Source organism: Hydra vulgaris, chromosome 09, assembly GCF_038396675.1.
Source record: "Hydra vulgaris chromosome 09, alternate assembly HydraT2T_AEP".
Taxonomy (NCBI): Eukaryota; Metazoa; Cnidaria; class Hydrozoa; order Anthoathecata; family Hydridae; genus Hydra; species Hydra vulgaris.
In genome coordinates, this window is record NC_088928.1 from 42,692,621 (window position 1) to 42,764,709 (window position 72,089).

General features: G+C 29.4%; 2 protein-coding genes across 2 annotated transcripts; both read left to right on the forward strand.

Annotated features, from left to right (window-relative positions):
• The first annotated feature begins 29,850 nt into the window (after positions 1 to 29,850).
• On the forward strand, positions 29,851 to 36,201 carry LOC136085490 (zinc finger MYM-type protein 1-like). Its single transcript, XM_065806802.1, has 5 exons — positions 29,851 to 29,962; positions 33,419 to 33,476; positions 33,722 to 35,302; positions 35,423 to 35,612; positions 35,704 to 36,201. Exons 1-5 carry the CDS (start codon positions 29,851 to 29,853, stop codon positions 36,199 to 36,201), a joined length of 2,439 nt encoding a protein of 812 aa, XP_065662874.1.
• An 11,963-nt stretch (positions 36,202 to 48,164) lies between these two features.
• Positions 48,165 to 52,184, forward strand: LOC136084803 (uncharacterized). The gene is made up of 6 exons (XM_065805793.1): positions 48,165 to 48,245; positions 48,667 to 48,871; positions 49,132 to 49,225; positions 49,826 to 50,434; positions 51,015 to 51,180; positions 51,820 to 52,184. Exons 4-6 carry the CDS (start codon positions 50,201 to 50,203, stop codon positions 52,080 to 52,082), a joined length of 663 nt encoding a protein of 220 aa, XP_065661865.1. The 5' UTR covers positions 48,165 to 48,245; positions 48,667 to 48,871; positions 49,132 to 49,225; positions 49,826 to 50,200; the 3' UTR covers positions 52,083 to 52,184.
• Positions 52,185 to 72,089: the final 19,905 nt, after the last annotated feature.

Here is a 72,089-nt window from a genome sequence, read left to right on the forward strand (position 1 = left end):
AAATTCAAAATACTTTCCTTAATATCTATCTGCGTACAATCAAGTAACAATTAATTTTCGTGAAAAAAAAAATCGTAAAAAAAAAGCATTTTTCTAAAAGTTATTTTCTTCCAATACTATTCTCTAAAGATATAAAATTTTGACTAGAATAAACACCTTGACTTAAATATTATTATAAGTAGTTATTATCATTATAAAAATGCCTTAAAATAATAATAATTTCCTTGACAAAACAAATGCTTTTAACGTAAGCTTTTTTTTTAAATTTGTTTGTCTGGGTTAACAAAACATGCCTTGATTGCTTAATTTGTCTGCTTATTTAACGATCTACTTATTTAACGTGATTTACTACATTAAATAAGTTAGATAAAGTGGGGTTACATTGACAGGTGGGTAACATTGATACGTGTTATATTAAATGTTATTATCAATTACCAGTTGACTATTATTTAAACTATTCTAACCGACGCGATATCAACCTATTGAATAAACAAATATAGCCCTTTTTATCCACAAAATTGTTAATATAAGTAACAACACAATACGGCAAACACAAATTAAACTTAATCCTAACTTTTTAACTGTTAAAAAACTTTAATAATAAGTTAAACAATACTATAAAATAAATTTAAATGTATTTTTATGATGGTATTTGTAAATGCGAAGCATTTAAAATGCTTTTTTAGTATTTTTCGTTTAAAACGCTAATTTCGGCTTTGGGGTAACACAGACAGGATTGTCAAAGTTACCCTATAGGTCTGTTAAAGTTTACTCATGTGTGATTATTGTCCTAACGCTTTAAGTGTAAATAAACAAATGATTGACTTGGTTTTTAGAGTTTATAATCACAAAATACCATGCCTCGCAACTACAAAAACAATAACAACCAAGTTCAACATACGGATTGTTTGATCAGGAAGCCACGAAGAAAGCCATTAAAGATGTGAGTGAAAACAATGTCACCATAAGTAAAGCGGCATTTATGTGCAATATTAATAGAATAACATTAATTAATCATCACGAGAAAGTGCATTGTAAACAAATTGGACGCCCAACAACTTTGACAAGAAAAGAAGAAACGTTGATTGTTCATTCAATTCAGAAGCTTGGAGACTGGGGCTTTGGGATAGATTATTGCAATATTGCGAGTATTGTGCAAGATTACATAAGCAATAGTGGTAGAGCCAATACCTTTAAGAATGGCAAGTCTGGAATTGATTGGATGCATGATTTTGAAGAGAGATGGATAAACGAACTTACCCGTTGGATTGGACAATCTCATCCTTCTAACCGTGCGTATGCATCCAATAGTTGATGACTTTTTTGAAAAACTAGCAATTGTTATTGAGAAAGTTCATCTACAAAACAAGCCAAAAAATATATTTAATGTAGATGAAATAGAATTTCAAACCGACGAAGGCAAGCAGACAATTCTCTACAAACGCGGATTAAAGAACCCACATGAAACGGTTGGTACTTTAACTAAAACAATGTTCACAATGCAGGTATGCTGCTTTGCAAATGGTAAATTTTTATCACCATATATTGTTTAGAAAGGTCTTTTACAGCACCTGGTGCAATGGCGGTCCGGACAATGCACGTTACAACTGTTTTGCTTTAGATTGGAAGGAATCCCCCCACTTTATTGGATGGGTAGAAAAAATATTTATCACCGAAACAAACCAATTATAAGGATCGAAGCTTCTAATATTTGACGGACACAACTCTCACATATCAAAAACGCATTTATTGATTAGACGCAGCGCAACGCAGAGTACGGACGTGTATTTTTAGAAAATTTTTTTTTACCTAAAAAACAAAAATTAAAAAAAAGGATGGTAAAAAATTTAACAAAAACACAACTAAAAGAAATTATGGAAAAACGTGAAAAAAAAATCATTAGATTGTTTAACGATAAAGTAGAAAAATTGGCAACAAGATTATCATTTTTAACAAAAGAAAATAAAATGCTGCGAAGTGATTTAAGAGACTTAAAAAAATCCATGGAGTTTGGTGCGAAAAGTACGAATGTATTCAGAGGAAATGGTGGTCTCTAGAAAAATCTAAATTACAAAAGCTATTAAAAATCATCATGAAAACGAGCAAAAGATTGAAAACAAAAAAGTTATTACTGATAAACTAACAGAATTAGAAGATAGAAGTCGCCGAAAAAACTTAAGGTCAATGGACTTGAGGAAAATGAAAACGAATATTGGCAAGACACGAGGAGTAAAGTGAAGAACTTTGTGAAAACAAAGCTAGAATTAAATGAAAACATCGACATGAAAAGAGCACATCGAGTTAGAAGAAAAGAATTTGGCGAAAAAAGAAGAAATAGAACAATCGTAGCAAAGTTTTAGAACTATAAAGACAAAAGCTCGATATTGGAAAATTACGTTAAAGCAAAGCTTTGACAACAAGGTCTATTTGTCAACGAAGATTTTTGCAAGCAAGCAATACAAATAAAAAGAAGGCTGTTTACTGAAGCAAAGGAGTTTCGATTAAAAGGCAAGTATGCAAAAATAGTTTATAATAAATTAATAACACGAGATTAACTAAGAAAAGTTCCTTCATTTTAAAATTATCAAAATATAAAAATTCTAAAATCGATTCAATTCAACAAAACAACATTAAATTGAATTCACAAAATTTTCTTCAAACTGATGGTTTTAACGTAACAGAAACGTGGTGCAGGCTCTGACGACATTGCATTGAACACAAATCTCTATCTTTTGGGCTTTAATATGGTCCGGCTTGCACGCAAAACAAACAAGCGAGATGGAAGTGTTCTTAATAATGTAAACAATAATTTGCAGTTTATTATCAGGCCTGACATAATTATTTCTGGTGGCGATAGAGAGGTTTTCAACTATTAAAGTTATTACCGAAAAAATTAAAAATATAATTTTAAGCTGCTGCTATCGCCCTCCATCAGACGCAATTAAAAGTTTTAATAACTTTTTAATTTATGATAAAATAAAAAAGGCTTTACGAAAAAAAATTTACGAAAAAAATTTACGAAAAAAAATTATTTAATTGGTGATCTAAACTTAAACTTTTATGACTGGCAACTTTTTGAAATTTTATGAATAGCAATATTAAAACTTTTATAACCATTGTTTGAAAATAGAGCAATTCTTTTAATAAATAAACCTACAAGGGTAACAATAAAATCAGCTTCACTAACAGACAATATTATTACAACCGATACTTCAAATAAATTGCTTAAAAAAGGAATTATTGAAATTGATTCATTTGATCTTTTCCCAATTTTTTCTCTATTAATATAATTACTGAATTATTACCTCTACAAAAACAAATAATTATAAAACGACTTATTAACGATAAAAACTTCCTCTTATTTAAAGAGCAATTATCTTTAATAAATTGGAGTCTTGTTAGTACTACTGAACCAAACAATATGCGCAACTCATTTTCTAAAATATTTTATGAAATTCATGATGAAAATTTTTAAAAATGCGAGATTTGTAAAACAAATAAAAATATAAAATCACTATGGATTACAAAAGAAAGTCCTTGAAAATAAAACAAAAACTGTATATTAAATACATAAAATTTAAAACAATTGAAAATAAAACACTATAAAACTTACGCAAAACAATTTAAAAAACAAAGAAAAAACCTTAAGAAAAATTACTACACCATTTTATTTGAAAAATACAATTATGATTCTAAAAAAACATGGAAATGTATAAATGAAATCATCAGTAATCATATAATAACAATGTGCTTTTTGCCCGATATTATTGAAATAAATGGCGAAGGCTTAAATGATCCTATTAGAATAGCAAGCAAAATAAATATTTCGTATCAGTCGGACCAAACTTAGATAATAATATCCCTATTGTCACTAATATAGCAAGTGACACTCCCTCTCCTTCAAAATCTTCTCTAAATGTTTTTGAAACAACATTTGAAGAATTTGAACTGGCTATAAAATAATTAACTTAATAAAGCGGTTGGATCAGACGAATGATTAATAGAAATATTGTTATTGGTTCTTATCACATCATTAACATTCTTTTAAGAATTTTTAGTAACTCAATTAAACAACCAATATTTCCAGATGCTCTCAGTATAGCTAGAGTTACTCCAATCTTTAAAGGAGGTGGAACTAATTAAACTCAATAACTATCGCCCAATTTCAGTCTGCTTTTTAATAGATTTGTAAAAAATTTTGTATAATAGAATATATAACTATCTAACTATAAATAAAACGTAAAACCACAATTAATTTAGATTCAAAATCAATAACTCTGCTGAACATGCAATATTTAAACTTACTAGAAGTATTGTAAATTAATTTGAAAAATCACAACATGCTCTAGGCATCCTTATAGACTTATCAAAAGCTCTTGACACTATTGATCACGAAATTCTTTTTAAAAAACTACAACTCTATGGAATTTTTTACTTATCACTAAAAGACTCACTTCCAAGAAATAATAAATCAATCATAGTTTACAAACTTAATGGTGCAACATGAAATGATTGCTACATAGAAACCTTCCGAAACTTTTTAGAACGCTTTGATGATTATTTCAAAGAAGAATAAAAAGTCCTACATTTTCATCATTTAATGAAAAACATTGTGTCAAAGGAAAGCCTCCTCTATATGCTTTTCTATTTTAGATTCAGTTTAAAGCGAGTATGAAATAGAAATAAGAAAGGCTTGCATATAAAGTGGCAAAGGCCTTGTTTATATAAACAATTCCAACATAGAATTCTTGAACTACTTTGACTTTTATAACGTTCCTGTAATTAATTTTATTTTTTCAACTACTTGAAACCTATTGTCTTTTTTTTTAATGACTTATGAGACTGGCGCATTTTGTTATTGAATTTTAATGGTCTTCTTAACCCTTTATAATAGATTTAAAAATTTTTTTTTGTAATGAAGTAATTAATTTGTGTGCCTTATAAAAACAGTTTTTAAATTAAGTTTGTAAATTATTTTACTGAAGATCACCTATGTAGTTCGAAACAGGCATATCAAATTTTTAAGAGTTGTTAATTTTATTCAAAAATTTATTTCAATTGTGCTTAAAAGATTATTTGACAATATGCATACGTATGTATGTATGTATATATATATATATATATATATATATATATATATATATATATATATATATATATACATATATATATATATATATATATATATATATATATATATATATATATATATATATATATATATATATATATATATATATTTAAATATTTGTATAGATATCGATATATAGAATATATTCGAGGTTAAGTATTTTGATGTAATAATACGAAGTCTCTTGTACGTGTTACAGTGCTCAATATTACTGAATAATAGAGCTATATATAATTATATTTAGATGAATAAAAACAACTGATTAGCGGGACTTAAAGTTTCATGCCCGAAGGCAATCATCAGCCGTTAATACAAACAAAAAACGTAAACAAACCGTTACAAAAACGTAAAAATTACTGTAGAATGACATCTGACGTTATAAACAAATCTACGTAAAAAACAAATCAAAAAACAAAAAGCCGTTATAGTTTACTAGTCCCCTGTGTCAAATAAAGATAATAGGAATTTTTTTGAATGTCGACACTGGGATACGATTTCGTTTTTTTTTATTCAGTAGGTTTTTTCCATTATGTGATAAAATTACATATTTTTCGTAGAGACAAAGGTGGCATATTTTTGTTGCTAGATTGTAAGGTTTAAAACGTTTGACAATTTTCCATTCTATAATGGGCTTTATGTTTTGGTCTTTTAAGCTCCATATTTCCTTAGATAGTTCTGTGTCATTTTTATATTTAACTGATGCAAATGATTTGAGATGGTTTGCGTATCTTAGTTTAAATGGTGTATTACTAATGCCAAAATATACTTTTTTATTACGATCATGATGACGATCATGTTGTGTAAAATTTTGGAATTATTCGAATTTATGATAGATTTTAGGTTAGGCATGTATTGCACTGTAACACTTACAAGAGCACTGTAACACGTACAAGAGACTTCGTATTATTACATCAAAATACTTAACCTCGAAAATATTCTATATATCGATATCTATACAAATATTTGCTCCGTAAAGTTGAGCACTTTACTCAAGTCGTCAACGCGATGGATAAAATAAACTTTAATTACTCAATAAAAAACATTTCAATACCGTCAGAAAGAGACTTTAAATTATAATTATTAAACAAAACGGAATTACTCATAAAGAAAATGAGATGGAAAGCGTTCTTTTTTATTAATAACGATCCAAGAACTAAAGACAATATCAATTATACAAACTACGGAATTAGATCTCCTATATGTCCACCGCAAATAAAAGAAATGCCATTCTTCGAAAAAGACTTATTCAATCTTATTAAATCATTAAAGTTTCAAGACATACGCAACACTTTTCAAAATGGTATGAAAGAAGATATCAAAACTATACGTAAATCTCACAAAACCCTAACACATGCTGACAAAACATCAAATATGTATAAACTGTCTAAAGAAGATTACAATAATCTGTTAACAAATGCCATTACCACTACCTACAAAAAAGCAAATCCAAAATTAAAAGACCATATAAACAAAGAAGGAAAACAAATTTTAACCAACCACGAGGTATATAAAAAAATAGAAATAAACGGATCCTCTAACTATTTTTTCACTTTGAAAGATCACAAGGAAAACTTCGTAAACAATCCATCTGTGCGCCTTTTGAACCCTTCAAAAAATGAGGTAGGACGAATTTCTAAGGTAATTTTAACAAAAATTAATTGTGAACTTAAAACTAAACTTTTTTTGAATCAATGGCAAAGTACGCAAAATGTTTTAGACTGGTTTAAAAAAATCACCAATAAGCACTTATAAAAACTCCTAGTTTTTGATGCTAACGATTTTTACCCTTCCATAAAGGAAAGCACCCTCAACAATGCTATGAATTTTGCTGACCATCATATCGTTATCAAAAGCGAAGACAAAGCATTAATAAAGCATGCAAGAAAATCTCTTATCTTCAACAACGATGAAGCATGGATTAAAAAAAGAGGTGGGTTGTTCGATGTGACAATGGGGGCATTTGATGGTGCTGAAGTTTGCGAATTAATAGGTATTTTCATACTGTATCAAATTTCACAACATTATAATAAAGAAGATTTCGGCCTATATCGTGACGACGGTCTTGCTGTATTCAAGAACAAAAGCGGTCAGCAAATGGAAAAAATCAAAAAGCATATAACACTCATTTTTAAAAGAAACGATCTTCAAATCACCATTCAATCTAATTTAAAAATTGTTAACTACCTCGATGTTACGTTAAATCTAAGTAACGATACGTTTCAACCATATTTTAAACCTGATAATCAAATAAGGTACACCCACTCCAATTCCAACCACCCTCCAAGCATAATAAAAGCAATCCCTCGCAATATTGAACAAAGATTATCTTCCATGTCAATTAATGAAATATTCTTCAAAAAGGCTATTCCACCGTATGAAGAGACTTTAAACAAATCGGGATACAAATCGAACCTTACCTACCAACCACAAGTAATCTCAAGTCAAAATCAGCAAAAAAAGCAACGTAAACGTAATATTATTTGGTATAACCCTCCGTTCAGCTTAAACGTCAAAACAAAAATAGGAAACCGTTTTCTAGCCATTATTGACTTTTTCAAGCTGGCCACAAGCTACATAAAACATTCAACCGAAATTCTATTAAGATTAGCTACAGTTGCATGCCTAACCTAAAATCTATCATAAATTCGCATAATTCCAAAATTTTACACAACAAAAATCAATTAAAAACCAACCAATGTAACTGCTTAGATAATGCATTTTGTCTTTTGAACAATCAATGTTTATCTAACAATATTGTCTATCAAGCAACCGTAAGTTCCAGTCATCATGATCGTAATGAAAAAAGTATATTTTGGCATTAGTAATACACCATTTAAACTAAGATACGCAAACCATCTCAAATCATTTGCATCAGTTAAATATAGAAATGACACAGAACTATCTAAGGAAATATGGAGCTTAAAAGACCAAAACATAAAGCCCATTATAGAATGGAAAATTGTCAAACGTTTTAAACCTTACAATCTAGCAACAAAAATATGCCACCTTTGTCTCTACGAAAAATATGTAATTTTATCACATAATGGAAAAAACCTACTGAATAAAAAAAAACGAAATCGTATCCCAGTGTCGACATTCAAAAAAATTCCTATTATCTTTATTTGACACAGGGGACTAGTAAACTATAACGGCTTTTTGTTTTTTGATTTGTTTTTTACGTAGATTTGTTTATAACGTCAGATGTCATTCTACAGTAATTTTTACGTTTTTGTAACGGTTTGTTTACGTTTTTTGTTTGTATTCACGGCTGATGATTGCCTTCGGGCATGAAACTTTAAGTCCCGCTCATCAGTTTTTTTTATTCATCTAAATATAATTATATATATATATATATATATATATATATATATACATATATATACATATATATACATATATATATATATACATATATATATATATATATATATATATATATATATATATATATATATATATATATATATATATATATATACATCAGGGACTTGGTGGCACCTGAAAAGCAGGTACGAATTTTCAGAAGAGGGGCCCGGTGAAGTACATTTAACGAGAGACAAAGAAGCGTTCAAGGAAAATTACAAAATATTACGTAACTCATTTGTATCAGCATAGTTTTTTATCATGTCTGAATGGGTCAAATTCTACATTTTCTCATGTTCCATTGACAAGAGAACACGATGCCCAACACGCTTTAATGTCAACCAATTTGCTGGAGGAGTTTCGACAAGTTTCAGTTTGCTGAAAACTCTCTCACACTCTGCTGAATTTGTTGGAATTGTACTGAATATCTTGTATAGAACTGCAGCAGAGGGGAATACAGCATCTAAAATAGTCTTCAGCATAAAATTGGAAATGATAAGAAGGCAAAGTTTTGTTATCATTCTCAGCAGCCTTTACCTAGACCTTCATAAAATCAACCATTTGAGCAGCGAATTAATTTAAATTGATACCAATTTTGAATTTTTTCTTGTGAATTAGAGTTATGAAAATTATAGCAATGGAAAAATTGTTTAAAAAAATGGAAAAAAATTGTTTCTCCTTGAAGTATTTTATAAAATGAAAAGTAAAAATTTCTTTGAAGAGACATAAAGTCATATGACTGAAATATGACTGAAATTAGGCTAAAAGACCTTGCGCTTCACTTCGAATATTCATTTGAAATTCTATATCATTTGAAATTTGTTCAAGGCAATCGATTACTGCAGGGTATAGTGTCAGCATTCGGTCTGTAGCATTTTGTAAGGGACTGAAACGAACACTGTGGGTAGCAACCAGTTCAAGAGACACATGCTCAAGAAGAGATTTTTACTTCTTAAATATACTATTTCGTTTCCTTGACTTTCTGTATAGAAAAGTCTTTAATTTCTGCAGATCGCCAGGCTTGTTTTCTGCTCCAAAAAGATTAACAGAAACAACAGAAGATTTTGCACAAGCTTTCAAAACCAGATTTGTTTAACGAGAGCCACAATAAATATTTATTGCAATGAAAGAACACTGCTTCAAGTGTATTGTAACTCCTTTGTTTATTCCTTTCATATTGCTCGCACCATCAAAAGACATACCCACACACTTCTTAATATCTACGTTATTTGATTTGAGTTCATATTTAATTTTTTCACTTATTCATTCACCAGTAGTTGTTTTAGTTTCAACCATTGAAATCAGATGTTCCTTTACAACGGCCTCTTCTGCAGCAAGCGTAACATAACGTAATACAATAGAAGTTTGCTCACAGAGTGCAATATCAATGGTGCCATCAGCTGATGGTAAATAGAATACTGAGTTATTTACCTCTTCTAAAATATCCTTCTTGACTATCTGTGTCTTAGTATGAATTAGCTTGTTTTGTGTATAATTAGAAAGTTCCGTAATTCTAGCACTCTTTACAGCAGATTGTTTTTGAGTACTGCGAATGTTTGAAAGTTTTTCATTCAGCACCTCATCATACTAAATATAACGAATTTAGGAATTTACCAACATCACATTAAAAGAATGCACTTTTTTCAGAGTCATTGTAAAAGTCGACTTCCTCATTTCCACGTAAAGAAATACTCTCTGCGATTAAATACCGAATAGCATCACTAACTCGTATTAGGTATTGATGTAGTTTCTCCGCTTCTTTACGTTTTTTGTTCAGATGACTCATGGTTTCAATATTTATTATTTTATCAATTGATAATGCATGAACCATAGCTTCAGCAGCATTTCGATGGTTTTTTTGGGTGCAATGCTTTCTTACGCTTTGACTTAAGTTTGACCAATTATCAAACCCATCACGTAGAGTATTTGTGTCCTCTCTTGACCCAAAGCATAAACAAACAATGCAAAAAACATTTTCTAGTGATAGAGAAAGCCATGACCTTTTCTACACAATTTCAATGTCATTAACTTTAACTGATTCAGTGTAATACTTAGATAACCTTGAATATTTTGTTACCTGATTTGGCCCTAATACAATAAATTGCTTTTTATCAATCATCTTTGCATTTTTTAGCTCTAGAAAATTAGCTGGATCATTCTTATTGACATTTACAACGTTGTTTGGTTGCTCCTGATAATCTTTTTTGATAAAGTTAGGGTAATATGGAAAATCACCCTAACTTTATTGATAAAAAGCAATTTATTGTTTTAAATCAGCTAACAAAACGTTCAAGGTTATCTATGCTCCAGTTCACTCCCTATCATGGGCCGGTAGGGAGTGGACTGGAGCATATTTAGTATTAGTGAATAAAAGTAATAACAAAAATTCATTTAACACACAACTTTATTTATCAAACAATATATTAACCATTTTATCAATGCAAAGTAAATGAATTCATGCATTTTATATATTTATTGTTTTGAACTTTCGAATAACAATTTTATCTTTTTTCTGTTGATGGGATGGTCAATTTCATCAGAAAAAGATGAGAACATGGCTTAATCGTTCGTCACTACAATGCTTGTTTTCGGTATTCTTTTCGTTGAGCAATACGTCTGCGTCTACCTTCTTCTGTTTCAGCCGCCCTTGCCTTAACATATCGTTCTCTTTGTTTTTTAAGCCGAGATGTTCGTTGTTCAGCTGATTCTTTTGCTCAAGCTTGAAATTTCCGTTCTCTTTCTCGAGCAAGAACTGCTAATCGATTAATTTCAGTTTCCAGCTTTCTTTTTTATATTTATCTTTCTTTGTTATATTTCTACGTTGATAAGATACTTTTTTTTTTACTTATTTACTTTCAAAACTTTAATTATTATTTTTATTACTATTTATAAGTAAAGTATTAAAACATTACTTACTTTTTAAAGTATAAAATCTATCAATTTTAGGTCAACAACGTTTTTTTTTATTATTATTCAACAGTGATTTTATTCATTTACGTATATATTTATTATATATATATATATATATATATATATATATACACATACAAATATATATATATAATATAAAATATATATATATATACAAATATATATATATATATATATATATATATATATATATATATATATATATATATATATATATATATATGTATATATATATAGATATTTATATGAATATATATATATATATATATATACATATGTATACATATATATATGTATGTATATATATATACACACATATATATATATACAGGGTGAGGCATAAAGGACGGACGTTTTTAAAATAATCATAAAATCGTTAAATATTTATTATTCATAAATGCATTCACAGATTTGGGTACGTATACAAATAGCATTTGGCAATTTCAGGTGTGGAAATCAACATCTGCCGTGTGGTGTCCGTTATCAGTGATGCATTTCCGAAGTGATGCATTTCGCCAAACCTGCAAATGATGCGACCAGGGAAGAGTGGGCTAAGAACGTTTATTGATGCTCTGGCTGTGTGGGCCGTTGCCCCATCCAGTTGAAACCACACACGTGGGATGGGGATACGTTGCGGTCGTAACTCAGGTAGCAAGAAGTTGTTTATCATGACGATATAACGTTGCGAGTTCACGGTAACAGCATTCCATTATAGTCTTCGAAAAAGTACGGACCGATGACGTTATATTTGCCAATAGCGCACCAAACCGTTACCTTAGGGGTGTGCAACAGTCGTTCGTGTAATTCTTTCGGATTTTCAGAGGCCCAATAACGGCATTTCTACTGATTCACCATGCCATTGACATGGAAATAAGCTTCAACACTCATCAATAAAAAAAGGTTGTTGTTTTGCTCAATAATTGCTTCCATCTCACGTGCGAAATTCAGTCGCGCGGCCAATTTATAGGGATGAAAATGCAAGTCTAAGTGCAAAATACACCTTACGGAACGATTAGAGAGGGTAAGTTCGGAGGAATGTTTCCGAGCAGATCGACTCGCACTACGCAGCATGGTTTTCTGACGCGTTCCACATTTTCAGGGGTACGTGCCGTTCGTGAAGCCCGTGGTGGTCTTTTGTTCATTAGTGTACCTCGTGTACGGAGTGCTTCAACTCAACGTAGCGTAGTGTTACGAGCGGGAACAGCTTGATTTCTGTGAATATTAAAATGACGAAACTCACGTTAAATGGCTGTGAAAGAATCGTTACTCTTGACGAAACTGTCGTACGCAAAAACGCAATGTTCTCTCGTCCACGGCTCCATAGCTTTAACTGAAAGGAAAATAAAACAAATGCTTAGACCTCACTAACATAACCCTGCCTACCTCACATTTCTCACTCTACCTAGTGGTGAGTTATAGCCACTTCAAAAACGTTCGTCCTTTATGCCTTACCCTGTATATATATATATATATATATATATATATATATATATATATATATATATATATATATATATATATATATGTATATATATATACACACAATAAAATGATAGCCAAGTAAAAAAGAATTTAAAAACAAACACTTTATTAATGCTCATTAATTTAGGATATTTTATTAAAATAAAAAAAAAGCATCTTATTTTTTACGATTATGTTGAACTCATGTTGATATTAAAGGGGGGAAAAATAAAAATCAATGCTTTTCCATACTTTTTATGGGATATACTGACAATAAATGGATAAAAAAAGTCATTCAATTTTTTGTAGTCAGACAGCACAGTTTTTTGTCTTCTTTGACCATGACTTCTTGATTATAAAAAGAAAGTTAAGAAGGCATGACAGAGTCTACAGCGTTCAAAAAATAAAAAAATTGCTGTAGTAGACCTTTTTCCCTTGAGTTTAAAACATTGTGAAGATTTATTGCAGTTAATGACATTATTTGCTATAGCCCAAAGGTAAAACCATAATAAAATAAACTGCGATTATTTACTAAACTTAAAAAAGGCTGAGGTTTACAGCGTAAATTAGTTTATTAGTGAGGGCTATTTTAATATTTCAACTTTGCCTTCCTTATGTATCGGACAATGCAATCAGATGTGTTTTGGACTATAGAATTTGTGTTTTATAAATTTTTGCAAACAACTTGTTACTTCCTGCCCTGCGCTTAAAGCTACAGCTTCATGGCATATATGCATATGACTGTTTCATCACTCCAACTATGTATGCTTAAGTTGTAAACTATTGGCTGTCTTTTATAGAACACAACATTAGAACTCAAACGTGGTGTTGGCAGTGTAGACTGCAAATCAAATGTGATGCAGTCAACATTCTGGTTTATTTCCTTTGCTTTCTGTCTGTCTGAAACGAGTGCAGCTCTGGCTTTTTCTGCTTGAGTTACATGAATTTGTTTGTTGTCAATAACTACAAGTTATGTTGGTGAAGTGTTTGAGTTTGCAACTAATTTATTTTAGTTTGAAACATGTCGCGCATGTGTCTTTTTTCGGTTGTTAAAAAACTTAAATTTAATTTGGCATAAAAAATCTTCCTTTAAATTGGTACGCTGACTTCTTTTAATTTTTTTTCTTTACAATCATCAGTGTAATGAATAATCTGTACATTAAAGATAGATTTAATTCTTGATGTAAGTAACTTGATCTGAGCATTCTTTACGTGTGCAATAGCTTATATAATGTGGATAACTTTTTATGTGATTCATATTATTTTCAACATCTTGCTTGTAGTTTTATTTGCAGGTTCCTTTTTCCTCTAATTTCAATAAAAGAACCTTTGATTTCCTGTTTCCAAAGTTGCACTTGAAACTTAAATGATGGCACAGAACATTTTCTTGCATACGCGTGTAGATGTCTGATCTATTTTAGAGAAGTAGAAAACTTTTGTCATATTTTTACTTGACTCTATCCCTTTTACACAAAACCGTTGTGATTCTGTTATTTGGAGATCATGCCCATTAGGAAATGCTAGTTTAGTTTTCTTGGATGCACTTTAATACAGCCCGTGCTAATTTTTACTTTCATTTAATGTACATTAGGTTGCACACCTGCGTGGGCATTTACAATTAAACTCTTTAAACATGTGTCTGCAACTTCTTTACCAGAATGCGATGCATAAAAAGTTCCTGAATTTTGCTGAGATTTTGCAATCTTACGTTTCTATTTTTGGTCTTGCTCTCTTACGTCACCAATTTTTTTTTTCTGGTACAACTTCAACATCAATTACTGTTGCAACTTCATTTTTAGTACAATTCCATAACTAACTTCATTCTCTTTGTCAATATTATTTATTGTCAGTGTAATTTCTTTTAAATCAGGTAAAGTTATTGTTTCTAGTGGCAAAGAATAGCCTGATGTCGGAACAAAATCATTAACTAAATCAGTATTTAAAACCTCACTATCAAAGGAAATGTTACTCACAGGATCCATAATTGATACAAATTCGTTATCAAGTCCATTGTCTTCTGACTCTTTATGTTCAGTTTCTTTTTCAATTCCATTTTCTACTGAATCTTCATTTCTGGTCACAAGTCTATAATCACTTCCATGTTCTTCAGATTCCGAAACGGCGCAGTTGATGCAGTGATCGATATCAATCCTGATTCTGATGTTGCTAGATAATACCTATTTGTCATAGGGTCATTCACAAAATTTGTATTTATGATTTTGGAACTTCAATGTCAAAGGAAATATTATTTGTGATATCCAGCAGTGTTACAACATCATTATCAACTCCAGCCGCTTCTGACTTGTCATTAGCTGTCACAATTTCTTTTTCAACTTTATTATCTTTTAACTTTTCATTTATAATCACAATTTGTTTCTCTACTTTATTCTCCTCGGCCTCTTCAGTTGGGCAATTATATAATAGAAAAATTTCTTATTCAACTTCATACTCCTTAACAAATATAGGGATGTAAGAAAATTTTGAAAATTTAAAATAAAACGATACTTTTTACATAAATATATGCCTCTACTTTTGAATTTTATAAATTATTTCTGTTAGTCGAATATTTCAAAAGTTTTGCGATTTTTAAGGTGTGATTTTTTAAAAATGGAGAGGCTATGAAAAGTTAGACTCTTTTTTTTTTTTTTTGCAAAAAAATTTGTTTAACTTAATTAAAAAATTCTATATTAAAATAAAGCTTAGAGAGTATTGAACAAATATAAAAATGAATATTAATTAAAAAATTTAAAGCTCAATAGTCCTAAGTTTTATATGTAAAAACAAAATAAAAAAGTAAATTAAACTATATTATTTTAAAATTTTATGAATAAAAGTGGTCCGTTAAGAGATGCTCATGCCGTCATGAGATCACCAAGTATAATGTCACAAGCAAGGTGAACTTTTGAAATATCATTGTCAATTGCATCATTATAATCTTCTTTGTTCCAATAAGCAAAAACATATGTATCTTGTATCTATTACTTTAATTTTTTAATTTTTCTATTAGGGGTTATCCATAAAGTACGTACGCAGGTATAGGGGTAGGGGTTACTAAAAAGCGTACAAGGTGTGGGGGAGGAAGGGGTGTTAAAGACGCGTGAGTGCGTACGTGGTTTGACTATCTCTCCTTATATTTACATTTTCTTTTTCTAAATTCGGTTACAACTCTTTTTTATATCTCTTAATAAATAATATTAGTATTATATTTTCTTTTTCTAAATTCGGTCACAACTCTTTCTTATATCTCTTTATAAATAAGAGGAAAAAGAAATCGAGAGATAATCGTTCCAAATAATGTTTTTTATTTTTTGCAATGTAATTTGATTGGAAGCGAGATGAGTAGCAAAAAGAGGTTAAATAAAAACATTTTATTTTTAATTACGCAACGTGGTTCGTTTCTTTTAAATGAATTTAATATTTTTAAATATAATAAAAAATAAGCTGATATTATGATAAAATTGCTATTAAGATTGGGTTTTTTAGTTCATTAAATTAATTTAAAGCCCCCTTTTAAATGAACTTTAAGAATTTAAAAAAGGGTTTTAAGGCAAAAATACTTTTCTCTTAAAAAAACGATGACCATAATTGTAAAAAATAGTTATTTTAATGCAGATAGAAACCAATACTTTTTATTATGCAAGCAAGAGCATTTAATTTGAGTTGACAGCAAAACGATAACAATAAAAACTTTTTCATTCTATTCGAAAACTGAAAACATCAATTTGAAAAAAAAAAAAAATTTATTACCAAGATGCAGCACGGATTTGTAGAGAATGAGAAGAAATATCTTCAATTCATTAAGCTGTATAAAAAAGCGTATCAACGCTTGAAAAACAAAAGCAATACCAGCACGCATAGGAAGTGAAATGTAGTAAAAATTGATCAATCGTTGTATAAAAAAAAGGAAACGAGTTAAAAGTGAATGCAACAAAATCGAAAGGATCAATTATGTCATTCTGGGGAAATGCCTTTTCATCACCTACCAAAAAAAAAAGATATTCATCCAATGCCATCTTCATTAAATGAAACGCCAAGTTCTCTAAATGCAACTACGATAGAGCCTGCAAGCATTGAACTTGGTAAGCTAATTTCTGTAATATTTTAAAACATTTTCTATACATTGAGTTCAACCAAATTATAAATCAAACTATATCGTACGACTATAGAGCAGTTATATAATCTTATTTATCATTAGCCACTAGACCTATTTTCTATATCCAAAATAAATCGATTAGTATCAACTGCCAAGGATTTATAATCATTTTTCAGTATTTTTTAATTTAGATTTAAAATAATAAATTATATACAAATAAAATAATTTAATTATATACAATTTCTTTATTAGGCATTTCGTTTTATAATGTCTAACTATCAGGTTCTAGTAAATATCAAGAGATATATTAAACAGCGCTTAATTGTGCGTTTAGAAAAGCGTCTAGGCCAAAAAAACATTTTTGAGACAGAAATTTTCATTAACTTTTTGTCAATAATAATTTCTAGTTTAAAATTTCCGAACTTTTTCTTTAGCAACATCAGCCAAAGTTCGCAAAACCTTAAGTATAGAAGTTTTTATAAAGATTTTCAGAAATTTTGTTTTCAGATTGATTCGTGAATTGGCCGTCAAAGAAAACGAAGACAAAAACTTAAAGAAAATATCGAAACTGTGTCAGAACAACCCTGAAGCGTCAAGTGCCTTGAAACAGTTTATTGAAAACCATCCTGGACGATCGCGTCTTGAAGTTGATCAACTGTTGAATCAGAGCTTTTATCAATAATTATAAAAATTGTGCAGAACTCATCAGCAGCTGACGAACGTCGAAGAACAAACTGCCTTCGTAGCGTCTCCACTTTGGATGGCCTTCAGACAGAGTTGACAAAAATAGACTTTATTTTGAGTAGGAGTGGTTTGTACCTTCGTCTTTTACCACGACGTGGAAACACTTCTGAAGGAAAAAGACATGTCAACACGGTTCCAGTGAAGCTAATACGTCCAGAAAACTCAATGCGAAAAAAACAACAACGATAGATCGATTGCAAAGTCATGTATTGACGACATGTTTGAAGTTTGCAATTTATTTGGACCAAAAGCTGTGCTTTTCATTTCCGACGATGATAAAGCCAGGGTTCCATTGAGTCTTGCTGCTGCAAGCATTTAGGCGCCGTTGCTGATGCATATGGAATACAAGGTCAAACTCATGGATCACGACGTTGTCGTTGGCCCACAGCGCAAAATGATCCCATCAGTGTATGACACATGTGAAGTTAACAAAACTGGAAATGTATCTTACAGTGGGGACACTTTCATAAGCATAAGAATTGGGAAACACGATACATCAAATGCTTTTACACATACTTTTGATGTTAGAGAGCTTTTTAAAACCAAGTTGGTTGAACATAGACCAATTATGTTAATGGAGGGTGATGGAGCTCAGGATGAGGCACCGCGCTTCCCAAAAACCTTAGCAACTGCTGTTGATCTCTTCCGCTTGCTTGATTTAGATGCCTTTTTTCATGGTGTAAATACAGCTGGGCTTTCAGCCTTTAACCCCGTTGAAAGAAGAATGGCACCTCCTTCTCATGATTTGGCTGGAATAATTCTTCCTCATATTGATTTTGGCAACCACCTTGATTCTTCAGGAAAAACAATCGACCAAAAATTGGAGCTAGAAAACTTTCAAAAAGCGGCTACCGATTTAGCCCAAGTTTGGGAGAAAACAGTCATTGATGGGTATCCTGTTCATTGCCAGGCTGTACCAGTTGGAAAAGCATATGAACCACCTACTCCTGATCCTGATTGGGTAGAAAAACATTGTCAGCAATCGCGATATAGCCTTCAAATCGTAAAATGCCACGATAAGTCATGCTGCACACCATTTCAAACAAACTGGATAAAAAACCTCCCTCAACGTTTCATTCCATTTCCAGCCATTTACGAATATTGCGAGAATGGTTATAAAGCAATAGAGCTGTTTACATATTTTAAAATCGTATCAAAGCAATCAACATTTGCACCACTGACACATCGCCTTTTGCTACATGATATACCTACAGAAGGATTAAAATACAAAATAATACTATTTGATCTGTATTGCCCATCGATAAAAAAAAAGCTATCAAACGGAGTTTGCGTTAACTGCAATAAATACTGGCCAAGTGAGGCTGCAATGAAACGGCATAAAAAAGCACATAAAAAATAAAAAAAAACGATTGAATTGGAGAGTGAGGAGAATCTAAGTGAAAGTGAATGTATAAATAAAAGTGAATATGTCAGTGAGGAATTTGTCGATAAAAGTGTGGAAGCTGAGTTCATGCCTGTATTTGATAATATGTTTGACTTATTTAAGTCACTATTTGTGGAAATATAAAATACTCGCAAGAATCCTTTTTTATAATATTATTCTTTATTTTCATTATTACACGCTCGAAGCAAATAAACGTTATCGGTAAAGTTGGAAACTAAGAGCTAACTTAATAAGTGATATTCTTCTTGTGGCGGTGCTCTGTAATAAGACCATTAGGACTTCTAAGAGCACCTAAATAACTAAAAAAAAGTTATGCATTCAGGAAAGGGGGCTTTATTTTGGAATAAATAGTGCGAACGTACGCGAGAAGGAGGGGGAAAGCGAAGTGCGTACAAGGGGGAGGGGGGAGGGGTTCAAAATCAGCACTTTAACGTTGCTTTTTCTGGCACGCAGTCTTGATGAAAGGTAACAAAGAGTTGCAATAGAAACAAATTTCTGTGCTGCATTGACAGGGTGTCTGTCAATATTTTAGGGTGGATTTCCCTAATCTTCTACCTGTTTTCCCTGACTTAATTTAAAGCTATCCAAACTCAACTTCACAAAAATTGACCTAGATTAATTTAGAAAAATGCTAATAAACTGCAAAAATATAAAAAACAATACAACCCACGTTAAATGACTTTTTAGACATTGGTTAACCATATCAAGGACTCTTTTATTAATAACAATATCCATCCAAATAAGAGATTTGATTTTCAACTGAAACAATAAATATTTTGATCCACAGACTAATTATAAGTTTTCCCATTATTCCAGCAACACAAAGTTCTTGTTTAGCAATAATGTTCGCAAAGTCCGAGGTAATGTCGATATGTTTTTAAAATGTCTTAATGTTGAATTAGTATTCCACAAATATGAGGAAAATATACATACGATTTCCTCTGTATCTAAGAAGTAAACCTCTGGGAAGTTCTTCTTTTAACAAAAATAAAACAAGTCCTATGGATCACATTTCCATCCATATACCAAAGTTTATTTAGTTGCACAGCAATATTTCCGGCCATGCGGTCGCTACCAAATAGTATTCCTTTCCCTTCTTCTATTACTTTAGGTGCAGATTTACAGCTACTGGAAAAGGTATCTAGAGGATGAAGATGACGGTTTAACTCGTTGAAGTTTTTGTTCCATGCCAGACTTAACTTTTTTTACTGTGGGATGGTTTGTAACAGCTCGATTGGAAATCGTATTAGATACGTAGCCAATAAAATAGTTTGACGACAATATTGAAAACCTTTTAAATGGAAAGAGGCATAAGTTTTAGTTGAGTTGTCTATAGATTGACATAATTGCTGCTCGTAGTCCTCTGATGTGCCACCACTTAACTCATATAGCGCTACAACTTGACAACCAGTTTTAGTAGTAAGGTGAATACAGCTGGCATGTACAACTTCCTGAGTTGCTCCATCAAGTCCAAGCGTTAAATTATTTTCAGATATAGCGATTTCTGCTGCTTGGAGGTCAGTGATAACACCTAGTTCACTCACCATTTGTTCGACAGTATTGCGTTGAGGAAGCGTTTTAATAGTACCACTTAGATGTCTGGTAAAACTTTGAATTAAATAAGAAATGCAATTTGCTGATACTTGGTTAGTCACAGCATTAAAAACAAGTGTACGTAGTTCAGCATTTTTTTCTTTCTTTCTTTGAAACCATTTATTTGCATTCTGAATCATTAATTTTCCCTTCAAGGAGAAGATTTTGATGCTTAAGTGATTTAATTACTTGAACTTAAATAGAATTTCAGCGTTTTTTTTTTAAGTTGCTAATATTTTTGTCTCTGTCTTTTTAATAATAACAAAGGTTGCATTTAAGCTGTCCTGCATCATTTTTAATTGATTTTAATTTTTTTTCTTCCTGCTTTTCTTTAAAAGTCTTAATTCAATGGGCATTTGCTTAAGTTTGCTTTTCGTACTAAAAATTGTTTCCCTACTTTTTTCTTGTTTTAGTACTATGTGGTTGTGATAACAAAGTTTTAATTTGGCTTTAATTGGAGTCACATAAACTCCTCTTGGATCTTCAACATGAACTTCTTCTGTTGGCACAACCACCGAAAGTGATATATTAGGGGGTGACATCCGCCCCCTATATTCTAAAAAATGTTTGTTCATATTCTTAAAACCTTTTATTGGTTCTCACAAGCAACATTGTTAAACTTGTTTAAAAGTTTTTTGGATTTTGGGGGAGCACCAGATTCTTGAATGCTTACCGGGTCCCTCATATTATATAAAAAAAGTTTTTTAAAAGTATTTTATGTTGGGTTTTAAAAATTATTAAATACTTAGAAATAACACAAAATTAAAAAAAACAAACAATCATTTTAGAAAGAAATTATTTGGATTTTTAGTTGGAATTATTATCATAAAAAATACACTTTTTCTCTAATTATTTAAAAAAGGTAATTTTTTTTGCATTAAACTCTAAATTAATAATTTTTTAATAAAATTTTAACTTTCGAAATTTTTTTATAACTTCGCTTCTTTTGAGACCCAACATGATATACTTTTGAAAATCTTAATAATTTTTTTACATAATATTAGGGGCCCGGTGAGTGTTCAATGGTCTGGTGCTCCCCTAAAATTTTAAAGTTTTACAAAGTTGCTTGTGAGAACTAATAGAAAGTTTTTAAAAAGTGAACAGATCTTTTTGAGAACATAGTGGGAAGATGTCACACCCTAATATATATATATATATATATATATATATATATATATATATTTGGATGGTGGTAAACACAACTTTTCATGCTTACATCCCCTAAATGTGTTCTTAATTATAAAGCAATATAAAATTGATATAAAGGTTCCATTTAGTAATAATAGCAATGAAGAGTTTAAGTAAATGTGGTAGCAGCATTGCAGTTGAAAATACGTTGGTACACAATATCATTATGATTTCTCCGATTCTTCTGGTAGAAGAATCTTTACTAGCACTTGGTTGTCATTGCAATGTCGATGGAGGTTTCTACTGACTTTAAATTAAAGTTAATGCTTTAGGAAAGGAAAATTCTTTGGTTACGTATTTTTTCAAATTTATTTTTAACGAGTATTTTCTTTCGCCTGAAAAATTGTTTTTCCTGTTGATTTATTTCAAAAAATTGTTTTTAGGATTTTAAAAAGTTTATTGCTAGCCATCATTACTTTTTTTAATTTTCCATTTCTTTGTTCTAATTTTCAATTCTCTTTTTCAATCTTACATTGCTTTATACTTTTTTTTCAATTTATTTGATCATTAGATATTTTGAGTTTGGCAGTTTAACAGGATATTTTGATGATATTGCGCATAGAAAGCTGAAAAAAGATTTAGGGTTTGATGAAATTCTTCCATATTGTGTGTTTACAAAAAAGGAGGTTGACATGGAACTTGCATTAAAAAAAGAAACTTGAGGACACAGAACTAAGAGTGGTATTTGTTAAGGGATTACCTATAAATTACGCAATGCAAATGTATTTAAAAAACAGACGTAGAAACTCTTTTACGCGATGATTTTCATTAAACTTTAATGGGGCATTTTGATTTTTTATTTAAATTAAGACTGCGAGGGAAAACTTTTGACCTTTTTTGTTTTGTTTATTGTGAAATTTTGCGTTATGTAATTTATCGTTGAACCCTTATGGGTTAGTTGTCTGTTGAATGCAAATTTCTTTTTGGATAGAAAAAAAATTAATATACAATAACTTTATGAATAAACAAAAATATTTATATATATATTATTTATCTGAAAACCCAGTTTTTGTATTTACTTAAATTTTAAAAAACAATGTTTTGTAAGGTTTTTTCTAGGTAGCAAAAGTCGTATTCACAAAAGCAGAACTTTTAATCGTTTGATATATGAGCGCAAGGTGGCTTAAATGAGAGTTTCAAAAATAATAATTTTGCTTGATTAAAACAATTTTTTTGTTTGCTACGATCTAATTGCTGCTTGTCTTCTAAAAGACCAATTATGGGAGGGTATTAATCAAGGAAACAAAAAGTATGTACTTGAACTTTCTGCATTTTTTTTCTAATGTGATATAATCACATTAAAAATATATAAATATAGTAAATAAAGTTTTATTAGTAAATTTCCTAACAAGACTAAGTGCCTAATATTTACTTAAAATCTCAATATCTTAAATTGAAACTATTCATAAGAAATAATATTAATAATAATGATTTTCTTTATCTAAAAACTTTTCTGATTTGATTGGTTTATTTATCTATCAACTAACTTTATTAGATATTTTAATTGCCAACCTTCAAAACCTTCTTATTAGATCTTTTAATTGCCAACCTTCAAAAAGCAGAAAAATGGGAGACTTCGCTCACTTGCTTCATCGAAGTAACCCCAAGGAGCTTCAGGTATGAAAAACTTTGGACTTCTTATTAGAAAACCCATCATTAGAAGACTAATTCAGAATTCTGTCAGATGTTCCAAACCATCATAAATGGATGCGGGATAAACTTGTTAAAGGTCTAAAATATGAACAAAAGTTTTCAAATTCATGCCGATATTTTCCTGGTTCAACCGAAAAAAAGAATACTTTAGACCTCTTTTTATCGAGTTAGCTCTGATAACATTATTGTATAAACTTTATAAAATGTTTTTGGTGTTACAGAGACAGCTATGTATCCGTCTAGAAAAGAAAACTTATCTCTAATAATGTCAAAAGCAAAATAAAGTAGGATATCTAAAGAGAGTTTTCTTGACCAAGTTAGTATTTAAGAAAATTCCTTTAGTATAATTTCTATTATTTGATAATTTTTTATAGATTTGTAGTATTGGAGTTTCAATATAATGATTTGCATTGTGGAAAACAAGTGGTATCAAATAATATTGGCATCACAGATTCTATTACTGAGGTATTTTGAATAGCAACTAAATTAAATCAAAATAAGATATGTTAATAGTATTTTTTAAATACTTTTTTCATTACTTTAATTTTTTTACGATCTTTTATTACAAATAGTTAACAGAAAGCAACACAATTTTTGCTTCAGGTTAACTTCGTTCAGCATTTAAGCAAAAGAAACAGTCTGTATGAATACTTTTGTGCTGAACTTTTCAGTCATTGCGTTCATTGTTTGCGTGTTCGAAAAGCATCTATAAGTATATGTGTTATGAACAATTACAGTCACGAGAACGGAAATTTTCAAGTATGTTTAAAATTTGTTTTTATATGCAAATAGATTTATAAACAGTATATACATGTATATACATATTACATTTGTAATTGTTATTCAAGTTATATTTTTATATATATACAAAGAATTTTTTCATGTAAAAGCTGAAACAATGTGTTCTACTACGATATACAACTGCTTCGGTAAAGCATTCTCATCGTGTGTTTTTTTTCAACCAGAAAATTCAACAAATGTAAATAATTGCTGTCATTGCCGTCTGTTAAACCAGCTAATGCAAATGCTTGATGATCTTGATTTCATCCCAGAAAATAGTTTATTAAACGAAAAAAAACTTTCCGATTAGTTTAATCTAAAATCAAATATCTTTAAGTTAACTTCAAAATCTAGAGTTGAAAGATATTCGGTAGTTGCTGATTTGTGTGCTTTTGCTACAATTTTTGAAATTTCAAAATCATCTCGCAAAGTAATAAAATGTCACTATTAATGTCAAATTAATAATCTACACCGTACTAAATTATTAATCTACTCGTCAAATTAATAATCTACACAATGGTTGCTTATGTCCACATCTGAAAGTCTTTAGAAAATATATCTATCTTGTTCAAAACACAGTAGAATCATTTCGTAACGACAAAGATAAAGTGATCTCTTTTGATTCTGAGTTAGAGGATAATCTACCAAGGGATAAGTTTTTTAATATTATCTACCAAGGGATAAGATTTTTTTTTTTGCGTTAATTTGGTGAGTCTCTTCTAATGTAATAATATCAATTTAAGGATAGCAGATGCTAACAAACCTTGGATGTTAATCTTTCTAGTAGTACAGTCAACACAATATCTTGAACACTTGATCTGCAAACAAATGATCTTAAATTTGTTTCAAACTTTTTTCTTGTTCCCTTAATATTACGCTTGGCTGGAACTTTTTTGATCTCCAACTCACCATTTAATATACTTTTTTTACCAGTCCCCTGAGACTTTCAGATACAATGAGTAGTGTGACAATAAAATTATTCCGTCCTGATATGCAAAACATACTAACGCCAGAATAGGCATCCATTGTATTGCATCAGAATTTTAATTCTTCATTCTACTGCAAAAATAACTTATCCATGAATATTGATTATTTTTTTTTTATTACAGGCTGGGTGGGTATCTGAATCTGTTTTAACTGGTTATACGGAATTTTAAAATTCATATGTACCCAGATCGTGAAGTAATTGAATGTGATGTTTTTATGAGAAAAAATTTATCCAATACTTGTACTAGTTATTGGGATGGCTGTGAAGACTCTGTTTTTGCTTGTCTAAATCCACTTGTGCTGGTTATGAATTAGGTAAATTCCAAAAAAAAAGCTATCCTTTTCATTTGCTTAGCCACTAAATTAATTTTTTGAATTTAAATTTCTTTCAGGTTGGGAATTTGTTGACTTTGTTTCGTCAAAAAGAAAATTAAATGGTTTTGTTAATTTTTATTCAAATAAACACAAACGTAGAAGAACCTCTTATTTGCCATTCATGTCTTCACAAACATTTATTAATTGGTTTTTTGCTTGGGCCTCCCACATGCACATTGATTTTAGAGAAAAATGTCATATGTGTACAGAAAATCAACAAATACCAGTTTTAGCTTGCGATGCAACAAAAATAGGCATTAAGTTTAAAAGTTCTTTAGTAAAACCTATAGAGTCAGCTGAACTTTATGAGATAGTTCCAACACCATTACGGCAATTAGATAGATCGTTTATTTTTAATTCGGAAAAATTCTAAACAGTTTTCTCATTTAAAAAACAGTTGTCTTTATATTCTGTCTGTTAAAGACCCTAATTATTTAAACTTTGATGCTGATACATTACAGTTGAATTCAGTTCTTGTGAGTTATATTCCTGTTGAATGCGTACCGTCATTTCAGCAAATGATTTCTGAATCACCTGTTCCAAATATTTTGCGATACTCATATGTCAAAGTTTTCAAAATACTAGCTGCTGATTCATTAATTCCATTACGATTCACTAACGAAATGCTTGCATATGTGAACAAATTTTATCTAATCTAGGTGATTGTGAATTTGTTGTTAAGTTTTTTTATTTATTGCTTCGCTTCTCTCCTGAGCTAGCTAGATTATCATCTTGGAAATATCATCTGATTTCAACAATATACCTTCTGGAGATATTTTGTTATAAATACAATACTGCTGTAGCTTTGTGAAAAAAATTCATATTAGTTATGTCGAATTAAATAACGCAGAAGTCATTGAAGTCATTATAATCCACCGCGAAGTCATTATAATCCACCGCGATATGGTATGAGCATATTATTTTAGAAAGCATGCCAAAAAAAGAAAATGCAAGTATTATCTGCTGATGAAAGTTCCAGTAATAACAAAAATATTCGATAATATTCCATGAAATAATAACAATATAACGATATAACAAAATAACGATAATATTCCATTAAAAATCTGCAATAAATTGTTTCCTAAAGTGTGTCTAAAAAATCTTTTCTTTTGTTATGGTTTCCCCCTATACATGGCCATTGTTACGGATTCCATATTATTTCAGGGTCTGAGAGAAGAAAGGACCCACATGTCTCATTGTATACATATCTTGCAGTTGCTCCAGAAAATGATGTATAAAACTTTGCTTGCAGCTTGTCAGAGCTTTGTCACAACCATGATTCTGGATATTTTAAAAATGCCTCCTTTTTTCATGACGTATTTCATGTTACACACAAAAATGTGCTGTTTTTTGGAGTAACTCTTTGGGGAATTTTCATCAAATAAATTAATCGAACTACGAACAGTTTATTAGCTTTTTGCAAAATATAAAATATTCCGCTAATTTAATGACAATCATATTTTTTTTTATCTATAATTGGAATCAGCGTAAAAAAAAATTATTTGAAAAAAGAACCATTTTATCAGAATGCACTAGAGAATAGCTATTTTAAAATATTATAAATAATTTTGAATATATATAGAATTGTATAAATAATTTTGAGAATCTAAACTATCTTTCACATCATAAGAAGATATATATTATAACTATTATATATTTTATTAAAAAGCATTGTTAAAATCAAATCAAATCAAATTAGTGCAAGTAATAATAAAAAAATTTAACTGTTTATGTAATAGTATAGAATATAGAATAAAAATTGTATGCTGATTGATTGTCTGTTTCAGTTCATTCCATTAACAGAATACTGAATTAGTCATTTAGATAGCTCTCTATCAACATGCTACTTGCGTATATAAAGGTATGATAAATGTCCTTTACTAACTTAATAATGTTATTATTTTAAGAACTTATTTTCTGCGCGCAGCAGCCTTGTTTGTCAAGGTTTCGTATTTGAAAGTTTAAAAGTTGAGAAAGGGTTGTAACCACAATTTAAGAAAAAATTTATTTATATTAACACCTCAAAGGTGGGTAATATAAAGAAAATAAGATTATTGATCTTTATATTAAATAAAATAATTTATTTTAGATCTGTACATATTATATATGGCGGCTGCTAGCAGCATGCTGACATAAAGCTATGTGGTTGTTTTTTTCGATATATCGTATATTATTGGATTAAACTGAAGCAGACAATCAGTCAGCAAAAATTTACTCTAAATTATTTTACCATTTGTTGCAATACAAATTTCTTATCTTATTTGATACCCCTCCTTTTAAGAGTAACATTTTACTGGTAATTTTTATGTATTTTTTTTTTATTGTGAATATCATTTTTAGTAGGCATTGTAATGGATAACAATTTTTTTTTAAACCCTTTTTGAAGTTCAGTTATACAAGTAACTTTAGAACATTTCTAGCAGAATAAAAATGGATACAGTTGTTTTAGTCATTTTATATTAATGACGAGGAAAGAAAGGTTTAATTTAAGTCACTTTCGATATTTAAAAAATGTTGTATACACTAATAACGTAAATTAAATTGTTTGACAATAACTTGAGTCGTTAGCTATGACTTTTGTTTGAATTTATCGTTATTAATTCAAACATCAAATAATGTTATTGATAATTTTATAAAATTAAGTTTTTATCAATGTTTTTTATTTTAATTATGTTAAGAAATTTATAATAAAGTTTGAATATTGTTTAGTCGTTTTTCTATATTCAATTTTTGACTTACTTTGTGATTGTACTCTAACCAAAAATAGCTCTAAAAATATATAAAAAAGTTGTTCTTAACAAAATAAATAAAAGCAAATAATTTTTAATATAACAAGTATTGAGATTTTAGAAGAAATTCGTGCATATAATTATTTTTAGTTTGAGAAATGAATTATTAAAAAACCAAACCGTAGATGTGAGCGTTTATCGTAGAATATAGATTTTGCGTGAGTATCGCGCCTTACCTTGATCTACCTAAAATGTTGAAAGTGTTTATGAACAATTATTAACGAATCGTCCATAAATTACGCAACGCAAAATGTATTTTATAAACAGAAGTTGGAGATATTAGGCTTTTTTACGCGGCGATTTTCATTAAACTTAATGGGTTATTTTGACTTTAATTCAAATAACGATTCTGCGAGGGAAAACTTTTGATCATTTTCGATAAAAGAAAAAGAGGAGAATTTGAGTAGGGTTTAATTAAAATAGAAACTAAATAAAGTTTTATTAAAAGTATTTTCATAATTGTACCGAAGCAAAGGGCCGTACTGAGGATCACCGTAACTAAGAAGCATTAGTCGAAAAGTGTTTTGGATGTAGAAAAGCAGTTTGGACCCTTAGTCAGTAAATTTCAAAAAAAGGAGGGCTTGGTTTTGGTCGTTGTTTGGTGAAGGAACATTTTTCACCCTCTTTTTCAAATAACACGTCTTTTAACGACTCTGCCGCAAAAAAATTGTCATTCCTTTTTTTCTTGCCAAAATGGTTTTGGGTGCGTCGTCTGATCATTAAATACCATAGTACCAATGACGCCATTGGTACTATGGTATTTAACGAGTTACACTCAGTTATAGTTATACATATATGTATATAAATATATGTATATATATATGTTATATATATATATATATATATATATATATATATATATATATATATATATATATATATATATATATATATATGTATATATATATATATATATATATATATACACACATATATGTATTAACTATATATATTAACTGTTGATATAATGCTTAAATATAATGGGTTGGCAACTAAGTAAATGCGGATTTCACTCATAGATGGCTTTAGCTGAACTTATAGGTTTGCTAACGTATTCGAAATATCAAACAAATTTTGTTATTTGACAGTTGGTACTTCAACTGTCAATAAGAAAAATTTTTTGTAGATCAGTTGCGTAGTTTTTATTTGGCATCTGTTGAATAAAGCTACTGCTGATATAATAGAAAAATTCAAAGAGCCTGACGAAACACATTCATCAAGTGATGCATAATTAAGACGTTAACGATTAAAGTAAAGCTACTGAAATCCAAAAACGTAGTACGGAAACTTTATCAGAAACAACGGAACGAAATAGGCAAAAAAAGTGCAGCGTTCAAAAAATACTGAATCTGAAACTATGGTTTATCGACAAGAGAAAGGAAAAAGAGATGGAACTATGAAAAAGGAAGAGCTAGAATTAAAAAAAACAAAGTCTACAGAATCAATTCGAAATGTTGAGACACTTTTTGGTAACAACAGAAAATAATTATGCAGGAAATAATGCAACCACGATCGCAGCGGCAAGCGATATTGTTAGAATTAATAAAACAACTTTCCAAAATATAAATGAAATTTTTTTTTTAATGTATATACTTTGCCGTTTAAAAAATGCTACAATACCAAAATGTATAAATAAACATTTACATGGCCGGGGAAAAAAGAAGACAAAAATAGTCTTATCACTAAGCCCCGTAGTTTACATCGTATTTTTACATTATAAAGCCTTTTTATAACTTTATTTTAAATCAGCTTTTATATATATATATAATTTTGTTTTGTTTTTCGTACACCTCAAGGTGTACGAAATTATATATATAAGAGCTGATTTAAAATAAAGTTATAAAAAGAACTATCTGTTGAAATAATTTTATTGATTGCAAATATTAATAGCATTAAGAGTTATATTTTACACTGTTTACGTTTATAATAAGAACAGAGAAAGGTAAACCAGGTGGCTTGTTCGCATAAGGAAATTATAAAAAAAGATAAATAAAAAAATATAAACTAGAAAAAATTAAAAAAGAAGTGAAAAATAAAGTTAAAAATAAAATGAAAATTTACAAACAACTTAATTGATTGTCAATAGTAGGAAGTCTTTGTTTAAATTTTATTTTAAATTTGTGAAAAAAAGTAGTAGTATTGATGTCGATATTAAATTTAGAATTCCATATTTTGGGTTCTCTATTTGCAATAGAAAATTTGATGGCCGTACAATAAGGCTTTGGGTTGAATGTAGTTTTGATTTGAAAATCTTGAAGAGTAAAGATGATTTATTTTGTTATAAAAGGTCTTAAATATTAGGTGTCATTTAATTATCAATTTTGTACATAAAGTAAGTATCTGATAAACGTTTAGTTAATAAACATTGAGTATATTTAGTTTGTTAAATAAACCTTTTGAGGGCGTTAAACTGATTACGTTTGTAATAATTCGTATAGCATGTTTTTGTCTCCTGAGTAGTTTATCTTCGTAACGTTGGTGCTGCATCAAGCAATATTACCATAATTAAGGTTGCTGTAAGTAAAAGATTATATTTAAACAGTTTTAGTCTAAAAACCTTTTAGCTTTAAATGCCAATATTTTGTTTTCTATTTATAATAGAATTATCAATACAAAAATAGGGAAGTTTTTATGGAATAATATTTTTTTTTCGTGGAGTCTATAATAAAGAATGTATTTAGTTTTATTATATCTAAGGATAGTTTATTCGACTTGAACCATTCAGTTAAATTTGTAAGTTCCTTATTGACTTTATTTCTTTTATTGACAATTCACTTAAATGTTACTATTGTTTTCTGAAAAAAAAAAATTATAAAAAGTTTATTTATAAGTTTAAACATTAAGTGAACTAGTTTTTTATTATTGTCTTTTATTTTTATACAAAATATTCTTAATGTGTTGGTGGATTAATACCAAAATAATTATTTGTCTGCGAACCATATTAACAACTTCGAGCATTTTTTTCGAGCATTCACAAACTATATACATTTTCCCCACAGCATTTAGGAAGATTTTTAAGTTTTTTTCCAAGTCTTAAAAATCAAAGTAAGTCAAAATATCTCCAAATAACCATTAAACTGACACTCTGACATCATAACATTGCACCTTTAAAGCCTGTTTGTAAATGCACTCTATGCGGGATATGCAGGATCCCCATAAATACACAAGGGATTATCTGCAGTATCAAATGAATGCTCTCTTAATAAGTTTAATAACTTAGAGTCAGCTAATAATCCACTATCGCCTTTCTTTCCCTTAACTGGTCCAAAAGGTTAGCTATAAAGTTAGTTATATACAAGCCTATTTGGAGCAACTACAGATCGAACACTTTGGTTTTTTTCTGGTCTAGTTATTGGTCTAACAGTCCCATCTATAAATCCCCAGCAGTTTGCGAGAGGACCTCCTTTGCGATGCACAACATCGGCAAATATTTTTCGTTTATTTGTAGAAAGCCAGTTTTGATCAAGTGTTGTAAATAAATTAATCAACGTTCATAGAAAAAGTTCATAACTTTGTTTGAAATCATGCTTAATTGCGGAACAGGTCGTCAAAATCGAGGCATTATATCGAGTAGTCTACATGGGTAGGAAAACCGGTTTAAAAAATGATATAGTGCTAACATTTCTCAAAAGAGCCATTTTTTAATTTTTTTAATTATATCAAGATGTTTTCTTTTTTATGAAGCGGAAATTTGTAACTAACTTTATCTGAATACCACAACTACAAGTCGCAACAGCTCGATCCAGACCTTTGTCGTCTCCGTTGGCGTTGCAGTTTTCATATTGTAAGCTCTCTATTTATTACTTAACCACAACTCAAATTGCGTTTACACATTAGCATTAATTTTTTTTCCATTTTTAGGCCTTACATTTAAAATTTTTTTTATTGTATTGTTTGGGTGCACTGTTTTTTTTATTTTTTTCATCGTATTAGTATATTTTCAAACAGCCTTCTAATAATCTTTATTTATACCATGAAAACTGTTTAAATATGCTTCGTTAGAAAAATAACCATCCTCTATTCTAATGTACTTTATTTTTCACTCAGGTGCACGATCAGTGAACGCACTGCTCGTGAGTGACCATTCGACAAATTTATATCCTTAATATTTCAAATAACTTGTAATTACATTGTAGTTGTAAAATATATACGTACTTTAAAAAATATGAATGTCCATTGTTACTTTTTTTACTCATATATATAACAATTGATTTTAAATTTCAATCATAAACTTTTCCATAAAAATCTAACAAAAAAAATTACGAAAATTAAATTGTAATTTTTCTAAACAAAACAATTTCTATATACGTTTTTATATGACACAATCATCTGTATCAATTCTAATTATTGACATACTTTATAGTTATCAAACTCAACACCAAATATTTGTGTGTATATATATATATATATATATATATATATATATATATATAAAGTAGTATAAACAGGCCCGGATTAAGGCGTAAGCAGTGTAGGCTTCAGCCTACACAACCACGGATTTAGGGGCACGGGCACTACATACTATCTTTTTTTTTAAACTAGAAAAATTGTACAATCTGTAAAATAATTATTGACAATAAGCACAATACTATCCTGATGTTATTTTTATTTAAATAATATCGGAAATTTGAAATAGTAATAATTAATGCGTTTTGTCGTGCGGTCTTCTAAACCTTGTTTTATTTTTAGATTGTTATTTTTCCGTAGAACCGGTCGCACACCGATAACGTAGGTGGAGCCGCAGACGGCAGACAATGCCAGTGCGTTTACTTATTTATATTTGTCGTAGCTCGCCGCCGATGGTCATAAATTTGGTTATATAGTATTTATACTATTTTACCCAATTTATGACCATTTTTTAAAATTTTTATAAAACATTTTTTTCATTTAAAATATCTTAAATAATTTTATAAAATATTAAATAGTATTAGTATTTCGTATACACGCGTCACGTGCATCGAAAATTCCTCCGTTTGATCGTACGTATGTTTTGTTAACACTATTGTAACTTGTAAATTTAAATTATAAAGGTTTTACTTTAGTGCAAGTAGTGCGTTTTATATATAGTTTAGTGTTCGATATTTATGTAAAAATGGATCAGAAACGACATATTAGTGGAGCCCAAGCGAGAAAGCGTGTAATTTTTAAAAAAGAAAAAGAAGTGATTTTACTTAGTAAAATACCTAGGTTAAATAATTCTTCAAACAAATAAATAACATTACCCCTAGTTGTATTGAAAATAATAAACTAGAATCTTCAAATGATATAACTATTACTAATAATTGTTCTACTACTTCTACTTCTATTCAATGTACTGCGTCTTCTTCAGATCAGTCAGTTGTTGATGTAAATGAGGAATCAGAAAAATCTGAGCTAAATGTCATTCCTAATCCTCTTACGCAGAATAATACAAATAATTTTAAAGATCCAGCAGATTGGACAAATAGTAATATATGTCGTAATTATATTGCAAAATTTGGATATGATCAGAACATTGATGCAGATTTTACCTCATCGAAACGATCTTATTCTGATTATAATCGTGATTGTAGTAAATCAATCTTTACGAAAAATCGAAAAAAAGGAGAAAATGTTTCACGGAAATGGCTTGTTTATTCAATTTCAAAATTTGTATTATTTTGTGCTCCATGCAAATTATTTGGATGCAGTACTCAACTGGGAGATGCTGGATTTAATGATTGGAAAAATGGACATTTACTTATTTCCAGGCACGAAAATTCTTTGGCACATGAAAATATTACATTAAGTTTTATTACATTACAAAGTGATGTAGGTAGAATTGACACTCAATTGGCAACACAAGTGACTGATGAAATGAATTACTGGAAAGCTGTTCTTCATCGAATTGTTGAAGTAATCAAATTTCTCGGTGCAAAAGGTTTATCATTCAGAGGTGATAATGAACAACTTAACAAAATTAACAATGGGAACTTTTTGGGAACGTTAGAGTTACTTGCTAAATTTAACCCTTTTATTGCTCAGCATATAGAAAAATATGGGAATAGAGGAAAAGGAACTCCGTCTTATTTATCATCCACAAGCTATGAAGAACTTTTACTTTTGATGAAGAATGATATAATTAAAATTATATTAAAAGAATTAAAAGCAGCCAAGTATTATTCTTTAATTGTTGATTCTACACCTGATATAGCAAACGTCGATCAACTTGTTATTGCATTAAGATATGTTTTACCTAGTAGTGTACCTGCAGAAAGATTTTTAATATTTATTCCAAACAGTGGTCATAAATCTGAAGAAATGGGCAATGTTGTAATGGATTTTCTTAATTCACACAATATACCAATTGAAAATTGTCGTGGCCAGAGCTACGACAATGCGAGAAATATGTCAGGTCAGTATTCTGGATTGCAGTCAAGAATTAAAAGTTTTAATTCATTTGCAGAGTATGTACCATGTTCTGCACATTCTCTTAACTTGGTCGGAACGTGTGCAGCAGAAAGTTGTAATTCTGCTACTTCATTTTTTATGCTTCTCCAGGAACTCTACAATTTTTTTTCTAGTTCTACTGCACGTTGGGACATTTTAAAAACATATTTGAAGAAAAATCTTAGTGTAAAAAAATTATCAGTAACTTGCTGGAGTGCTCGTTTTGATGCTTGCCATGCTTTAGTTAATTCTTATGTATTTATAATTGAAGCTTGGCATAGTATAGTTGATAATCAGAAAGAAAAAGCTGTATATAAAGTAGAAGCTAATGGGTTGCTTGCAAGATTAAAAACTTTAGAAACTGGTTTAATGATATGCATATGGAATTCAATATTAAACAGGTATTTTTCACTCTATAAATTAATCATTTTTTAATAATAAATTATGGTTTCATTTATTTTATTTTATTAGGGTCAGCTTAATAGATAAATAAATTAATATAAAGTTTAATATGATTTTAGTTTAAATGTTACAAATAAAAAATTACAATCAACTGACATTGATCTTCATACAGTATTAGACCTATATAATGGCTTTGAAAATTACTTGGTACAGATCAGAGATGATTTTGATGTTTTTGAAAATAAGGCTGTAGAAATTACTGATTGTTCGGAGTATGCCAAAGATTCCAAGAGAAAAAAAAAGAAAAAGGTATGTTTAACTTATTAATTTTAAAATACACAGAAAATAATTTGAAAAAAGTCATAAACATTAACAACATTAAAAACTACTTTTTTTTAAGGCTATGGCTGATGAGTCAAGATCTCAACCTCTCACAGAAATCACAGGGAAAATAGATTTCATTAGAAATGTATATTATGTGATTATTGATACTCTTAAATGTCAACTTAGTTCAAGAAGACAAGCTTATGAAAAAATATCAGATATTTATGGGTGTATACCCACATTGTATAAAACACCGAGGAACACATGTGGAACTTTGGCAAAATATTTTATTGATGATGTTGAAAACTCAAGCTTACTTATAGATGAGTGTATTCTTTTTTCAAAATTAATTTTCACGGATAAAAATGTAAAATCTGTTCTCTCTATGTATAAGTACATCAAGATCAAAGAATTAGAGTGTATGTTTCCAAATTTCGAAGTAGTTATGCGTATGTACCTTAGTACAGCAGTTTCAAACTGCTCAGGCGAAAGAGCTTTTTCTGTACTTAAGAGTAAAATCCTACTTGAGGTCAACCATGAGGGAGGAAAGACTGAATGCATTAGCAATATTTAGCATTAAAGCAGAATTGGTTGAAAAATTAGATTTTAATGATACTATTAACACATTTGCCTATCAAAAAGCAAGAAAAAGAAAAGTATAAAATTATGGTTTATTACTTTTTGTATTATGATTATTTTATATTTTTATATATCTAAAATATACTTTGTTTAATTTTAATTTTATGTTTTTATTTGTTTTCACATAGGTATTATATACATGTACATATTGATGTGGCTAATAAACCTAAAATAAAGTTTTATTATTTATTTAAGTATCGAGTAGAGAAATATGTAAAAAAAATTTTTAATTGGGGGCACCAAATTTTTTACAGCCATCGGGCACTGTAGACCTTAATCCGGGCCTGAGTATAAACACTTATCTATATTTCATCTACAGGCAGTTTCGCCTTTGTCAAGTTCATCAGAAAGGCTTTCTGATGAACCTGGCAAAGTTTATATAAGTGTCTTTAATATTTTATTATTAGTCTGTTAATTTCTTATTAGTGGTAGACGACTAAAAAGCTAAAAAAAAAAAAAAAAAACGATTTTTCAAAAGTTGCATGATTTTAAACAGTAAAAAACACGGAAAAAACGGTCACATTTAAAACATTTTGAGTAAGTATATATTAATCATTACAAAAGCCTTGGTATAAAGTTAGGAAAAAACAAAATTAATAAAAGTTACAAATATTTTATTAAAAATGTAAACTTCAGATAAATTAAACAAGAAATAATTTTTTCTAATTTACTTTGATGTTTTGCATGAAAACTTTCATAACTGATGAATATTTACTTTCTTAAAACTTTTAAAATGTGACCGTTTGTGACCGTAAATGTGCCGTTTTTTCCTGTCTACTCTTCATATACATCTTTATACGAGAAAAAAATAAAAAAAAACAGATTTATTTTAGCAGAGTACTTTTGTACTTCCTAGCCACAATACTAGCAACGGCTAGTTAAGGTTAGAAATAAAAAAGAAATTAAAATTATTAAAAATATGAAAATTATTAAAATTATATATAAGAAATTAAAAAAAAACATATAACTAAGAGCAACTAGGGAAGGGTTCGATGATAAATACGAAAAGAGACTGTTGATTCTTTGAGTAAGTATATATTAATTATTCAGTAATTTTAACCAGTTTATATAGTTTGCATATTCAATATTTTAAACTTTATATATAAAATAAAGACAATTTCAACAAAAATTTTTAACTTATGATGTTTATTTACATGAAAGGAATGAAATTTCAAAAATATAGAACTTAATACATTATATTTTTTGAGATATCATTGCCAAGATTTTACATATTTTAGGCCTAAACCCACCTGTTTTATCCTTAACTTATAGGGTAAAAAAATAATAAATTATTTGATACAATGAAAAATCAATTGAAATATTGTCAGGTACAAAAATAATTTTTTAGCAGTCTACCACTTTAAGAACACACACACATTTATATATAATATATATATATATATATATATATATATATATATATATATATATATATATATATATATATATATATATATACATATATATATGTATATATATATATATATATATATATATATAACAGGGATGCGGAGTCCCAAAAATGACTCCCGATTTGAAAGTCACAAAAAGATTACTTCATCCTAGTTTTTGGTATCCAGGAGCTCTCAAAATATAAATAAGTATATGGACTACTGATAGGAAAAAAAATTAAGACTTTTAGGTTAAAGGAACAATAATTTTTTGAACCCGGAGTCCGTAGGTATAATGGTGGCAAAAACTCCGGGACTTCAGGACTCAGAGCTTAAAAACAATAAGTTTCAAGTCATTAAATCTCATAAATTTTTTTCTTATAGTAGATCATAAGTCAGCAAACATGTTAAGAGCCTCTGGACACTACAGACTTGGTAAAAGTAGAGATATAATGCCGGAGTCCTTTTGGGACTCCGCGTCCCTGATATATGTGTATATATATGTATATATATATATATATATATATATATATATATATATATATATATATATATATATAAATTTTATAGTCCTAACCTAGGATTAAAAGTCTAATGCTAAAACCACTTCAATTGTTAAATCTGCACTTTAAAATTTTTGTTAACATTAACAAAATCATGGAAACTGTTTTACAGACGCATATTATATGTTTTACGACATAAGATAAATTTTCCATAGGGAAATGTTAAAAAATGAGTGTGCCTTTATATGCAGTTATACCCCAACCTCTTCCATATAATTTACTTTGACTTATACACTGTATATAACTTTGAAATATTCACTGTATATAAAATTCACTGATAATAGCTTTTAACTTTAAAATTCAATGCCTATTAAATCACATCCGACATTGATAACCATGACGCAGATTTCAAATATGATATACTAAACTGGCACCCTTCGGAGTATAACGCATTCGAAAACAAGTGCCTAATTTTATGGTTCGCTTGTCGCTACTTAACATATTTACAAAAATAGAGTTGAATTGAGCAAGTGTGGACCAGAGTTATTTTACTTATTGCGCACTGATAAAAATGACAATGTACAAGACACAGATGGTGTACTTGACAAATTCGCAAACTACGTATTACTATAAATACGTATTATGACAAATTCGCAAACTACGTAATATTATAAATAAAACACTTTGTATATATAACACTTTATTTTAAATATAATAAATTACAGTATTATTTTCCTTGTCTCTGATTCATTCTCGTCGGCGTCGTTTGTAAGTTCAGAAATAAACATTGTAACAAATGCAGGGAAATATAACTTTTGATTACAATTGAAAAATGATAGGCTATTCTTAGTAGTGTTATAAGGATTGAGCATAGTTACGTTTGCATAAGTACAGTCTTTGGCAAATGACTGCGTAGTACAGTCTTTGGCAAATGGCTTGCGTAGGCGTAGTTTTTGCATAACTAGGATTTACAGGATAGCCATTCGCTTTATCGTAAAACCACTCTTTGCCGTAAGTTGTCATAGTATGCTCTAAATGGAATTTTAATCTAGACTGGCATAACTTGGTCTCCAATATACACAGGATCAAAACATAAATAAAATGGTTTTGTTGTTTTATTACCAGTAAACGGCATTCGGGTTGGTAAATAATTCCATGCTTTATCGACAAGTAACAATAAGCCTTCTATAATTGAATCGCAATTTGCTCGATTTTTAAAAACGGTAGCATCAAACAGACCATATGGATTATAATGGATATATATGATCAAACTGACCATATGGATTAAAAAGTAAATCAAAATTATTTTTATAATCCGTTTGATCATTAGCCTGTCCAAACACATTAAATGGTGTAGTGCATTGTGAATTTCTACCTACTATATATGACAAATCTGGACTCATTTCAGGATAGACAGTGTTAATACACGGAGATTGCAAATTAGAGTCATCCGCGTTGTCGACTAAAGCTTTAGCTAATAAATCACCAATACCAAATGGTGGCTTAACATGACCAAACATGTTATCAGCTCTGTAGGTGTTAAATATATTAAATTTACGTTGTAGTATACCATATTTAGTTATATGATCTTTATTTGAGTCTTCATATTCTAAAAACGAACCAGCGCCAAGGGAATCACAATCTTTCGATGTAGCTTTATTCATTATCATAACTATATTTAAATCGGGTTCGTTTATTATTATTTTTATAGGCTTTCGCAGACCTATATCGTTTTTCCATTCTACTGAAAACATTGTTTTTTCTGCACAATTATTTCTTGAAATCGCGGATCTTTAGTGTTACCTTTAGAACTAAATCTAGACGTTACCGGTTTACATGTGGCATAGTTAACAAACAGGGAATTTTCAAGTAAATTTATAGTTGGCAATGGTTTAGGAATTTTTGTAGTAGAACTGCCTTTTAAATCTTTGATAATTTTCTAATCTGCCAATGGATACGTTCTATCTGTAACAGTTTGATCGTCTTCTGTGGCAAATATTCTGACACCTATGTTTGACATTTCTAACGGTATAGACGAACTAGCTGTTGTTTTTAATTGATTTTCCACTCTTACATCAGTCATTCTTATAGACAAACTTCTATCTGTGTTAATATAAATCAGTCATTACTGGTTGACTTATCAGGATCTGCCAAATGATTCGGATATTCCCATGGAAAATAGTATTCTTTATCAATTGTATCAGCTGTTAAATTATTCCTTATGTACAATGTTTTTTTAATAGTAAATTCTTGAAAATAACCTTTACTACGTTCATATCCATTATCTCCTACAGTAAAATCGATATCGGAAGGCGCTGATATGTTCGGTGGTTGTTTGGCCATTATCTTTTGAATTAGTGTCCCTCGTCGACCAACCGTTTCTTCTTTTTGGATGATAGTAGTTTCTTTTCGCGGTCGTATCATTGGCTGCTAAGATTCAAATGAGCTATCACCAAATAGCGCGTCTATTAGAGATTTTAATTCCTTCCCATAATCCCTTTGAGTAGCATTTTTAGGTAAATCGGGGTCGAATTTTGGAAAAGTCAAAGGTTTCATTGCAGGATACCCTCCAATATTTTGAGCATCTTTAGCTTCTTTTATAAAGTCTAACTGTTTTGGATTAAACGCATCTTCGTGTTTAGTTCTTTTTAATCGCATATATTCTGATATATCGTCTAATGGAAATGATTCGTAATCGCTATTGTTGATTCCAATTGCTATTTATAGATGAATTGCTTTTAATTGTGGAATTTGATGTTGTAGAATCTAAAAAGGTAGTAGAGAAATTCAAGGATGATATAGATGACCAGTCGCTTTCATCGAATAAATATTGTTCCAATACGTTTAAAAGCCTTGTTCTACCCAATTCTTTCATAGGTAATTGTTTATATTGACCAGTTTTATTTTTAGCCAATAAGGTTTTATTATTTTTCTAACATCTGGTAATTTAGGTATCGAAGGTAATTTTACATTACTTATTTTATTTTATATACTTATTTACACTGCATTCGCTGTATTTAAAAGACTTTTTGGATTAAATGCACCTGTTGACCCAGTTATAACAGACTCTGCTATTCTGGCAGTATTAGGATCATCATATACTTTTTTCATTAACACCAAATATTTGTTTGTTCTATCCTGGTGCTACTTGTAAGGATTTTTGTTGATTAACTTTATTTTGTTTAAAGTGTTTTTGGTTTTTATCTCAGTGGCTCGGTAGAATTTCCAATTAAAAATCGTCTCCGATTTGAAAATTGATTTGTATTGTGGCAATCACAGATATTCCAAATATCACATGCAAATAGATTATGATCAATACATTCATTATATTAGCTATCACATGCAGTTTTACCACATTAATCACAATGACTGATATGAAGTAACGCTAGCAACATTATCCTGGGTCATTCCAGCTTAATTCACAATTTATGCTCGGCACCATGGCGTCCCAGATTTTGATGATTTTTGCAATATAAGCTGATATTAATGAAAGAAAACTTCACTCCAAATTTTAGTGTTTGAATCCTTACGGTTTCAGAGATATCGATACTCAGTGCAAATCTCTTTGTTGATTTTTTTTTTCAGCGTCATTTACTTTTTATGCTAATAACATAACACAGTTAGGTTTAACTTATGAAATACTCAATATTGTTAAAAATTTATACCTAACTATTTTTTAGAGAAAAGAACTCAAAAATGATACCTAAAATACTAAACATTAAAGCTTCTGTATGAAAATTCAATTTCAAAATGGTGTAACACTTTTATAAGTTTTTTGATGCTTCGTACAACAAAAACTATATCTTGAGATGCCTTAAAGATATGGTTCTTAAATTTTTCCTATGGTTCTTTATATAACAAAACTCCTAATTACAAAAAAACTGTAAAGGTTTTCTTTTTTGAATTTGATTTATTTGCATTAAAAGTTTAATAAAAAAAATTAAGAAAAATTGTTTTTTAATAATGAAAAAAAAAAAAAAAAATATCGACATTAATTATTGCATTGTTTTGAAAAGATTTTAGAATCTCAGGTACAGTTCTAATATATAAACTTTTTTGCATTTCACATTAAAGATCTTCACTTTGGAAAACCTTCATGCTTAATGAAGGATTTTCTATTTTTTATCTTCTATCTGTTTTCTATCTTCTTTCTATTTTCTATCTTCAAATAACTATTTAAAAAATATTTCATACAGAACGAAAAAATAATATGAAAATATTAATGATAAAGAAAGAGGTTAATCGGATTAATAAATAAAGAAAAGATATGTCCGTAATAAATAATTTAATTGATGTCATTTAATGATGATGGACCAGGAGAACCGACTGGCAGTCAGAATTATGAAGATGAAGATAATGAACTTCTTTACTTTTAATTCTTTTTTGACGGCTATGAACATAAGTTCTCTCAAAACGCATGCTGTGAATAGTCACGCAGGAGTGACTATTCACAGCAAAAAGAAATGTTAAATGTTCCAAAAACAGTAAAGTTAGGTATTGCAAGGACACTGTTCCAAAAAAAGGTTTCCCACCCAAACCATCTGACCCAAAGAAACCCCCTTGAGGGATGATAGTATGTACCTATAGGATCAAAAAAATATTAAACTCAAAATCACTTGTTAGCGTCCGAGAGAGACAATTGCATTTTAAATTTATGCCTAAAATTTCAAGGAACTATGAAAAGGACTTTTTTAATTTTTATTATTCAAAAATATATTTTCTAACAAACTCATCAAACAAACACAAAAGATTGAAAAGGTGATAAAATTCTGAAAATAAGATGAGAAAATCTTACTTTTCTTTCTTTCTCAAGCTTAAAAATTGATCACAATTCTGAATCTAATTCTAAGTTTTCATTCTTCACATGTGCTTGCTGTAATGATCAACCAGACAGTTGGTCAAGTGCTCTGCATATTGAGGATGACTAGGAAAACGTTTGAATCTTTGCCAATGGAGCTTAAACTAATGATGTAGTGCCTCTATCCTTTGTTCACTGAAGATGCCTAGAGAGCATTTCTTTCTGTTGATGAAATGTTGAATGTGGCAAAAGACTGTGTGAACTTTCGGTGTTACAGATGGCGCATTGAGAGCAATGTAGGATTCCTTGAAAGTTAGGTATTTTTTGGAATAGTCTTTGTCAAGTTCATTGGCAAAGCATGACTCTACAACAGCATTGAATTTTCGCATTGTCAACGTAGTCAAAAATTTGAAATGCAAACTCTCTTTCAGCGAGCTGTTGAAGTAAGGTAATGTTTTTCAGGATCTTTCTGCATTCTGGTCCAGCCAACTGACCACCATAGTATGGCCTAATTTGAAAGTGTAGTCCAGAAAGCCACTTGTCAACATTAGTCCAAGAGCCTTTGAGTGACTTAGGCAGACGGCTCAAAACTCCTAATAACAGATGTAGCTTCATTGGAGGGATAAGGTAAATAAGGAGAGAATCATAAGGAAGACTGATAATTGGAGAAAGAATAGTGTTGTTAAACCTTTTTGGTTTTTTGCTATCACCCCCAGAGGCAATCAGAGCTTCAAAGTTTTTTCTTGACAGAACCAAAGGTTCGAGGAGTTCCACAGCTTGCAAGGTTCTTGGCATCATTGTCACACCATGAACAAGGGTGTGAACTAGCATGTGACTGAATTCCACACATAATGTTTGCAGGTTTCATGTCACAAGACAAGAAGGAACTTATTTGGTGCACTTGGACGAGTTCTAAGATTGTTTTCACATTCTCATAGATTTCTGGAAATTCCTCACAAACAGCAAGTAAAAGCTGCCACTTGACACTGGAATCTTTTGCAGTTTGATGAGTCAGAAGTCTTCTAGTGACATGTTGTGGGGTTTGTTGCAAATCAATAACACCCAAACTGACTTTGAGAAACCTCCTCTCCCATCTATACCCACTTTCACAAGGCGGTTTTGAGAAATGTTTCTTTTGAGTAGAGTTTTTTCTAGAAAAGACTTTGCACTAATGCAATGTGCAACTACTTTTGGTTCTGCTGATTTGCTTTGCAAAGTTAGTTGGAAAATTTTTTTCTACAATGCAGGTCTGTCACACATTGTTTAAGGTTGAAACCAGTTTCTGCACTCCAGAGTTGGAAAGATCAGTGTTCACTTGGACTTTTGCTAAGTCTTCAGCACCAAGGACTTCTTTTTCTGTAAAGAGGATTTGGATTGTCATAAACCTGCAAATAAATTACAAAATGTTGTCAAGTTTCATAACTATCATACAAACCAATTACATTACAAATAAAGTATTTTGAGCTTTTGTAGCCTCGGCTGGTCCTGGTTCGGATGAGTTTCCAAGAAAAGTAGGCTAAGTTTTTCCAGATAATCTTGCAGTTGAGCAAATCTTGCAATCACAGGTTAAAGTTCTGGTCAGTGATTTTAGACTGATTGAGTTAAAGTTGTGAAGTTCTGGCAAAGTGACCTTCTGACCTTCATCACATCTTGTAAGTGATGATCGACAGGCCTCACATACACTAAGAGGGACTCTTGGGTCTTAAAAATTAATCTGTTTCTGTAAAATAACCTGTGATCTGTGTTTCATATCGTCAGTCAGTGCTCTAGAAGCCTTTTTGAAACAAAGAAAGCAGATATATTTTCAGTTTTCTTCATGAGTCTTTGCCCTATTAGGCATTTTGACATGAAAAACTATGTTTTTAGTTTTAAATAAACACTAACTTAAAAATAACAAATGTAAATAAACATATACATATCTTTTCCCAAAATTTTACGCGACTTTAAGGCTTGTGTTGCACTACAAAACTCCGAAGGTTTTGTTTGCTTAACTCTGGAAAAAAATTTAAAAAGATTTTTCGTTTTTTTTGTTGACAGTGAGTTTAATTGCATTGTTTTTAATGTATGTAGAGTTACTTTGAAAATAATTTAATACAAACATTATTTTTAATACAACTGATTATATTTTCTTTGAAACTTTTCATTTATACCATATACTTTAAATGCAATTTACTCTCAGACGCCAATCAGTGATTTTGAGTTTAACTTTTTTTGATCCTCTAGGTACACACTATAATCCCTCAAGGGGGTTTCTCTGGGTCAGAAGGTTTGGGTGGGAAGCCATTTTTGGAACACTGAGGACTTTAAATTAAGATCCTGTTCCGTTAATGAGCAGGACCTTATTGAGCCAGGGCTGGCGAGCCAGCTCCGGATAAATACGTGTGATCCAGTTAAGTGCCGTAGCTGGCGTACCAGAACTGGCTAGCCATTATCGGGTCATAAGCGTATCTTAAGTGGCACGCCAGCTAAGTACGCCAATTGGCGTACCGCCAATTCATTATTGTGTTAACACCATAATGAATTTGACAAAATTACTTTTTATTGATGCGAATAAAATAGAGAGCGAAATATATAAATATTTCTTATAAAGCTTTTGTAAGTTAAATAATCTTATAAAGCTGTTGTAAGTTCATAATTTTTATTTAAGCACACGACGTAAGTTTATAAAACCAACTATATGTATATATATATATATTATATATATATATATATATATATATATATATATATATATATATATATATATATATAACCAACTATAGTTGGTTATAGCAATGAGCTACTGGACTAAAAGAAGAAAGATTCGGAGAGAAGTAAAAAATATTTTGACTGAATATGAATGAATGAATTTGAAAAAATATTTTGACTGAAATAAAACAAGGTGAAATCGTTATCGATGGAGCCTGTAATTATGATTACATACGCGAAACTGGGTTTTATTTTCCTCAAGCTACTGACACTTTGCCCAAGACAGTCATTCAAACAAATTGCAAAGAATATGCTATAAACAACTCAGATAATGAAGCTTCCAACTCTACTGCTCTGGATGATAACCCCAATATTTCTTATCTAATCGATAATGAAAATAGCGAGTTTGAAGTTTTATCCGATAGTGATTCAGATTTAAGTGACAAGCATAATGCAATAGATGAACTGGAGGGTGATTTAGCTTTTTGGTCTTCTCAACATAACATCACACAACGAGCATTTAGTGATTTAATTTGCACTGTGTGCAAGTTTGTTCCTGGTTTGTCAAAAAGTCCAAAAACAATAATGAGAACAGAAATTGCTAAGCGTGAAGTGAATGAAGGTTTCTGTTATTTTGGTATAAAGCAGGAGATACTCAATAAATTTCCAACTTTGTGTAGTGATAATGAAATGGAAGTTTCAACAATATCTTTTCAAGTCAATATAGATGGCCTTCCATTATTTAAGAGTTCTAACACACAACTTTGGCCCATTCTTGGACTAATAGAACAGTTTGAAAATAAACTTCAACGAAATAGGGAACCATTTGTTATTGGACTATACTGTGGAAATAGTAAGCCAACGGATGTTAAAATTTTTTTAGAAGATTTTGTTAAAGAAGTAAAAGAGCTTCAGCTTAATGGTCTTATCATTAACAATGTGCATTACAAAGTAGAACTTTCTGCTCTTGTGTGTGACACCCCAGCTAGAGCTTTTGTTAAATGTATAAAGGGGCATAGTGCTTATCATGGGTGTGATAAATGTGAACAGCATGGTGCTATGTTGGTCGTGTCACCTTTCCAGAAACAGGTGCAGTTCTTAGAACAGATAACTCTTTTGCCAGAATGACAGATCGTCATCATCATATTAGTGAAAGTCCACTTATAAATATTCCAATGAAAATGATATCACAAGTGCCTGCTGATTATATGCATTTAGTTTGTCTTGGGGTTATGCGAAAATTAGTATATTTATTTTTGAAAGGTCCTTTAAAGACTAGACTTGGTCCTCGTGTTGTCTGTGAGTTATCAGAAAAACACCTAAATTTAGGAAATTATATCCCATTTGAATTTGCACGTAAGCCTAGATTGTTCAAAGACTTTGAGCGTTGGAAGGCAACTGAATTTAGACAATTACTGTTGTACACTGGCATGGTCTGTTTTGAAGGTATACTACCAACTGCATTATATGATAATTTTATGTTACTGTCAGTTGGTATGAGTATCCTGTTAAGTGAATATTTGTACAATGAATATGTTGACTATGCTCACAATTTGCTATTGTTGTTTGTTAAACATGTTGGTGATATTTATGGCAGCGAAGTGATCACATACAATATGCATGGGTTGCTGCATTTATCTAGTGTTTCTAAAAGTTTTGGACCTCTAGATAATGTATCATCATTTCCTTTTGAAAATTATTTGAAAAAATTAAAAAAGCTTGTACGAAAGCCTCATTTGCCATTGCAGCAAGTAGTCAGAAGGTTATCAGAAAGACAAATAATAGATAGGAGAAAACAGTTGAGTTATAAGATGAAAGATTTTTCCTACTTTAAGAAAGAGCACAGTGGTGGACCTGTACCAAGAGAACTAAAAATAAGTACTCAGTTTAAAGAATTGTTTGCTAAACATTTTTGTATCAAAATAACTGATGGTGATAATTGCTTTAGCTTAAATGATGACAAAATAATTGTAGTGATGAATATTGTGAAAGCGATTGATGATGTGTGTATCATATATAGAGTGTTTGAAAACATTGAAAATTTATTTGTATACCCTTGCAATTCATCAGCCATAAACATTTTTAAAGTATCGTGTTTGAATGCAACATTGTTTTACTGTTCACTGTCAGAAATAAAAAGGAAATATGTTCTTTTACCTTTTAAAACTAACTATGCTGCTATACCCATGTTACATTTTTAACATTTTTTCCATATAATTTTTTTACATTTTTTTTGTATATATTGCTTACTACAATAAAGTTATTTATTAAAATGTGTACTTTGTTTTTGTTTAAGTTATTATTTTATATATATATATTCAGCCTATAAATATTTATTTTAAATTAAAAATCATATTATGTGTGTGTGTATAAATATATATATATAGATATATATATATATATATATATATATATATATATATATATATATATATATATATATATATATATATATATATATACACATATATATATATGAGATCAAAAACAAGCTATTTTAATAAAAAATCTATTCATAATTTATTAATAAATAAAATATGAGGATCAAATAATACAAGCACACAAATATATATGTTACAAAATTTTTATAGCTTTCAAAGTAAGTTATTTATTTTACTTTTCCTTATAAATAATATAACCATTGTTATTACTTTTTCACTATTGATAATAATATTATTAATAACAATATTAATTTTCACTATAAATAATATTATTCTTTAATAACATTATTTGTTAAGTAATAATAATTGTACTATAATATTATTTATAAGAAAAAAGTAAATAATTTAATTTGAAACCTATAAAGGAAGAAGTTTTTTATATATGTTATTTATGTATCCTAAACGATATTATAATTGATTTGTAATGTGGTTATTATTTTTAAGATTAATAAGAATTAAAATTTAAACTTTAAATAAATTTAACACATTTAAAATAAGATAAGTTTAAACTATTTAACTGAGTTGATTACAAAAGGCTTGAAGTTTATTTTGTGTTGGGTTTATTGTTCTGAATTGTAGATGGATAAAAATTGTTTTGCAATTGTTGCATTTGTTGACGAAAATGATGATGTTGCAATTGTACCAGGTGCATGGCTGATCGGTAAGGATATGTGTTATTGGCCTCCTTATACAAGCCAGCAAAGAAACAATAAAGCTGCCAAGGAGGAAGAAATGCCAACTGATAATTGGAGAAAGCATTCAGTCAGAATTTTAGGGACAAAAGGTAATTCACTCATATTTTAATTTAAAAAACAATTAAATGCTCTCTTTTTTTATGATAGGATGTAAAGTTATTGTTTTAGGTTTTCTCTAAAAATGTATAATAAAATGGTATTCTACTTCTTAAATGATGTCTAGCTATGTTTATAGTTTATCATTTATCTAATTAATTGTACTTCCATTAAAGTTGTGCCACAAATTTAAATCCAGTTACTTTAATACAATGGTTTTAAGCTGTGTTATTAATTTTTCTACAATTTTCAGAATCTTATGGGAAGGCTCAATTTTGCCTTTCTAAAGCTACTGTCACATCAGATCTGCAGAGTGACGCCGAAAGTCAAAGATTGCGCCCCAAACGGTAAGCTACTATAATTTATATGTAAATTTGATACACACCATATTTTTAAAGTGAAATGTATTGCTTTACTTGTTGCATAATATAGTGGCGATTGCTTGGTGTTGTAGCAGTAAATTAGTTAAATGATATTGTGCAAGTTGGTTCATAATCCAATAAATATAAAAATTTATCCATACATTAATTTGCTAGTTAAATAAATTTACTTGTTTGTAGCAAGCTATCAGGTTGATAAAACTTAGCCAGGGCCAGGTTTATGACCGGGGCTGCATAAATATTGATGCATCCTTGTAATATCTTCTTCTTTTTTTTATTAAAATTCACATTATATATGTATTTATTCCACCTTTATTTTATGTATATATATTTTTTTATTTGGCTTTAAGTAAAACAAATGTTTTACTAAATTTATATTATTATTTGTTGACTATGTATAAACTTATTTACTCAGTCAATGTTTAACCTTGAAATTGTTTTCACTGCTGTGTTATAATATCTTAAGGTCTTATATGGCATTTCATAATGTATACTTTAGGGTATTTATTAGATACAATAAGATGGATTTCTTTAAATCATTTTTAAACATATGACTTATCTGTTTAGAATACAAAAGTATCCTGCTGAAAATTATGATAGTGACTCTGAAGATTATTATGAACAACCACAATTTAAAAAATCTTATCTGCTACCACCTACTCCTATAGTCAATAAAGAATGGAACATGATTGAAAAAAGTGATCGAACAGCAAAAAAAAAAAATTATCTCCTTCTCGTGCACCAACACCTCCTCCATTTCCTGATGCCAATCAAACATTAATAAAAGCAGTTGTTTCAAAAGAAGAATTATTAACTAGCCAGATTCAAAATAATTCCTCAAATGACAGTAATAATAATGTTAATAGAGAACAGCTTGAGTCTGAGCTTGTTCACAATGCTGAAACTGTTTCATTAGTTTCATCAACTACTGCCTTTTCATCAATGAATGCCACTTTGAACAAGATTATTCTTCTTCAGGTGGAACTTAAAGCTGCTGTGAATAATCTACAGAAGCAAGTGAACAACAACACTGCCATGTTACAGACTCTTACACAAGGTGGTAAAGATGATGATGATGATATATTTGATTCTCTTGATTTACCGGTTTGCGACATCGAACAATTGCAGCAACTTGAGGATGCACTAAAGCAGGATAAAATTGTTTTTATTAAGCTTGTAAGCTTTAGAATTGTTTCAAACATGATTTTAATAATTATTTTTCCAAATTTAATAGTTTAAGTTTTTTTAATTTATATATAGTTAAAATTAAAGATTAATTTTCAAGCGGACCATTGACTTATGTCTTAACCTAACAACATAATTCAAATAATCATTTTAAAGCGATGATTTTTGTAAGAGGCTATTGATTTGTGTATATATTAGTGATTCTGAAACGGTAAAAATGCTACTTACAATTTTTTCAAATTGTAAAACCTAAGGACATAATCTTTGTCAATAAAGAGCCATACGATTAAGTTGTCTAAAAAATGCTTCTGAAAGTTTGAGAACTAATTGTAATGGTTATTAATATATGTAATTACATGAAAATTATCTTTTTCCAACTGGTAATTGGTTAGGTATAGAACGTTACTTTTTTTTTTAAAGGATTTATTGAAAGAGCTAATCAAATATTTCTAAAGTCAAAACAATCTTAATCACATCTGTAATTAGTTTGTAGTATATTGCAAATGATTTTATAAGTTAATAAAAAAAAAAAAAACAGATTTGTTTTATTAAGAGTAACAGTTTTTTTTAGGTAAAGGGAGTAGCAGCAAAAGGCGGGCAAAATCTCAAGGAAGCCACAAAGCGAATGATATCATCCGTAATAAATAATGAAGTGGCAAAAAAATTGAACTGGACGGGACAAGGTGAACTTAATAAAAAGTCTTTCCGAGCTCTTAAATTTTGCCAAGTTATTGAAAGTAAGTTATTGTAAGTTATTAAACATAAATATTTAAAAGTAATTGTATGCAATTGTTTTCTTTAATTAATTGTCATTTATTTAATTCTAATCATTGTCATATACTAAAATCTTTAAATATGTTTGACGTTATTAAGAATATTTTGTGAATATCTTAAAGATTAATTAGCTTCCTTGACTATTTATGGATGTGTTATGTATATTTTAAAAATGAAAAATTGTCTTGTTATATATAATATATGTAACATTTATCAATTGAAATGGTAAATTTATATTAGGAAATCGTACATCCCTTCATTACTGCATGATTAGTTTTACTTGCATGAACTTTTTTAGAGTTTTCATTAAATCAGAATGAATATATAATAATAGCCTTTTTCTGTTGTATTTATACTACATTATTACTACATATCTGTTGTTTTTTTAAGTTGTAATTCGACCAAATAGTTGCTATTTGTTCGAAGTTTACTTACAAAAATTATGAAATAAAAATTTAAGCATGCAGAGTGTAAAATACAGCGTGTATAATACATTTTACGTATAGTATAACAAAACTATTAGTACGTACGTAAACAAAGGCTATATTATTTGTAAAATTTTTTGTAAAAACACTTTGTATATGACTGTTTCATGTTTGTAGAAGCAATACGAAGAAATTTGCCGACAAAAGATGCTACAGACAGCGAAATTCAAAAGGCAATTGTGGCTTTCTTGTCTGGAGCTCTCGACAGAAATGGAGGCAGAAAGGAAAGAGCCGAAAGAAAGTCCATTCTGAAAGCCAGTTCAACAGAAAGTCGCGGTAATTTGAACCATACCGTCCAATCATTAACATCGAAACCTTTACCGCGATTATCATTACCACGATTTGAACGCTCTAATTCTAACGAATCTGACAAAGATTAATGTGCTTAGGGTGTCTTACATTATCTGTTTTATATGTTTTGTATGTTAATTGTATATTTGGCATTATTTTAAGCTTTACAAGTTTTTCTATTATTAATGATATATGAGCATGTAATTTTTTTTTTTTTTTTTTTGGAATTTCTTTAACTTTTAAAATAATATACCTAAAAAGTACATAATTAGGAAAACATTCATAAATTGTTGAATTATTTATTAACCACTTTTAACTATTTCTTGTTGTTAACTTACCACCTTGTTAAAAAAATTTAAAAATAGATATTGTAAATATAAATATAATAAATAGGTAATACTTTTATATAATTTATTTATAGTTATATATATTATACATACCTAAGTATAATTTAAATAATTAAGTATATGTGTAATAAACGCATAATGTGGGCCTTTAATGGACCCACGTTGCAACATGCGCTGGTTGCCAGCCTTGGCAATGAATTGAACCAGCACTGGCTTACGGATACCGGGCCATTGCAAAACCAATGGGCAACCCGGCGCTGGCACAGCACTGGCGTGCCAGGCCTGGTACAGCGTGGCAGCCAAGCCTGGTACGCTATTAGACCAAATAGTGTCTGCTTATTGGGTAGGTACATACTATAATCCCTCAAGGGGGTTTCTCTGGGTCAGAAGGTTTGGGTGGGAAGCCATTTTTGGAACACAGAGGACTTTAAATTAAGATCCTGTTCCGTTAAGCCAAGAAGACTCCTTTATTAAGTTTATGAAGAAGTTAAATGATATGGATTATACAAACATTGGATAAAAACTTGGTTTCTGGCAAAGGCAGTATCTTTTCTTTTCTAACTCTCTTTTTGCATAATAATTCTGAAGTACCACTTCTATGATAACACTTTTCAATTTTTCCAGTAATGTTTAACAACAAACAGTCATTTCTTTCGACTCTCAATAATAATTTATTTCCTTTTTAAAATCTATTACTCCATACAAAAAAGTCACAGTAAGTTCTAACTGTTACATACATCTGATGCTGCATTTGATAGTGATATTTATGTTCTTTAAATATGTTGCCGTAAACATCAACTGGACTTTCTTTTTCCATTTACCAAGACCATTCCTAAATTTAAATGGGCATTTAATTTCTATTACTCCAGCGCCATGGCATTTATAATCAACATAGCCATCAAGACTTGTTTCTAAAAAAGGATTTTCAATAATAATGTACAATAAAGCACCAGTCAAAAGATAATCTTTGTGATTTGCTGCTAACAAAGTGTTATAGCACTTCGTGGCGTGTTTCTTGTTTCTTTTACCATAGTTTAAGGCAGGTAAGTTTAAAATTTGTTAAATACTGCATTATTTCATAAATAAAATTTAATGATGGGTTTTCAACATCTGTCAAAATGCTTGTTTCGATATTGAAGCTGTAATATGACCTGCTCTATGTGAGTGCCAAATTGTATTATTACTTTGTGTCATGGTAACCATAGCATGTTGTTCTAATCGTTTATGATAACTAAATTTTTTATATTTACTAAAACGCTGATTTGAAATATCTTTAACTTCATCTAAAGAGTTATTAACAATTGATGGATTGTATAAATAGGTTAGGGGCTCTGGCAAATTTGTGCGGTCATCTTCATCAGCTGAATCTGTTTCACTATTGTAACTAGTGCTTGATAACCAGCTTATACATGTAAACACTGCTGCTTTTGGTAAAATCTTAGAAAGAGATTCTAAACCTATTTTATCTTTTTGTGAAATAGAAGCACCGTGGTGTTGTGAACCCTTTAAGCATGAAATTAGCAGGTGGCTCAATACATGGCACTTTAGCATTACGTTTTCGCCACTTGAGGTTTATATACTTCAATGGCACTGGTTCAGCCTTAGTTCTTGGCTTGCTCCATTTGCACAGTTTACTTGTGCATGCTATTTCCTCATTTAGTTCCAGTTGAACACAAGCTTGTAATTTATACATTACGGCAGCAAGATAACTACAGGCTGATCCAGGTCAGGCCATACAGGAATTACCAGTCAAAATCCAGCCCTTTTTATGCAGCGCAACCTAATGCTTTAGTCTTTGTTCTTGCATCTGACTTGGCAGAACCTATAAACAACCATATTTATGAAAAAAAAACGTATATAGTTACTATATAATCTCTTTATTACATCAAATTAGTTTTCAAGTAACAGTTGTCAGTGTTTTTCATTTGAAGATACTACTGGTGAATGGACTAGGTGTGTCAATAAGGTAGAGTTGTATATCATGAAGTGATATCCTTGGGGCGAAAAAACCACGTGATCATTGCGTAATAAAAAAATAAAAATATCTACCATTATGATATGGGGGCAAACAAACACGTTGATTTCAGTACAACGATACTTAAGCACTTTGAAAATGTCATATGATTATCAAGAAAAACTATCAAAAGAGGCTGCTGAACGTTACCAAAATAAGTTAGATTTAATAGGTAAGTTTTCTATACAACTAATAAAATTTATTAAAAGAAATTTTATATTAGGTTACATATTAAACACGCTAATACTGTTAGTGTGTTTACTTAAATAAGTAAACACACTAATACAGCATTAGTGGGTTAACTTAAACACATTAATAGTAATAGCGTGTTAAATATGAAACCTGATATAAAATTTCGTCTAATAAAGTTTAGTAGTTAATCTTGTGTTTAATTATACTATTTATTTATTTAATCACACTAATACTATTAATAGTATATTACTAATACTATTAGTAATAGTATTTAATACTATGACTAATAGTATTAGTAGCGATTAAATAAATAGTATAGTGTGATTAAACCAAAGAATAGTATTAGTTTGCTAATAATGTATCGGTTTATTACTATCATATTAATAGTATTTGTACTAATCGTATTTGTAATATCAATAATTTTATATTTATATATATATATATTATATATATATATATATATTATTTAATATAAATATATATATAAATAAATATATATATATATATATTATATATATATGTATATATATTTTATATATATTTACATATATATATTATATAAATATATATTATATATATGTATATATATATTATATATTAGTTGAATGATTACTTGTTAGTTAAATTTGGTCCTAGTAAGTAATTTATTATTGACCAAGACAGATAAAGTGCAATTTATTAAACAGTATTATTTAGTTTATTACACAGTACAATTTGATAATGAGAATATTATTATTAACGTAGTATTAGATAATGTGTGATTCAGGCAATTAATAAGCATTTAATCATTTAAACATTTAAGTTACTATAATAATAATTATAGGGATATATTCTAGTGAAGCCATGGAAAACTTTAAATCATTAGATGCTTACAAATTTTTTATTGATGGATGGGTTCAAACCATAAAACATCAGAAACTCTCTGGTGGAGCTTACATTCTCCATAGCGAAGTCAAACCATCATTCAGGACCACTGAAACACCTCATCAACCATGGGTTGCTATTGAAAATTTGGGGAAAGTATTGGCAGGACATTTTGATTGTATGGCTGGGTAAGTTTTTAGAATCCTAAACCTTACTAATATCTTTCGAAAATTATTTAATCAATGTTTTCTTAATCAACATCTCACATTTTTAAAGTAATTTATATTTATTCAAGAAATAAGATTAATTGTAACATAAAAACAGTCCTTATATTTTTCTTTCACCCTTAGCATACAGTACAGTATTTTTAACATAGCTAATTAGGTCTTAAAAAGTCTAAAATTCTTTCTTTATTCAGGCTTGGTGAAACATGTTCCCATGTAGCTGCAGTTCTTCTCAAGATTAAAACAGCAAACAGGATTGGAATGACTCATAATGTATCAACTGATCTTCCATGCAAATGGAATCAAAACTTCACAAAAAACATGAACCCATCTCCAGTTTCTAAAATAAATTTGAACAGCAGTAAAGCAAAAGAGAAATTGAACTTATTAAGAAAATGTTATGATGTTGAAGTGACACATAATGATGAAATGGATTTCATAAAGAGTTTGTCAACAATTAAAACTAGACCTGTATTTTGCATCTGTTTCCTCAACATGATCGACCATTTATTGAACATAAGGTTTTTGTACCAAAGCAGTTGCCTTCAAGCTTAAGAGAATTTTAGTCTTCAAAAGACATTGATCTTACTGCTGAAGAGTTAAATAAGATATGTACTGAGAAAAAGCTATCACTAACTCTTTCTGCAGATCAAATTTTTTATGTTGAGGAGGCAACAAGAAACCAAGCACAGTGTGAAGCATGGTGTCAGCAAAGAACTGGTAGATTAACTGGATCTTTACTAAGTGAAATCTACAAACATGCTATAAATGATACAACTTCATCATCACTTAAAAAATATATTTGCAATCCCTCGTCAATCAATCTTCATGCTCCACCAATTAAATGGGGTAAAGAGAATGAAAAATTGGCTTTCCTTTTATACCAATCTGTACACTTGGATAGAGTCATTGGCAACCAGCTGAATAGCTTGACAGATATTTCTTTGCATGAAGTATTTCAGGTTAAAGATGTTGGTTTTTGCATTGATTCCATTATGCCGTGGATAGGAGCATCTCCTGATGGGATAGTGACATGTGATTGTTGTGGCTCTGGAGTGCTTGAAATAAAGTGTCCCTACTCTTTAAAAGAAAAGTCACTTTTAACAGAAATTAAATCTGGTTCCTTTTATGTATTTGAAGATAATAACTTATATTTCTTAAAAAAAGACCATAAATATTATTTTCAAGTTTAATTAGAATTCAGAGTAACTCTAAGTCAATATTGCGATTTTATGATTTGGACTCCAACAGAGTTTTTAGGGATTCGAATTAAACCAGAGGTTGATTTTATTGATGAAGTTCTTAAAAAAGTTACCATGTTTTGGGAACAAGAGATCTTACCAGAGCTTTTAACACAAAGAATTGAAACAACTAATCGAAAAAACCTAATAAAAAATGTTCATCCCCTAAAAAACAAACATTATATTGTATTTGAAAAAGACCATATTGTTCGTCAGATGATATGGTAGCTTGTGATGATTGCGACAATTGGTTCCATCCATCATGCATAGGCCTCAAAAAACTACCTAAAAAAAAAGCCTGGTATTGTAAAGAGTGTCGAAAGAAGAAATAGAACAGGTGTATATATTTTAAGTATTGATTGTTTTAATATATGTTTAAAAACAATTGATTTTGTCTTAAGTTAATATTAACACAGTGTTAACTTACTCGTCAGCCATATGTATATTTTTATTGTGTTTAGACCCCTACCGTGTTGTTACTTAACCTGTGAGTCATAATATGTGTTCTGTTTGGAGCTCTAGCAGTGTTGGCACTTGTAAGTATATTTGGATTCTAATTGGACCTCTGATGAGGAGTTGACTAACCGGTAAGTGGTTACGTGTATATTTGTGTTTTGTGTCGACCTCAGGCGCGGTGTTGGCTCACTCGTAAGTCATTATGTGTGTTTGTGTTCTGTGTCGACCTCTGGCGCGGTGTTGGTTCACCCGTAAGTCAATATATGTATGTTTGTGTTCTGTTTCGACCTCTGGCGCGGTGTTGACTCACTCGTTAGTCATTGTGTGTATAATTTTGTTTTGTGTTATTGTTATAATTTTGTTTTGTGTTGTTAGTACGTGTGTTTTTGTAGTGATGTTTTGTGATGATAGACAACTTGGCTTACCTTCTCGTTGGTGTCTATTGTTACAAATGATTATTAGATAGTTTCTTTACTGAAACTCACTACTTCTAATCATTTACTGAAAGCCAAGAAACATGTTTTAAACTAAAACATATTTTTAATGTTGCCATTTTTAATCTTTAGGGTTGTCTTTAGGTCACAAAAACACAAAGTAAGTTTCTTCTTTATTATTTATTTGGTCACATTTCTAATTTTTCACAATAACATAATACATAAGACATTAATGTATAATTAATGTTTTCAGCATAAATATGTTGCATTTTCTTTAGTAGAGTTTCTGCTGTTGTCACTGGTTTTGGAGAGTACCTTCGTGAATGAAGTTAAAAAGTCTTAAATGTTAAGCATTTTCTAAAAGCCAAGACAAAGCTAAGTCGTTAATCCTCATACCATTTGCTAAAAACTTTATAAATATTGTTACAATGTTATAATTCAAATTGTTATAATTAGTAATTTTGATAATTTCATTATTATACTGTGAAAAGTATTTTTTTATTTATAACATTTATTCCACATATATTAAAAATATGCAAAAAAAATATTACTCTGTGGAAAATTTTAAGCAAAATATAGAACTTTTAAATATCATTAGATTATGTAGTATTTTTGTTAGTATGTATTGACTAGTCTGTAAACTGTGCAATAATTTCAAAATGATGAATTAATTAAATTCCGTGATTCCTTTATTCATATTTGCACAGACTAATTGTGATATATCGCGAAATTTCGTTCTAAAGAGTCAAGTAAAATCTTTTCAGCCTGTAAAATAGATTGTTCTGTCTAATTTCGACAGATTTAAAAATGAAATCTTATATTATAAATTGTTTTTTTACATATTTAGCTACATATTATAATCATTGTTAGAATGTAAAGTAAATGTTGCGTTTGAAGTTATTATCATTAGGAGAATAAATAGTCATCGCCTGTCCCTTGAGGTTTTTTTTCGGACTTTCGAATACAATCCCCGTGTAATTTATGTATCACTTATTGGCATTGGTATATTATATTATTTGTAAAATAGTAATTTGATCATACGTACGTAAAACAAGTAATTTGATCTATTCCTTCTGACCGGTTGCGTGGACACAGTGGAGCAACTACACCAGGTACTTCAAGTACACGTATATGATTACGCAAAAAAAAAATTCTTACTTTTAATTGCTATGAAAGTAAAATCCTATTTCCGCATAGTGTAATTGCCTTTAGTACACAATCATCTTAATAATTAAATCGAAAGATGTTGGATTTCTTTTTTTAATATTTACGGTTAGGTGTTCGCAGAATACGAAACAAAAATAGTTAATGCACAATTCATTGTCAAAATAAGTTGTCGCTTCAGGCACCTTTATTAATAATAAAATTGTGTGAACATTTAACCCATTCTATACAAAATTGCTGTATTCTTATAAACAGTTTTATCATTTTTAAAATAAACTAGGTAAACAATTTAAATTTAGAATAAAAATAAACTTTAAAATGATATAAAAAACAAAATTTAAATAACAATAATCTATGTTGTTGCTGGGTTAGTCCACTTCGTTGTCAATATAACATAGCCTTATTAATGCAGAAACACAATAATTTTAAGTGAAATTAGAAGAGTGGCCCGTTTGGATTTTAACATCGTCCTAATTTATCTAATTATGTATCATAAATATTCCTAGAATCTTAAAGAAAATAGGAATTTTTTATCGGGTTTTGTTCTATCTTTTTTATTCTATAAAAGTAGTTTCTACTTGTCTAATGCGTTTATAAAATACTTTTAGACAAATCAAAGCAATAACATCTTAAAGCTACTTAAGTCAACGTCATCAATGTGGTAGCGCCTAATGGGGTTCGTAAGCCTCTTAAGCAGAGGAGGGATGCTCGCGTAATCTCCATCGAGAAAGGTGTCCTTAACCGATTAATATTTGCTCCATACTTCTCACCATTCGTAACAGACAGTTTATTCACAAGTAGAACCGTGAACCGTTTACATTCTCCGAATCCACCATTGGTACCATAAATCAATACCGTGAATGTACCATGTTCAACTGCAAGAACTTGTTCTAATATTCACGTATTTTCGCTTCCTCGTGTCTACGGAATATCTGTTTCATTGGTTGTTTTTTAGAGGATTTGAAGTTTATGTGCGTTACTCTAACATCAAAAACTGCAATTTCTCCATTCCTCCAAAATCCTTTAGCTTTTATATCCAACCTAGCTTCGTCGCTTGTATGGTAGTTTTGAAGTAAAATTTTTTATTTGTTAACGGAATTAAATGTTGATCCACTTGAACATCAGTACAAACTTTAGCTAGGCTATCAGTTTTAAAATCTCTGATATTATCATGTTTGTTACACTCAAAGCTACCTTTTTTTGCAAGAGATTGCATGCATTTCATTAAATTTATCTCCACAAGCACAGTTGGTAAAAAGCAAGTGGCACATTATATCTCAATCTAAGTGCGTCCTTAAACTCTTCCTTATTTAAGAAGAGATTTCCTTCTGTTATTGGTAAAGTGTTTAACCAGCTGCTGGCGCCTTTATCACAGGCCTGTTCAACCAGTTATTTCAGGTTTACTGGAAGCCTTGAAGTATTAATATGACCTCTTCTTTCTTTGTTGATTTATCCATATTTGTATTCGTTTTTAATTCTGAAACCGTTTTACCGAATTTGTATAGATTCTACGTGTAACTTAGTTAATAATATGCGTTTATAAATTAGTTTCCGCTGTTAAGTAGTAATCGAGCAAGTAAACAAAATGATATTCTGAGCGTGCTTTGGTTTACGGATAAGATTAAGTGTAACATCGACACATTTTTAGAAAAAAAAGTTCTAGCATGCGACGAAAGAAATTGTTATCCAACATTTCTAAGTTTTTTACCAATTATATTGCTGCAATAAACTGTTAAAAATTTTGATTTTTTGAGTGATATCATTAATAGATAATTATTTTTGTAGCTGTAGTGCCACTGCCGATCTCCAACTGGGGTAACTATGACAGTAGAATGTTTTATGCTTTAAATATTAAAAATGCCTTATGAGGGTATGATAATAATTCGAATTTCGACTAATAAAATTAAGAAAAAGTTTGAAATAATGTAATAGCACCGACCTACTATTTCTTTTTAATAGTTACTACTTTAAATAGAATTTAAAATAGCGCTGAAAACATTACAAAAAATTGTTATTTAAAAGATATTAAATATATTCAATTCTAATATTTTCTACTTGAATATATAAAAAAGGCATTTATTTTTGTTAGATTTACTTTTTTGGTTGATTCCATTTCATTTAATCTTGCACAAAATTCATCAAATACCAGTGAAAGTCATACATTCCGCCAATGTTCTCTTGATTCTTTTCTTTTTTCGTCGCCTTTCACAGGTTGCGTGGGTCTTAGATGATTCAAAAATTCTGCTTTTAGGTTTTTTCTTGGAGTCAGAACTTCCTGTATTTCATCTGTCTTAAATTGGTATGGAGCATACAATATTCACGTTACTGATTGCCGGTGTAATCTTATTTTGATTTCCTTTATTACTTGCGCTAATAATTTCACCCGATGTCAGAGGCTCTGCCGTTGACAATTTCTTACTGGTTGTTTTACTTCGTTTTAGTGGAAAAATTCCATAAGTTTTGAAAGCCATTATAGCATTCTTCAATTGAATGCCCCACTGTTTGTAACCAGTTTCAGTAATTGAGGAGAAGTTCCTTTATCAACATTTTTGTATCGTGTTGAATCATAAAAGGATTTCTATAAAATCTTTCTATAAATGTTTTACAATATTAGTCGCTTAACAACTATTATAATTTCAATAAAATATAATAAAAAGGTTACAAGAATAATTAAGTTTGTCAGAGGAAGAATGCGGGATCTCGTCGAAGACCTTAAGATCTTCAACAAGATCCCGTGTTCGAGGTCTTGTCCTCAAAAGCCGCTTTGTTTTTCAACTACATCGCTGCATTTTTGTGTTAAAATATATATGTTTTCGTCGTAAGTAAAAATAAATAAACACAAAAGATATATAACATTCATATATGTAAATTCTAAGAATTGAATTATATATATTTTAATTTATAAAAATTAAAAATATAAGAGTATGTTATCAATAAATAAAGTTATCCATTTAAGTTTTCTTTTCAATGTGTTGTAATTCAACTCTTAAATAAAATCAAAATATTTCAAAATATTTCCTTAAGCTCCTCGTTAAGAGAGGGAAGATTTAACAAAATCTGTAAGTGAGTTGTTGGATAAAGTTTTAATTTCGAAGATAGTACTTGTTTGTTTTTTATGTGAGTATAAATTATAAAAAGGATAAGGGGAAGTGTTAGTTTTACATTTATATTTAAAGTAAAGAATATTATATACATTTAATTAATATACATTAAAAATATTCATTTTAAGTAAAAGAGACCTTAAATAATACATTAAAAATATTCATTTTAAGTAAAAGAGGCAAGGAGTAAAACGGTCTTTAAAGTTTATAAGACGTGCAATATGCTTCTTTCGACAATAAAGAAGTTCTAGCGCACTTTTATTCACACCACCCCATGCAGGATTAGCATAATTAGTATGGCAATAAATAAATGAGTAATATAATTGAATATATATATATATATATATATATATATATATATATATATATATATATATATATATATATATATATATATATATATATATATATATATATATATATATATATAAATATATATACATATATATACATACATATATATATATATATTTATATATGTATATACATATATATATATATATATATATACATATATATATTTATATATATATATATATATATATATATATATACATATATGTATATATATATATATATATATATATAATATATATATATATATATATATATATATATATATATATATATTCACGAGGACTTAACCATTGACATACCGAAGTAAACATAGACGTAGATTTATGTTTTTTTGTATAGCCCAATTTAGTTCTTTTTGCAAACGTCAAGCAATGGTTCAAGAAACTTATTGTAAATTTTTTCCATATCTCCTGCTACAATCCCAGAATGCAGATATAAGTTAGAAGTTTCAGCACTTGGAGAAGACTGTCCTCGACCTGAGTTCTTTCTAAATATAATGGAAATAAATGTGTGCAATGAGTCACAAAAAAGTTTGTCTCTGCTTAGTAATCCAATTACTAATCTTAAAACCAAATCCCTTTTACCTGCAGAAAATACGCCAATAAGTTCAATTGTGCAGAATTTTGAGTGTACACATTAACAAGCAGTACAGTTTTATATGTAAATGAAGCGAGTATATATGTGCACAGATAACAATCTACCAAAAACATCAGTAGAAAAAATTTATACCATGGTAAATAGTGGTCTTAGCATCCCTAAAGCTGTAGATATACTGTTATGCATTAAAAAAAGTGTATTTGCTACTGTTAAAGAGTAAAAAGAGAAAAAAGAGAAACTTGGGAAAAAGTGCATATAATAATGCAGCAAATGCTAAATCACATGGAAAAGGACATTATATTGTTATCAAATATAAAGTAGTTAAGCTAGTTATATATATTATTACGTACTGTTGTAAATCTCAGCTAAAAAAAGTTATTTATAATTTGTTAATAATATTAATTTCATGTCCTTTTTCCATGTAATTTATAATTCATATAGAAAACTAAGTTGCTATAAGATATATGATAGTAACGCTTATATATATTATTCACCACTGTTGAAAATCTCAGCTGAAAAAAGTTATTTATAATTACTGAAAATCAGGAATTAACCAAAAATCTTTCTTTATAATGTTATATAAATCAAAATAAAGCATACATAAGTCGTTTTAAGTGGTTTCATTGTCCCAGAATACTCAATAAATTACCCCATGTGTTAGCCCACAGTATACTTTTATATAATAATTATTTAAATACTAATAAATATTTAATTTTATTATAACTATGATGATAATAAGTGATATTCTTCGTTGTTAAAACTACTAAACTAAATACCTGGGTTATGTTTATTTAATTTTAGTTCTGTCCAAAAAAATATACAAATCAGTTGCTTGCTTTTATTAGTTTTAAAATCAAATACTCGGCATCCCAAAACACACTTTCCGATCTCGTGATGCTTCCGTATGAAAACAACTACTCCACTTTTGTCTGTCCTTTACTAGAGTTCGCAGTTCTAGCTTGAACCTTCCTTTGTTGAAGGGTAAACAAATTATTGAGCCAATACAGCGCGGAGCCACAAATATATGAGACAAACTGAATAAGTTGGATTACAAATCCAGATGTTTACAACTTGGTCTTACTTCTCTAGTCGACCGCCGTAAACGTAATAGCAGGCACTTTACGCAACAACGACGGGAGAGCTTTAAGTCGGAATTATTTGAAAATATTTGTTGTGGAAAACCCTAATTCGCTTTGTGATGTTTTCGGTCGACTTCAAATTTTAATTTTTAAAGTTGTCTCTGCAACGTGAGTTTTTTTGTAAAGCATGGCGTCAAATAGTGAAAGTTGTGTTCGAAAAAAACGAATGTATGTTAAATATTTTTCATTATAAACCGTTTTAAATATTAAATATTTTAAAATATAAACAAATAGCTAAATTAATATGTTTCAATTATAATTATTCAACTTTAAATTTAATTTGTTGTTGGAAAGTCAAACTTTTCATAAACGTAAGGCTAAAGTAAATGATCTTATTATTGTAAAGTAAATGATCTTATCATTATCTTTACGCGCTCCAGTTTGAAAAAATTAATTTTAAGTTTAAATTATGTTATTATGTTAACAGTTTTTATTCGTGTTACTTAATATTAATTTAATATTAAGCTATACAGTTATAAATAGTGTAACTTTCTATATTTTCATAAATAACTTAAAAACGATAAAATGAATCATTTTTAGAAAGTTTATCTTTAAGTTATATAAAAATAATTAAGTTATATATTTTTCTTTGTAGAGCACCCTTTGTGTGGACAGATACTCACGATGATTTAATGATTAGAGAAATATTAGTTATTGAACCATACAAGTATAAACGTGGCTCAACAAAGAGAGGTGATGCCTGGACTGAAATTTCTGATATTTTAAATTCAATTGAAAGTCCTAAATTTAGAGTAAATCAACGTGCTGTTAGAGATTGTTGATAATGATGATGCTGCAAAGAACAATACTGAAAAGGTTCAAGCCGAGGAAATAAGACGACGATGTTTGGAAATTTTTGCTGAAACAAAATCTCGTAATAATGATGGTATTGAAAAAAACAAAAAAAGTACGAGGTAGAGGCTCTGATACAATATCATTTCTTATGCAACAATCCAAAACCAATGCAGATTTGAAAAAAGAGGAATTGAAAATCAAGGTGTCTGTTTTAGAACTTCAAAGAGAGCAAATGGAAAATAAGTCGTTGTTAATGGCCCAACAACAAAGCATTTATTCTTCTATGATGGAACAGTTACATGAACAGAATGTAATACAGCAACAAAATCAGCAGCAACTAATAGTATCTTTAATGCAATCACAACAACAGCAGACTCAGCTGAACAAAATCAGCAGCAACTAATGGTATCTTTTCTGCATTGATTGAAAAACTAAATAATTAGATATGCATGTGTGTGTGTGTGTGTGTGTATATATATATATATATATATATATATATATATATATATATATATATATATATATATATATATATATATATATATATATATATATATATATATATATATATATATATATAGATATATATATATATATATATATTTATATATATATATATATGTATATACATATATATATATACACGCACACACATTATTTTAAAATTAATTTTGTTTATATTTATTATGTTTGTTTGAAAATAAAAAATTTGTTTTTAATAAGCCAAATTATTTTTAATATTATTTTAAATAATATCTTATAACATCAGTTTCAAAAAATTTTACTATTTGTTGAATTCATACTACAAATTCTTAACATAGATAATGAAATTTAAAAAGTTTTTAAATGCTTTAATGTATGATTATCATAATGTAAAGAATCTTTTAAGATTTAAAAAAATAATAAAGTAAAAGTTTTTTGTATTGAATTATTTATTGTTGTTATAAATAATCTTCTAATAAAGGTGGATCTAACCCAAAATAAGTTGAAGTAGTACATTTATAACAACATGTATGTGCATTTCTCAACAATGCAAACGTGATATACATTTTACCAACTGAATTGAGTCCTATTTTTAAGTTCTTTTTGAAGTCTGAAAATGAAAAGTAGTTGACTATATCACCAAACAGCCATTCCACTGATGATCGAACTTGACTCATTGCTTTATAATAGGCTAACTGATCCGCCGTTAACCCTGCTGCATTGTTCCTAAATGTTGACTGCAAATGGATTCTTAAAGGGTAAGCAGGATCACCATATATGCAAAGTGGCTGACCATTTTGTGAAAAAGAAAACATGTTTAGCTTGTTTAGCAACCCAGACTCAGCTAGCATTCCACTGTCGTGTTTTCTACCTTCGTAGGGTCTAAAAAAGCTATCAATCCATTTGGAGCTACACCGATTGAAATTTGATAGCATGTACCCTTTCATGACCATTATAAATTAACCTCTGACTTTCTTGAGGTCGACAAACTGGGCGAACAGTGCCATCAATAAATCCCCAACAGTTCTGTAATGGTGCTCCTTTGTTAGTAATAGCATTGCTAAATATTGTTAGCTGAGCAGGTGCTAACCAAGTTTGATTAAAATCTCCTAATAAATATCCAAACTTGCCAAAAATATGTGACATTATTAAGTTTGTTGACATGCATATTTGAGGTACAGGTCTTGCGAACCGGGGAATCATGTCAGAATACCGACATGGATAAGAAAAACGTTTAAGAAACATACATAATGCTTCAATCCCATCAATTTTTACACGGTTATAGCAGACAATTTTTTCAGGTCTTCTTAAGACTTCTTGAAGTTTATAAATGTCATTTTTATAAAATCGAAATTCATTTAAGCATTCATCATCGCAAAGATTATCAATATCAAATCTATCATAATTCTCGTAGGGAAGATTTAGGTTATTACTGTAATTTATGTTGTATAGCATTGCAAAAGTGTCTTCGTCAATAATATTAGTGCCGCTAACGCAAGTTCTCTCGTTTCTTGAAATGTGACGGCCATTTTGTTTGTTTACAAATTTATAAACCGTCGTACACAGCAAAATGCGTAAAATAATAATTTTCACAGACGGGATAAAATGCAACGGTAAAGCGAAAACCGTTGCAAAGCTCTCCCGTCGTTGTTGCGTAAAGTGTCTAGCATTGAAGCTATTAACAGTCGGAGAATCGATTACTTTATCTGGTAAAATGTTCCATGTGGTTGTTGAAAAAGTAAAAGTGAGTTTTATTGTTACTAACCTTTTTAAGGTGAAGTCTTTCTCTGTGATTTGCTCTTGATGAAAAATTATTGTGAAAAGAGGAAAGTGCCAGTTGACAGTTGAATTTAAATCATATAATTTTGAATAAGGTAACGTCGTTTACTACTACTACTACTACTACTACTACTACTACTACTACTACTACTACTACTACTACTACTACTACGACGACGACGACGACGACGACGACGACGACGACGACGACGACGACGACGACCACCACCACCACCACCACCACCACCACCACCACCACTGCAAGTGTTATATCATGGTTAAAACTAAGTTATTTAACTGGCATTTTTTAAAGCCATTATGGACATGTAGCACTAGGAATCGTTTACTGCTCCCTGACTCCCCATTGTACCCGATTAAAAAGCAACAGTTTTAACTTGAAACACTTCTGATTCCCTCCTAATTTACCACAATTATAAAATTTTTTACCGCTAACTTTCACTACTAGCCCCGTAAAAGAAATATTATTTAGTTTCAGAAATGTTGATGGTAAATATATGAATTCGACTACAGAAATATGTCAATTTTTTTCGTTGATTTAATATGACTACACAAAAAATTATTTTTGTAATGCGTGAGTAGTAAGAAAAAAGTTTGTTATATTATTGTTCCTTTACATTTAAAAGTTTATTTTTAACATTAGTTTAACAATAAAATAGTAATCGCGTCCCGATAATGACGTTTTAATACAAAAATTTAGGTAGCATTAGGGATCATTGTTAGGGTAAAATTTTAAAGTACAATTTATTTGGATTATTTTAAGTACTTTTCAAAATTTATTACTTTTTACTAAAATAAAGTGTTTTGCTTATTAATAAATATAACAAAAATTGCTCTGATAATAATAATAAAGCTTCAATGAAAAAAAAACCGAATCGCATTTAAACTCCTTTGGGTGACTTGAAAAAATGACGTTAGGTGGAAAATTCAATTTAATAGCATCGACCAGAAATGCTATGATGAAGACTGTCTGAATGATCTATGGGTTTTTTAAATATTTCAAGAACCACCTATATGATTTTGATAATGGCTTTGATAATAATCTTATACTCCATTCATCTCTCCCCCCCCCCCTCTTCTCTTTATCCATTTTTTAAAAGCGGATTATAAACAAAGAAAATGGGTTGCAAGTAGATGTGAAAAAACATATTTTAGACGTGAGGCATAAAAATTCAAAGGTTCCTAATAATTCGCTAACAAGTGAGTATAAAGTTCAAAAGAAAACTGCCAGTTGTGTTATCATACCGTGAAATAATGATTGTGGATTCAATTAGGAGGATTTATGCAAATCCTATGTAATTAGACAGACAAATTTGTGGTAGAATTCAATGTCACATATCTCTTATATTTCGTTGAATTCATAAACGACATTTTTTGTAAAACTTTGTAATCTCACATCCTTAAATCTGACAATTTAGGGATGTGGCCTTTTTACAAGAGGTTTTTACAAGAATTTGTTTTTGTAACTTATATTAAACAATAAAAACAAGAACCATGTCCAAAAATATGTTTATTATGAACGTATCATAGTTTTAATGATTTTTTTCCCCGCTTCATTATGCGAATAACATGGTTATAAATTAAATTTAAACAACTTATTTAAAAGTTTAAATGACTTTATTTATAGCAAGCTGAAACTATTATTTTAACTCTATAACTTATTAAAAAAAATATTTTTTTGTTTAAAATTGAGGCAGCGAAAAGAAATCTATAAAGATATATATATCTTTCATGACAATATTGTAAAAGGTTCTTATAAAAAAGTTTATAAAATATTTTTTTTTTGAGAGTTTATTATAACATGTTTACGCGAGTTTTAATGTTTATTTCAATAGTTGTTTTTTGATGTTTATAAAATAATATTAAATAAATTCTAGTAGAATTTATGAAAAACAGGTTCTCATTGGGGTAAGAAAAAAAAAACTTCTTAATTTTAGTTGTGTTTATGCAAAAAAACTGCAAGCTAACCGGTATTGTATCAAGTATAAAATTAATTGAAATGCTTGAAACATATGATGGAACTTCAGATGCTGATGAGTGAGTGCAAAGAACAAAAAATGATAGTTAAAATGCAGAACAAAAAACTGGAATTACTTTTTTCGATTCTTCCTTAAAAAACTGCTTATTTGGTTTAGAACGTATAAACTGTTGATGCAAATAAAGTCAAGCAAGTGCTTACATTTAAAACAAATATACAAATAAAAATTTACAAATAAAGTCAAGCAAGATGCAAATACAAAGTCAGGCAGCTTTCTTTGTGGACGCTTTTAGTGCAAGGAGCTTTTTACGAAATTAAAAGTATATGACTTATGAATTATAAGAAAGAGCTGGTGCGCTTTTGGTTGATTTGAAATGATTGGCGTATCCTGCTAATTTATCAGAAAAGTTAAAAAAGACAAAAATTTATTTAGTATATTACTGCAGAGGTTTGCACCAAATTGCAAAGAATTTTTTATACACAAGAAAAGAGCATAAACAATACTTAGCATTGTGGTGCAATCACATTGCAAATCGTAATCTCCAAATAGTTTTTCAAATATGGTGACAATGGACATTCGGATTTGAGATACCTAAAGATGAAGGGAAACGAGTACAGAAGCGAAGAATCTGCGCGATCTCTGTTTTAAACAACAGTGGAATTAGCGGTGGTGACAGCTATAAATGCGGGATGTTCAAAGACAATTTTAAATAACAAGATTTTATCTTATAAACAAAATAAATGACCAAAATAAACCCTTCTAAGATTGTGGCTTTTGAAAGAAAGGTTCATCAATGAAAAGGATCCACGACTATGACTTTCGAGGTTTGTAGTATTTAAATATATTTATATATGTTTTACCATTTGGAGTTAATATGAGTCTCGAAATGAGTTCCATTAAGTCATTGAGAGTATTTTTATTTCGTTTTCAGAAACGGCGAAGTTTGAGGCTAGCTGATGCGGTATTTTCGAAGTTAATAAAATTGATTTAATTTTCAAATAAAAATGGAAAATCGGGACGAACCCCAACGACTGTTTGATAAACTTGCATGGGATGGAGAGAAAGATATGGGCCAATGCAACTTCTTTCGCAATGGGTGCTGTTATTCAAATTGGTAATGGAACTGTAGAAGATGCAACATAGCTTCAAAAAAAAAGGTCTTGAATTCATTTAAACATAGCACAGTTAGGCGTAGTGAAGAGTGGAATAAAAAGGACATGGTATATAAACTAGAGAAAGTATTAGTTTTTAAAGATTTTGTAGCAGTGTTCCACTGTATTTATAACGCGCTAACTGGTAAATTAAAATTGAAGTCAAAAGCAACTGGTGAAATATTAATGCGGAGAAGAATAAACATGTTGTAATAAATAATTGAAGAATACGATACTAAAGTTGTTCTTTTAAAGATAAATTGGCGGACGCATTAACTTGAGTTTGCAGTTTAAATGGTCAAAAAAAAGTTTCAAAATGTGTAAGTAAATAGACTTAGCACCATTTCCTAGGATGAAATGTCCACAATCAAACATATAATTGATTGTGGACTTCAAAAATTCATTGTCACAACAAATTTCAAGTTCATAAGGATGTGTTGTCATAGTTCGAACTCCTCTTTATTTTTGTAGTATTAGTTTTTCAATTGGAGTTTTTATTGATTTATCAAAAGCTTTCTACACAGTAAATCGTGAGATAATTTTAAAAATCCTAGAAAAGTATGGTGTTTAAAAAAAAGTTTACATTGGTCTAAATCATATCTAATTAACAGCAATACGCAGTTTAACTTGTAGGGTACCCCTGGATTCTATTTTAGCATCATTATTATTTTTACTTTATATAAATGACTTATAGTTATTTATATAAAATAAAATTTAGTTAATTTAAATTTAATATAAAAATAGATTTAGCATCAAAAACATTACAAATGACAAATATTATTTATAGATGACACTATTTTGTTTTATGTTCACTATGATAATATTGTTCATTTTAAATAAGAATTAAATAAGATCAACGAGTGGTTTCTAAGTAACCGACTTTCATTAAATGTAGATAAAACAAAGTTTATCTTATTCCATAAACCTAGTAAAGCCAATAATATTCCTCTCAATTTCCCAGTCTTTTAATCAATAAAATAATGATTAAAAGGGAATTGACTATAGACTATATTGGAGTGGTTTTAGATAAAAAATCTCAAAAAATATTTCCATGTTATATCGAACAAAATCATTTCTTAACAATGAATATTTAAAAAATATACTTTATTTGTTTATATACAAACTTTTTTACTTTGACCTTGCCTGGGGTAGCACTTATTACAAAAAATTAAAAAAAATAATAGCAAAAAAAAAAAACATGCGTGCAGGATTATATTTGGACAAACAGGAATGCACATTGCAAACCTCTCTTATGTCAGCTTGGATCTTTAAAAAATTATAAGATATAAATAAAAGATATAATAAATATTATATTCATCAAGTAATGTTATATTATAACATTATTTATGCATTACGGCAAAATGTGGGCTCTCTTATTTCCACAACCGTTTCAATCTTACTTTAATGAAATCTCTCATAAATATCCTACTAAATTTTCAGTAAACAACTTTGTCATTCCCAAAAAACATATTAAATTAAGCTCATGCCAAATTCAATATCAGGACCCTTTGTTTAGGACAATTTTAGTTATATTTTTAATGAAAAACAAGACTTTATTTTAAACTGCACTTCAGAGAATCGATTCAAAACGGCAGAGAGACTAATTCAAAACAGCATTTACTAAACATGTACTTCGATATACAAGATTTCAAATATCTTTTTAACAATATAAAATGTTTTGAATTAAATAAATCATTTAAAATTATTAAATTTTCTTAAGCTTTTATTACTAATTGTTTTCTTTTTTGTTTTATGATTTTG

Coding starts and splice junctions, on each gene's coding strand:
- LOC136084803 (XM_065805793.1), top strand. CDS start 50,201: ATGAATGCCACTTTGAACAAGATTATTCTTCTTCAGGTGGAACTTAAA. Junction 50,435..51,014: donor AAATTGTTTTTATTAAGCTT/GTAAGCTTTAGA, acceptor AGTTTTTTTTAG/GTAAAGGGAGTAGCAGCAAA. Junction 51,181..51,819: donor ATTTTGCCAAGTTATTGAAA/GTAAGTTATTGT, acceptor TCATGTTTGTAG/AAGCAATACGAAGAAATTTG.
- LOC136085490 (XM_065806802.1), top strand. CDS start 29,851: ATGGTTTATCGACAAGAGAAAGGAAAAAGAGATGGAACTATGAAAAAG. Junction 29,963..33,418: donor AAATGTTGAGACACTTTTTG/GTAACAACAGAA, acceptor AATATTAAATAG/TATTAGTATTTCGTATACAC. Junction 33,477..33,721: donor ATTCCTCCGTTTGATCGTAC/GTATGTTTTGTT, acceptor CATTACCCCTAG/TTGTATTGAAAATAATAAAC.